The sequence below is a fragment of the Nicotiana tomentosiformis genome, chromosome 4 (genome assembly GCF_000390325.3).
Source record: "Nicotiana tomentosiformis chromosome 4, ASM39032v3, whole genome shotgun sequence".
NCBI classification, from domain to species: domain Eukaryota; kingdom Viridiplantae; phylum Streptophyta; class Magnoliopsida; order Solanales; family Solanaceae; genus Nicotiana; species Nicotiana tomentosiformis.
In genome coordinates this window covers 136,777,902-136,840,045 of record NC_090815.1, presented here as the reverse complement: position 1 = coordinate 136,840,045, position 62,144 = coordinate 136,777,902, and the positions used below count along the sequence as shown (strand labels likewise).

The window sequence follows — 62,144 nt, the reverse complement described above, 5'->3', positions numbered from 1 at the left end:
AGGTGCCGTAAAGATGTATCAAGATTTAAGGCACCACTATTTGTGGAGGCGAATGAAGAAAGATATAGTTGGGTTTGTAGCTCGGTGTTTTTATTTTCAACAGGTGAAAAACGAGCATTAGAGACCGGACGTATTGCTTCAGAGACTTGAAATTCCCTAGTGGAAGTGGGAGTGTATTACCATGGATTTCATAGTTGGGCTCCCACGGACTTTGAAAAAGTTTGATGTTATTTGGGTGATTGTAGATCGGTTGACCAAGTCCGCATATTTTATTCCAGTTGGTACTACTTATTCTTCGGAGCGGTTGGCTAAGATTTATATCCGCTAGGTTGTTTGCCTACACAGTGTGCCAGTGTCTATCATTTCAGATCGGGGCACACACTTCACATGACAGTTTTTAGAGCAGTGTAGCGAGAATTAGGTACACAGATTCAGCTGAGTACAACATTTTATCCTCAGACGGACGGACAACCTAAGCGCACTATTCAGATATTTAAGTATATGCTACAAACTTGTGTCATTGATTTTGGGGGTTCTTGGGATCAATTTATGCCACTGGCAGAGTTTGCTTACAATAACAATTACCAATCGAGCATTCAGATGGCTATGTATGAGGCTTTATATGGGAGATGATGTCGGTCTCCGGTGGATTGGTTTGAGTCGGGTGAGACTAGGCTATTGGGTACTGATTTGATTTAGGATGCTTTGGAGAAAGTTAAATTGATTCAGGAGCGGCTTCGCACGATACAGTCTAAACAGAAGAGTTATGCCGACCGGAAGGTCTGTGATGTTGCTTACATGGTTGGGAGAAGTTTTTGCTCAAGATGTCACCCATGAAAGGTGCGTTGAGGTTCGGGAAGAAGGCAAGTTGAGCCCTCGATATATTGGGCCGTTTGAGGTGCTTAAAAATATTGGAGAGGTGGCTTATGAACTTGCATTGCCGCCTAGTCTATCGAGTGTTCATCCAGTGTTTCATGTATCTATGCTCCGGAAGTATGTTGGGGATCCGTCTCATATTTTGGATTTCAGTATAGTGTAGTTGGATGGTAATTTGACTTATGATGTGGAGTCGATGCTCATTTTAGAGCGACAGGTTCGAAAGTTGAGATCAAAGAACATAACTTCAGTGAAAGTGCAGTGGAGAGGCCAACCAGTCGGAGAAGCTACTTGGGAGACTGAGCGGGATATTCAGAGCAAATATCCACATCTATTTGAGACTCCAGGTAAAATTCTAAACCCATTCGAGGATGAACGTTTGTTTAATAGGGGAAGAATGTAACGACACAGTCGGTCCTTTCAAGTATTACAACCCCGTCTCCCCATTTACTACTCAAATTGTGCTTTACGGTGGTTATTTGACTTACCGGGGTAATTGGTTCAGGTCCGGTGAGGTTTTGGAATGATTTGGAATACTTAGTTCCAAGGTTTAGAACTTAAGTTGAAAAGGTTGACCGGAAGTTGACTTATGTGTAACGGCCCCAAAAATTTTTGCTAAGGAAATTAAGGTTTCATAGTGCCGAACTAAGCTTACATGTTTGAGAATTGTAGAAGCTCAGACCTTTTGGGTTGAAAAATGCATCGGGGAGTAAAGGAAAATTTTTACCGGAAAAAATCATTTCTCCAGCCCACTATGCGGTCGCAGAATCACTCTGCGGACCGCATAATGGCCGCAGAGTGAATCAGAGGTGGGGCAAGTTTGGAGGAAGGTTTTTGGCAAGTTTAAGTTTTGGAAATTTTACCTGAACCCATTTTTTATAAAAAGGCATTAGGGGTCATTTTGAAGGGTTTCATCTAATATTTTAGAGAGAGGTGAGAGCATCTTAGAGAGAGAAAGTGAAGACCTAGTCATTTGTCCATCAATTCTTGTTCAAGGTTTGAAGATTTCACAAGGATCCTGCTAGGGCTTCAAAGAGGTAAGAATTTCTAACCCTAGTTTTCAATTTCGAGTTTGGATAAAGATAGGTGATTGGGAGTATGATTCTTGAGTGTGAGAGTATTATTTATACATACATGTACCAATATGGTAAAAATCTTCAAAGATTTTAATTGAAGATTTGAGGGTCGAATTAATGTCAGAATTTGGTAAAATTTATATGGTTGGACTCGTGATTGGATGAGCGTTCATAGTTTATAATTTTTGTTGGGTTCTGAGATGTGGGCCCCACAGGCGATTTTTGAGTACAATTTCAGATTTTGTTGGAAAATTAGTATTTTTATATAGAATTAATTCCTATAATTTGTTTGACTGAATCGAATTATTTGTGGCTAGATTTAAAGCGTTTGGAGGCTGATTCGCGAGGCAAAGGCATTGCAGAATAAGAATTAGGAAGTTAAGGTTTTATGGTGCCGAACTAGGCTTACGTGTTTGAGAATTGTAGAAGGTGATACCTTTTGGGTTGAACAATGCGTCGGGGAGTAAATGAAAATTTTTGCCAAGAAAAAGTCATTTCTGTGCCCACTATGCGGTCGCAGAATCACTTCGCGGATCGCATAATGGCCGCAGAGTGAATCAGAGGTGGGGGCAAGTTTGGAGGAAGGTCTGCAACGCATTATGCGGGCCGCATTATGCGGGCCGCATAACGATTTTGCGGTACGGTCTGCGATCGCAGACCCGGTCGGCAAGTTTAAGTTTTAAAAATTTTACCCGATCCCATTTTTATAAAAAGGCATTGGGGGTCATTTTGAAGAGTTTCATATGATATTTTAGAGAGAGGTGCGAGCATCTTAGAGAGAGAAAGTGAAGACCTAGTCATTTGTTCATCAATTCTTGTTCAAGGTTTGAAGATTTCACAAGGATCTTTCTAACCCTACTCTTCAATTTCGAGTTTGGGTAAAGATGGGTGATTGGGAGTATGATTCTTGAGTGTGAGAGTATTATTTATACATACACGTACAAATAAGATTCGTGAAAAGATTGTAGAGTTCAAATGGGTAAAGATTAGGTTGAAAATGGTAGAAATCTTCAAAGACTTTAATTGAAGATTTAAGGGTCGAGTTGATGTCGGAATTTGGTGAAATTTGTATGGTTGGATTCGTGGTTAGAAGGGCGTTCATAGTTTGTAATTTTTGTCGGGTTCCGAGACATGGGCTCCACGGGCAATTTTTGAGTACCAATTTGGATTTTGTTGGAAAATTAGTATTTTCATATAGAATTAATTCCTATAATTTATTTTGACTGAATAAAATTATTTGTGGCTAGATTCGAGGAGTTTGGAGGCTGATTTGCTATTCAAATGCATTACAGAATAAAGAATTAGACGGTTAGAGGTAAGTAACAGTTCTAAATTTGGTCCTGAGGGTATGAAACCCCAGATTCTATGATATGTATTTGGTTTTGAGGTGACGCACATGCTTGGTGACGGGCGTGTGGGCATGCACTGTAGGAATTGTGACTTGATAAATTCCATGAAACCGTGTGGTTGAATAATCTGTTGATATCCGTACATTTTTCACACATTAGAGAAATCAATCTATAAATCATGTTTAGAACATGTGTTACACTGTAGGGACCCACATAGGTCGTTTACTTGTTGAATCATCTGCTAATTTGCTGTTTTGCACTCAGTAACAGTTTTACATGCACATTTCATCTCAATCTCTATTGTTCATTATGGATATATCATATCATTGATGTTTGGGCTGCTTATCATGATTTCTGAGAGCCCGAGAGACTGGAGAGGTTGATGACTAAGTGAGGCCAAGGTCCTGATTGTGAGGATATTTATGGGATCGGGTTGCACGCCGCCGCATGTTATATGCCATGAATGGCTTGTTATTGCGCTTGGGCTAAAGGATCCCCTCCGGAGTCTGTACACACACCTAGTGAGAGCAGGTACCTACTGAGTGCAAGTGCCGAGTGATTGAGAGGAATGAGTGACTGTGAGGAAAGAGTGATTGTGAGGTTGGAGTGAATAGAAAGATTGGGTGACTGTTGCTCTGAGAGGATGCATTGGTTTCATTGTCGTTACACTTTAGCTGTCATATATCACTGTTGTGGAAATTTCTGAAAGATATTATCTCATTTTTCAGTCGAACTTGATATGAAATTACTGTTGAGTTTTAAATGTTGAACTTGAAAGCATGCATATCTTCTTATGTTGGAAATTACTGTAATTGGACTTAGCCGTGAAACTCGTCATTATCTTCAGCTCTTTATTTAGTATTGCTACTTGCTGAGTTGGTTGTACTCATACTATATCATGCACCTTGTGTGCAGATCCAGGTACGTCCGGACATAGAGGTTGCTAGTTTTTCGAAGCTTATCCGTTGGAGACTATTGAGGTAATTGCTTGACGTCCGCAAACCTTGACTCTCTTTCCTTTTAGTTTTTGTACTGTTATATATTTTCAGACAGTGTTTTATCAGTCAGACATTGTTATCATTTAGATGCTCATATACTCAGTGACATCGGGTTTTGGGAGTGTTTGTATCGGTATTTGCGAGATTTCTTTTGTGTTGTATTTAATTATTATGTTTCAAACTTAAAGAAAATCGTGATTTATTGAGGTTGTCGGCTTACCTAGTATTAAGATAGGCGTCATCAAGACAAGTGTGATTTTTGGGTCGTGACAATAATAGAACATTAAACATTCAAAATTATATTGGTTGTTTTTATGCATATCATTTTCAAGAGCTTATATTTTTAAAATTTATATCTTGAAGGGCTTATGTGTTTTATGATTTTATATGCGTCGATAAAGGGTATACGCGTCGAAAAAATAGTGTTTAATTATTTTTTTAATCTTTAAGAATTTAAAATAAAAATAAAATATAGCTTAGTAAATTGTTTCTTATTTAAATTATATGCAAGAATTCCTAACGTATATGATTTTAAAATCACTTAAATTTTATTTTTATAAATTCTTTTCTTATTTAAACACTTTAAAAATAAAGTTTTTCTTAGCTAAAATTACAACTTGCTTATTATTATTTGAACAAATATGTTGAATCTTATATTTCATCTTATATAATTTTTTATTTGAACACATATTGAAAATTAAAGTTTTATTTCACAAAAATATAAATACACTTCAATATTCAAAATTTGAGATAATTTAAAACTAAAAGTTTCAGAAATAATATTTATTTATATATACTATTACAGAAGTGTAAAACACCAACACAAAATATTTATCATCGATAAAATATGAGTGAAATCAATCCGAGAAAAGGACAAGGAATGAAAGTAAAGAGCATGGCACTTTTTAAAACTTTTAAACTCTTTTATTATAGAAACAGCTTAACTTCATTCTCTACATAAAATATCTATTTTAAAATCATGATAAATTAAAATTAAATATTATTTTCCAGAAAAGCAAAAAACTAATTGATTCATTACATGATTGTAACTAGCATAACGTTTTTATACTCTGTTTTATATTAACTGAAAGAGTGCGCTCTTAATCTATCTTATATTAAAAGCACGAAGGCCTTGGCGAAATGTCGTTCGTCTTTTTTTACCCTTGATAGATTGATTTCATACTAGACAAAATAGTCTTTTAATTATTTTCTTAATATTTAGAAATATAGATATAAATTATTTCCCTAATATTTAGGATTTCAAAATCAACTAAATTTTTTATATTAAATCTTCCTTATTTGAGCTATGTAATATAATAAATTTGTAAAAAAAAATAACAAAGAAAATCACATTAATTTGTGACAAAGGAAAATTCCATTATTATATCAATTTATGGAAACTTTATGGTATGCGCTAGGAATGTAGTGATAATATTGCTTCTTTTAAAGTTTTCTATAGATATTTAACCTTAAAATTAATTAAAAGAGGACTCTACTTTACTAGATACGATAGGAATATGCAGTGGGAGGATTTGGTTCTTCAAACTTTTAGTATTTTATTTTCGCCACTAGAGTTAATTAATCATTTTTAGACTAAATTTGATTTTAAACAATAAATATATTAGCATAAAGTTACATTCCATATTGGATATATTGATAATTGCCATCAATCACTTACAATTAATTTTTTCAGTTTAGAATGAGCTAATATGTTGATTTTTGAATTCAACTATGAATGTTTCACTTTTACTCTCCTAAATTTTATGAGGTTTCTTAAATTCTATGACCTTTTTCAATTAATAAATAAAATTCTTATTTCATTGTACAATGCGTGCATGGCGTTGCTTATGAGAAATTGCTTCTTTCAAGTTTTTCATAGCTATTTGAATTTTATAAATAATAAAAAGACTATTTTTCCTTGTACATGAATGCTATCACAATACATATTATCCTTTAAAAATAGTTTTTCTTTAGACAAAATCATATTATTATTATTATTCTAATATTAAAAACTTAGAAATCAACTAAAAAATTTAATTATTAAATAATTTCTTATTTGAACTATATAAAAACTTCTAATATTTAAGAATTTAAAATTAAATAAAAGTTTACTTATACAAATTTTATTATTTGAATTATGTAAGAAACTATATAAATTATTTTCGTATTTAACATAATGACTTTTCTTATTTTGAAAATTTTAAGTTTATTCCAACGGGCAGAGTCGTGCTACTTTTACTTCTCAATTAACAAAAAAGGTTTAAAAAGATAAAAATTAACGGTTCTTCATCAATATTGTAAATGCTTCAAGATAGAAGGAATAAAAGCCAAAATTTTGTGGAAAGTACCTCATTTCATAATATCTTGTGGGATTGTGTTTATATTTTACGTTAAAATAGTAAATTAATTTTCTAAAAAATAAATCAAGTCGAATAAAGTGGTAGTAGTTTGTAGAACTTTCCCTAATATTTAAAAATTTGAAGTCAACAAATAATAAAACTTATTAAATTTGTAAGTCAATCTAAATTTCTTCTCTTTAGTTTTTGGACTTATATGGTATTTCAAGTGATTAACTGTGTACAAAATATAAATATAGTCTAAATCAGAGCCTAATTCTAGATAAAACTACAAATAAAGTTCTTGAATATTCCTCACCTCTCTCAAAATTATCCAAAATAAACAGAAGGATGCTAGCCTCCAAACATATCTTCTTTATTTCCTTATAGATTTTTATGCCGTGAATTTGCCTCTAAATATCAAAATTAAATTATTTTTTCTTTACATAATTTAGTCTTACTTATCTTCTATGTACAACATATAATTGTATATTTTCAAAAACACATATTAAGAACTGTTTTTAAGAAAATATTGTATAAGACTTCTAAGTATATCAAAGAAACAAACCGCCATTGCTCCTTCGTAAAAGTTGTCGTGAGTTCGCTCCTAAAAAAATTTCAAATATAATTTATTGTCTTTTATATGCTTCTATCTTACTTAAACTTTAGATTACAAGATGATTTTATTTATTAAAAAATATAAGAAAAATTTCTCTTTTAAAATATGGTATATATATCTTTCAATTAATATTTTACTTTTGAATCTTGTAATAGCACAAATACGATGCAATGTACGTGCATAAAAATCTAACATTTTTTCAACTGGTCAAGAACTCCCTTTGAAATTGGAATCCCTGCAAGGTGTATAGGCATCGAGAAAAGAATATGTTTGAAAATAAACCGTCCTCCATTGAACCTTGGACGTATAAGAGTTCCGAATCGAATCTCTTTAGAAAGACGATCTTTTGTCTCATGGTAGCCTGCTCTAGTCCCCTTACGAAACTTTCGTTATTGGGTTAGCCATACACTTCGTACTCTCATAACTCAAGTTGGATAACTTTCAAATAGTTCAAAGGAAAATCTTTCTGCAATTTTATTTATTGAACAGTCTTTCCTCCTTTTATGTTTGTCTCGTTTAAAATGGATTTGGATTCTTCAATCAGATCCCGTTAATAAGTTTAAGTTTTAAAAATATTTTAAGACATTTATATGATACATCTATCTATAATATTAGATAAATATGACTGCTTAAGTAAAAATATTGACACCCTAAAATATTTATTTTGAATTTAAAGAAATGTTGTATTTATCTTGATGTCAATTGATGTTACATATGAGTATAATTTATTTGTATTCTACATTTCATACATTTTTTGATACACAAAAAAAATACATGCAAAGCACGTACACTAAAACTAGTTCTATTAAAAAGATCGATTGTCCAAAATTTACAATTAATATTAAAATCTTCATTATTTTCTTATATTCATTACTTCCTTTTTAAATTAATAAGAAATTAATTATATTGTTATATAATAACATTATAATGTAGCATTTATGAAGAGATGTTAGGTGAATACAACAACATAAGATATTTATTTTTGATATAATAAATTATTTATAATTACAAATACTATATAACTAATCCAACTAAATGCATCATCTTTGCATATTTCAAAACATATTGAGTTTAACTATTGTGTCAATGTAAATTAATTTTTATTATTTAAACATATATTGTATTTATTTTAACTTCAATTGCTATTTTTCAACAATTTTTTCTTCTTGTATACGTTTAATAATGATTGACGTGATGCACACCTGCAACACATGACGTTAGTCACTTTATATTGCATGGGGTTATTTCCTATTCTTTTTTCTTTATTTTCTGATGGCCCGAGATATTCTTTTATTTATTTATTATTTTTTTACTTTTATACAAAGAAACGAAGTACATATTATTGCTTAAATGCAATCCAAAGACGAATACTTGACCATTACATAAAATACTTTGACTGTTCCATCATTGCTCATAAGTCATAAATCTGGAGATAAATTAAGCAACAAGGTGTATCAAAAGAAATTCAAAACTCTTCCATTTCATTGTTTTTTGTATACACTGCTTCCAAGTGGCAGAAAAAGAACATAAAAAAGAAAGAACAAAATGGTAAGTACTCAAGAACAAGACAATATTCAACTGTTATGTTGCTAGAACTCTCCAAAAATATTGTCGTATTCTGTCGAATCCTCAAAAAATATATTTGGAGGTTCGGATATGTTACGCTATATATTCAACATTTTTTAAGAGTCCGAGCAACATTGTGTAAATGTTTCATTCGGAGGATTTGACATGTTACATTCTATAATATTTTTGAAGAGTACGAGCAACATAAGCTAGTGGAAGGAAAAATTGTTAAATCTGAAAGAAGAGTAAGAAGCAGAAGCAGCGTAAGCTTGAAGAAGCTCATTTTGAGCAGACCAGAAATCTGCTTTAAGACCACCTCGTCTTATTGCTTTTAGTATTTTGTTCTTGTGAGCATAGCCTATCACCACCACTTTTTGACTGTTCCCATCCACTTCTACTTTCTCTATTCCTGAATTTTTTCCCCACTAAGATATCAATTTCAATTGCCTTATATAGAGAGAAATTAATGAAGTGAATAATTAATGATTAATTACCTCTTAATTTTGACAGGCATTTGCGCAGTCTTTTCTCATGTATTCCAACCATCTCTACTTTCAATTCAACTGTCTGCCAAAAAGGGAAAAAAAAAAACATCAGATATTCCTGCAAACTAACTAGTTTATTATAGCTACGAATGAAAAACTAGCTAGATCAATTTTTACAGGTGGAGAAAAATAAGAGAACAATTTATGATTATAAAATGACACGTATTGACTGTTGTTATCAAGAAATAATCAAACACACAACAATACATAACTATATACGTATAAATTCCAAACAAGTTAATCAATCCATATTTATAAGTTCATCTCAAACCAGTATTTTATCATATAGAAAACTTTTATTATGACTAAAGAAAGGAGAAAAAGATATGTTAGTGTACAAACCTCCATGTTCATGGTATGGGGGGTGATGGACCGATCGAGTGGCTAATTAAGCAAATAAATGGACAGACAAGTAACAAAGAGGAAATTAAAGGATGATATATATTGATGACACAATGAGGAATATGTATGCTAGAAAATGGTAAAAGGAATAATAATGGATAAAAGACATTGCAAGAAGCAACTTATATATATGTGTGAATAATAGGAAGAAAGAAAAAGTTGGGGGAAGGGAATAAACATAGAGCAAAGTGAATCTTGGTGATGGGAATGATCTGCTTTCTTTGCTTTGCTTTATCAAAATAAAGGATCAGTAGATTGCAAGTTAAAGAGGATTCAAACAAGGAAAACCAAGAAACAAGAAATGTGATATAGTTGGTATAATCGAGATCCAGGTTTTACTACTGTTATTTGTACAGTATACTATACGACAAATTAAATGACATGCAGTAAAAGCTCGAAGTTTAAAGCTCCCCTCTGCCTACAATAAAGTAATGTGGGCGTTAAGAAGCATTCCCAATGATTGGCCTTTGACGAGTCCAACTTATCTTTTCCTCTGTCTACAAAATCTCTCTCTTTTGGTTAATTTGACTTTAAAATTTGCTATGTGAGTTACAAAAACATATGTATTTTTGCAAGTAGGATACTAGGAGAATAATATATATGCAAATCTTTTTTTCGGTATATCCTTAACTCAAAAAAATATAATCATAACAATAATGACAAACAGTTACAAAAAGAGAAATAGTAACAACGATTTACAAATAATAGAACCGAAGAAAACGAAACATGCGTTAGTATCTTTCTTAATTAACCTGTGATTTCTCTTTGTGGGGAGAATAAAAAAGAGGAAATGAAAGCTACCAAGCCGGTCTACCGAAATAAACTACAAGAGACAAGTTTATATTCCTTAGCAGCGGTGTTTCTTTTTATGCATATTATTATACACAACTTTAGTTCAAATTACTAAACAATAAATTTACGTATATCCAATTGCGTATATGATTTATTCGCCTCTATTGTATAGTCAGATTAATTTTGTAAACTATGTTGGTTCTTTTTTCTTATTTTAGCACTAGCTGAAATGACAGAATAGAATTATTTTAAAAAACAAAAACAGAATAGAAATACTCTTAGAAGTAAAGAGTCGAAACATCTGAGAATGCGATATTGGAACATCCGAGGTATTCATGTTCATAGTTTCGAAAGCTCAATTTAATTTAAAACATGTGATTGCTCTACCTTAAACATCTGATTTTGAAAAGATATATATGTCCAGTGGTCATGTTTGGACATAAGGGGACGTGAGAAAAGCTATATGTGCAGGGAAATGGAAGATCCCATTGTGTCTTTCAATGTCAAGTAAATGTGTGGGGATTGCTTGGAATTATATACTACGTAGTATATAGGAATCCAATCTTGATCTCTGGGTTTTTTGTTTTAAAATTCACTTCTTTTGGTCAATGAGCTTTGTTGTTTTTTCTCCTTTCTTGATCACATTCCATATCCTCGGGAATTTCAACATTTGCTTTGTTCATATGGCCCTTCTAGTTGCTGAAATACGTTTTCAATTGAACTAAGGTTTAATTTCTTGTCTCTTCATTTGCCTTCCTTTCAATATCGTTTTTATGGTCAAGCAATCTTAAAAATAACACATTGGTCCCACATGACTTCGTTTAACAACTTTTAAGAGCCATAATTGTAATTTGTAAACTTTAATTTATAATCATATATGGCTTAGTTCAAATGGAAACTTGGATGACAATTAAGAAGAAACAATTCAATGAATATTAATTAGCATAACATATGGCTTAGTTGGATTGAACTTGTGTTTAAGTACATAGTAGTTGACAAATACAAACAAGGAAAGTGCAATCTGATACTTCACATTAATTAATCTTGAGTGCGAATTATCTTTCGTGCAACAAGGATGGGTAGAAATGGGTTAATATGGTGAAGAGTTAGATTTGCTTCACTCTCCTGGAAAAGAAACCAATTTTGCGTTTCTCATAACCTTTTCGTCCTTGTACTTTCTATTATATTTATCAAGCAACAAGCCATGATTGAACCAAGATTGGACCTAATTTAATTAACCTAAAAAATTAAAGCATAAGGGAAGTGCTGCTCAAATATTTAAAAACAAACTACACCTATACGGATATTACAATCTATCACCCTCTTAATGTTTTGTAGTAAATAGTTAAGAGAAATAGTTTGATTAGTTAATATAAGAATAAAAATAAGCTGGCAATAACAACCGGGTAGCTACACTTATCCAAGAGTATGTCGCTTTATAGTTATAAAAATGTTGTTATTTATGCTCATTTTTTTGGTTTGTTAACTATTATTTATTTTAGTCGCTTTAATTAAGATGTGGTAGTACAACATTGAACTAACAACCTATATATATATGGTGTGTGTTGTCTTTAATGGAATATAAAAATTATGCAAAACGTAATTTAGGATACAAAAATGATTTTGAGAAATGCCACTTATAAATTACAATAGGTAAATGGGACTTATAAATTGCTATTAATGCGACTTAGAATTGCAATAGGTAAATGTGGCTTATGTCAATAGCTGAATGTTACTTATAATCATGATTAGTATAAATGTCAATTCGTAAATGCGACTTATACGTCGCAGTTAGTAAATCTGGCTCATACATGGTAATTACTAAATAGCTGACTTACTAACAATTACTGAATCGACTTATAAATCGATCGGTTTATGCTCGCTAGTATCTTTTCTTTTTTATTTTTCATGCGCTAATAGCAATTAAGTAAATGTTTGCGGTTGCGGGCTGTTTCTCCGATTGACACGTACTTCCTTTGTCTCTCACATTCCATAGCTTTGAGAATATCAGAAGATGAAAGATTAAAAAGAGCCAATGCAAGAAAAGAAAAGGGATTATGGGTAAAGCGCTGAGTTTCTGAAGACTGAAGAGGAATCTAGTTCTTCTTGGTTGGTCCAATTTGCTGTTTCCTTAGGTATATTCCTCTTACTTGATCGGTCTGAAATTATGAGAACTCAATTGGCCATTGCATGAAACTGGGTTGTTGCAGAATAAAGTTTGAAGCTTTAGTTTGTGCTCAATATTATTAAAGGATAGTGCTTAGCGCTTGCTATTTTGCTTAGAATTTGTATTGCAATTTGGTTTATATCTTTGCTTTTCTTTCTCCTTTTTTTTGTTTTGTATTATATATATATATTTCTGTAAGCAGCTCTAGTCTTGCAGAATTTTGCTTGTGTTTAGTTAATTTAATTAGTTGAATTCTGTTTAACTGGTTGAATGCAATTTATGTTCTTTCTCGTTTTAAAATTCTCAAAAGAAGGTATAGAAGTTTAATTATCAAGTTAAACTTAATTTGAAAAGCCAATGAAGCTTTTCCAAGCAGCCAGGGTGAAGGCAAATCATAATCTTCTTAACTTTTCTCCAAATGTGGATCACCCTTCGCATTTGTAGTTGTTCATTACGAACTGAGCTAATTATGCTAGCAATCAAGTGAAGGAAATACCATGTTGTGACCAACACTAGTTTGGAAAGATAGATAATAGTAGTACCTGTTATAATGTGAACAACAAACTTGAAGTCTTCTCTTTTTCTACTTTTTTTTCTTATAACTTTATTATGTACATTATGTTGGTGAAATATATTTAGGCATTTCATATCTTAGGCCGAATGTGGTCCCTTGAATGCAATCGAGAAGTTGGTTGATGGATAGGGTAATATGAACATAGCTTCCAGAAGTAGGGGATGATGTGCAACAATGGCTAGTTGATGAGAGGTATTTTTGTTAACGTCACAATCAAATGATGTAACCAGATCATCTGCTTCTCTATTTTAACACGCTACACCTGATTTGTGGTTTCCTATGATATTAGTGCTAGTAAACCTAACCTCTCCAAATATGCTGGTGTCATATGTATAGACCAGGATATAATGGCTTGCAGGACATTTGTTGATCCTGGGGGCTGGTTAGTGCTTTACGCCGAATAGCTTGCTTAGGCTCCATTCAGTTCCTGTTAAACGCATCTTTAATCTCTCTTCATCTCTCTTTTATCGACCTCTTAACTGTGGGTATTAACTGTACTATAGATACTACGAGCAGTTCTCCTTGTTACTTGCACATTCTGCAGTAGACTTGTTTATATAGGATGGGCAGCCCGGTACACTAAACTCCCGCTATGCACGGGGTCCGGGGAAGGGCCGGACCACGGGGGTCTATTGTACGCAGCCTTACCCTGCATTCTTGTTTATATAGGATATGACCAATAAATTGCAGATTATGGTATTTCTCCTGAAGTATTTTTCATGCCCTAAGGTTCTTTCTTTTTCCATATCTAATTTTTTAGTAGTTCTTCTTCGCTTTTATTGTTGGCAGAATTAGTTTGGAAGGCGGATAACTGTTGAATGCCTTATGGTATGCTTTTGGTGAAGACATTGTGAACACAGAAAGTTAGTAATATCAGACATGGAATGCTTACATCCTGAAAAGAAGGTTAAGAGAATTATTTGGAAGCGGTCCAAGGAGAAACCGAATGGGGAAGACTCTGCTGAAAATGGTATGTCATTGATAAAGATGGAAGGTAATGTGAAAAAGAGGGCCCATTCCGATCCAATGACCAGTGATTTAGACAGGCAGTACATGATGTCCCTTCTCCCTCTTCCCAACTTGGAAGAATGTAACTCGGGGGTCCCTATTGTCTTGACTGGAACAGCATGCAAAGGGGCAACTGGACCACCTGTTGGAGTGGTTGATATTGGTGTTAGCGAATCTGCGTACTATTTTCGTATTGCCCTACCTGGAGTCAAGAAAGACCCTGGTGTGTTACTTTACCTTTAACTTGTTGCCTTTCTATTATCTGTTTGAACATACTAATATGCTTAAGTTCTTAGTCTGTGAAGATCCTGGAATTTAGTGTATGTGAATCTTATATTACAAAACTTATAGTACAACGTCCAAACTGCAGAAGGTCATAAAGCATTTGTAATTCATGAAGCTTGTGCTTAGACCAAGTCCACACGTATTCCCTTTTACTTATTTTACCTACTGTATGAATAAGGGCTTGCATCTTAAATGTGACACAGATATTCGTGGCAGTAGCGATGTAACATCTTATATTGCTGGATCTTTTTTTCTGCCACTGATCACCGGCTGTGTAACTTATCATATTGTGTACAACGGAATACACATCTTGTCTCACGTATTGCTGACCTCTTTTGCCTGCCACTGATCATCAGCTAAGGAACTTGTCATATTGTATACAATGGAATACATATCAGGTCTCATGTAAAAATGCTTGTTAAAATGAGGAAATTTGCCCTCAAATATTAGTACGAGGAAGTTGGCTCGACTAGGAAAGTGCATTATGGTGCATGTCACTGCTTGTTGCTATGGGATACTGTTGAGTCTGTTATGAATTTAATGTTTTCACTTACAATATATTGTTTCATTGATGACAAGATACCATTTTGACAGCAAGTAAAAACTAGTATATCCGAATGGCTGTGTGTTACTTGTTTATTCTCCCTAATGCATACTTAACTGGGATTGGTTCATGGATTGAGTCCAATTTAGACAAAAACATCTAACAGATATCTTTCAGTATTGTAAAATAGATAGAGGATTGAGCAATTTCAATGTATATTATGTCAAGAGGTAACAAGTATATATACAAGTACATAGAGCCCTAACTATAGAAAGAATCAAAAAGGAAATCCTATAGATTTGTTGTGAATTCCTATAATTCTGCTATGTACATTACATAAGAGTATGTCTACATTCATTAAGTAACAGAATATGTCTACGTTCATTATGCAACACTCCCCCTCAAGCTGGAACATAGATATTGATCATGCCCAGCTTGTTACGAAGATAATCAACTCGAATTCCCTTCAACGCCTTTGTGAACAAATCAACTGGTTGCTCTCCTGTCTTCACGTAGCCAATGGAGATCAAGTTCTCCTAAATCTTTTCACGAATGAAATGGCAGTCGACCTCGATATGCTTAGTTCTTTCATGATATACCGGATTTGACGCAATATGGAGGGCAACTTGATTGTCACACCAAAGTTTTGCTGGTATTGGATGCTCCAACCCAATTTCAGTCAAAAGATGATGTATCCACATACTTTCACACGTAGACTGTGACATAGATCAGTACTCGAATTCTGCACTGGATCGAGATGCAACACTTTGCTTCTTACTCCTCCACGATACCAAGTTCCCTCCAACAAAGACACAATACCCTGTAGTTGATCTTCTATCAACTTTGGATCCAGCCTAGTCCGCATCTGCAAAACACTCAATACGAGTATGGCCGTGATTGCTATATAATATGCCTAGTCCAGGAGCTCCTTTCAAGTAACATAAAATCTGTTCCAAAGCTGCCCAATGTTTGACCGTTAGTGCAGACATGAACTGGCTAACAACACTTACTGCAAAAACAATATCTGGACGAGTCACAGTGAGATAGTTTAATTTTTCAACTAACCTCCTGTATCTCTCTGGATCATTAAAAGGCTCGCTATCATCTTTCATAAGATGTACATCAGGAATCATTGGAGTGCTGCAGGGTTTAGCTGCCAACTTTCCAGTTTCTGCAAGCAAGTCAAGAATATACTTTCTCTGAGACAAAAGAATTCCCTTCTTGCTTCTATTTACTTCTACTCCTAAAAAATATTTCAACATGCCCAAGTCCTTTGTATGAAACTTAGTATGCAAGAAAGACTGAGGGAAGAGATCCCCGCATAGTCACTTCCTGTGATAACAATGTCATCAACATACACAACGAGGAGAATAGTGCCAGCTGCTGATTGCCGATAGAAGATTGAGTGATCACACTTGCTCATTTTCAGCCCAAATTCCCGAACTACTTCACTGAACTTGCCAAACCAAGCTCTAGGACTCTGCTTCAAGCCATACAAGGACTTCTTCAAATGACACACTTTCCCATACTCCCCAGCAACAAAACCGGGTGGTTGCTCCATATACACTTCTTCCTGAAGGTTACCATGAAGGAACGCATTCTTGATATCTAACTGATGTAAAGGCCAATTTTCGAAAGCAACTAAAGAAATAAATAAGCGGACAGAAGTGAGTTTGGCAACCGGGGAGAAGGTGTCAGAATAATCCACCCCATAAGTTTGAGCATACCTTTTAGCCACAAGTCTAGCCTTAAGTCTTGCCACAAAACCATTTGGATTAACTTTAACTGTGAAGACCCACTTACATCCCACAGGTTTCTTTCCTTTGGGTAAATCCACCAAATCCCATGTCTGGTTCTCCTCTAAGGCATATATTTCCTCAAGTATTGCATCAGACCACCCAGGATGATTCAAAGTCTCCTTCACTGTTATGGGTATCGAGATGGAGTCTAGAGAAGCAATCATAGATCTAGACGCAGAGGATAAGCGGTCATAGGAAACAAAATTGGCAATGGAATATGTGGATTTGCAAGTACGTATACCTTTGCGAAGAGCAATAGGAAGGTCAAGGTCTTCTGGAGGACTAGGCGGATGAGGATATGATGATGAAGGAATTGTTGCAGGACATGTCTCATTTGTCTCTCGCCTCCGCGAGTAAACTTGAACAATTGGCGGTCTTGCTAACACAATTGGAGCAGGTGCTAAAGGTACACTAGTTGATTGGTGTTCAGTAGAAGAACTAGGAGCTGGAGGAACATCATCTGGTTGTTCTGTTAAAGCACGGGTAACCTGATATATTAGCCACTCGTCTTCCTCCCCCTGATTAGTAGAAATAGGAGGTGCATAGAAAAATGGTGTAGTTTCTGAAAATACCACATCAGTTGACACCAAATATTTGCCAAGTTCAGTAGAATAACATCGAAACCCCTTGTGAAGGCGAGAATAGCCCCAAAAAAAACACTTCAATGCCTTGGGATCCAACTTGGTAACAGATGGTCGAACATCTCGAACATAACATGTGCATCCAAACACTTTAGGTTCCACCGAAAATAATGATTTGTTTGGAAAAAGAATACTATAAGGAACATTACCACTAAGCACAGTAGATGCCATGCAATTAATCAAAAAACAAGCCGTAGGAATTGTTTAGGAACCTTCATTTGGAACAAAAGTGCCCGAGCTGTCTCAAGTAGATGCCTATTCTTCCTCTCAGCAACTCCATTTTGAGAGGGTGTATCAACACATCAAGACTAATGTAATATACCATGCTGTCTCATGTAGGACTGAAATAACTCTGACATGTATTCTTTAGCATTATCACTCCTTTTTTTTTCTTCTTTAAATAGGAGGATCTATAGTGTTTTCATACTTCCCCTCCAGCGTGACTCGAACCCAAGACCTAACGGTCGTGGGTGGAGGTGTATTATCACTCCTTAGAATACACACCGAACTCCGAAGCATTGAATTGAGTTTTGACTTTAGTGCAGACGGTAGAAAAGTGAGTAAATACTTCAGAACGACTCTTCATAAAATAAATCCAAGTCATTCGAGAAAAATCATCTACAAAAGTGACAAAATACTTATGCCCAATTTTGGAAACAACAGGACATGATCCCCAAACATCAGAATGAACTAACTCAAAAGCTGATTCAACTCGCTTATTTACCCTTGGACCTAACAAGATGCGATGGTGTTTTGCAAATCGACATGACTCACAATCCAATGAAGAAATATTCTGAAACTGAGGACAGAGCTTCTTCAACAGAGGTAGAGAGGGATGTCCTAATCGACAATGTGCTTCAAAAGGAGACACGACACTGGAACATGCAATAGACCGTGGCTCCCATTCATCAAGAATGTAGAGATCACTAGATAGATATCCTTTACCAATAACCTATTTCGTTGCAAGATCCAGAAACAAACAATGATCGGGAAAGAACGCGACACAACAATTAAGGTCTCTGGTGATTTTACTAACAGAAATCAAATTAAAGGCCAAGTTTGGTAGACTTAATACAGATGACAAGGTAATAGAGGAAGTTGGTTTAACAGTTCCAGATCCAACACTGTTACAAGTTGATCCATCAGCTACAGAAACTAAAGAGGGTGCTTTGTGTGACCGAAAGCTAGAAAAAATATTTGGATTACCTATCATGTAATTTGTGGCACCTGAATCAATCACCCATTTATTTGAAGAGGTGATAAGACATGTTTTATCTAACCCAGCAAAAGCAGTAACTGAATAAGATTCCTTAATTGAATTCTGATATTGAAGAAATTTTAGAAACTCATCCGAAACCAAAATTGTTGGGCTAGGAGCTGTAGTATTTTTTCCTCCCTGCTTACTATTTATGGTCATCTTTCCAAAAAATCCCCAAAGTATCAATATAAATGTGAGAAAAGCCAATAAGGCTCAAAAGTTCTCCACCAGAATAACACTATCCAACGAAACAACGAACAAAAGACACTCAATGAAACAAAGAAACAGAACTCCAATAGAGCCAATCCAATGGGCAATAACCAGTCAAAAGTCCGGCCAATAGTGGTAAGAATCAGTAACCAAGAATCACTAACCAACAGATTAATCTCAAAGCTATAAAAAAAAGGGCCAAAGTTCCACACACAAAGTTGGTTCACTACTAAGGATCAGGCAATCACAGAAGGAAACAAAATTTGAACACAACAGAGAAAAGGTGACAAAACCTCGACACTATGAACTGAACCTGGGACGGTCAGAGATTTTCCCGACCGAGGTTTGCTAAACAAACAAACACCATAAGCTGGACGAAAATGTGAAGTCGATGCCGGAGAACCAAGCTGCACTTGATTCCGATAACCCATACGCCTCCACGCGCTACTTCTATAAACTGCGTCGGAAATGCTTCGTCGGCGCGTGAGATCCACTCGTGCCTACTCCGACCACCGGATTCTGGGGTTATGCAGATCTGGGTAGGCGGTCCTTGCTAGGTTGGTAGGGATGGTTAAACTTTAAGTTCCAAACCCTTCAAAAGTATTCTGACCCTAACTGACAGTTCCGGTAAGTTCTCTATCTAACTCCGGTAAAGCCGGAGAACCCGCTTTGATACCATGTAAAATAGATAGAGGATTGAGCAATTTCAATGTATATTATGTCAAGAGGTAACAAGTATATATACAAGTACATAGAGCCCTAACTATAGAAAGAATCAAAAAGGAAATCCTATAGATTTGTTGTGAATTCCTATAATTCTGCTATGTACATTACATAAGAGTATGTCTACATTCATTAAGTAACAGAATATGTCTACGTTCATTATGCAACAAGTATTAAGTTTGTAATGTTCCCGCGTGATGTATATTTGAGAAAGAAATAGTTAGGTAATAATTAGGTGGAGATCTTTATATAGTTTTAATTTTGACGTCCAGCAACCATGACATTATCATAGAAGAAACTGTTAGCCTGATAGTAATTCTAGTACATCAGACTTCTCTGCGTGGAATTCATTGTCCAAGTAGTCATTGTCCAATAGTTAAGACAGAATCATTACAATAGAAATCAGTCTATCAATTAAAAAGTGATATTGGGCGGTACACAGGAGTTCTTGGCGTACTTCCAAGAAGTTCTGAATACAGATATTCAAGTAGGCAGAGAAGTGAACCTGGCATCAGAATGCCCTTTTATTTCTTGCATTCCCTATTGAGACAGCCTGTTTTCTCATTTTACCATTTTCAGCAACTTTCCTAATTAAGGGGTATCTTATCATTGTTGCTAATGAATTCTTTAACCTCTTGTTGCAGGTGAGTTCAGCTGTGAGATAGAAAAAGATGGTAAGGTCCTTATTCGAGGATTGACGTCAACTGGTGGAAGAATTGTCTCAAGATATTCTCGGGTCTTTGATATGAAAATTCAGCAACAATGCTCATCTGGACCTTTCACTGTCTCCTTTAGTTTGCCCGGGCCTGTCGATCCTAGGTTGTTTTCACCAAACTTCAGATCTGATGGCATTTTTGAAGCTGTTGTTGTGAAATACGAAATGTAGCTGGCAATGTGTAGATAATCATTGAAGCCAGAATCCACCACAGAAAGCTGTTTCACTGAAGTTCCTTAATATGGATTAGTGCTGACTAATGTGCTGTATGTACTAACTTGTAGGTTGTTGTATGGTTCAGATAATGACATGTAAGTTCCTTAATATGGATTAGTGCTGACTAATGTGCTGTATGTACTAACTTGTAGGTTGTTGTATGGTTCAGATAATGACATGTTTCACCATGTAAATACAGTTAACTGCAGTTCAAATGATTCCCTACTTCGTATTGGATTATAAAAACAGCATATTTACTGCACTGGCACTGAAAAACGAGGAAACTGAAGAAATAATCCACTTACGAGGTGTAATTTCCATGATTAAAACCTAATTTTCTGAAGAAAAAATTACTTGAAAAAGCATATTATATTGTCCAAGATAGCTTCTGGATTTGTTCTGAGGGAGGGGGCTGTCTTCTTCAGGTTTCCATTAGAAGAAAATAAACTAAAAAGAGATATGACGCTCACACTAAAATGAATAACATGAAAAGATTTAAACTTGAAATAGAAGTATAATTCTGTTCATATATTTCTTGGAAGAGATGGGAGCGTATGAAGCAGATATGCAGTATTTGGAAATGGAAAGATGCATTTAATGAGTACTACTAACAAGTATTTGGTTTACCTAGAAAAGTAGTAATGGCATTAGTGGTTTCATCTCATGTCCAAACAAAGATATTCAACGGATTCAAACAGCCAAATGGCGGTAGAGATATGTGTCTGTTTTATTCAAATGTGGCACTTCAAGGTTAATTTGAAACGTCAGTCCTTGCTGGAACACCTGCTTTCCCATGCTTTAATAGCACTCTCACTTGACTGTTCAGCCCTCATTCCCTGCTCTTCTTTCAGTGAATTCAACAAGGTAAATTCTGCTCTTTCTACTTCAACTGATTTGGTTTTAATTTACTTAACTCTATCTTCTGCTTCATTCTCACCTGCATTTTTGTTTTTTGATTTCGAATCCGATCGTGATCTGTTTCTTTGCTATCATCTCCAAGCAACAGTGAAGGCATGCTAATTTTTGGAGATTTTTAGGATTTGATTTTCGATATAATTTTTTGTTCTCTTGTTACTTGGTCTAGGGTTCATTTCTAATGATATCATTTATCATTCCTTGCATTTTAGACATGCTGAAGAAGCTGAATTTTTTAACTCGTCTCTGACAAGCGATCACATTAATTTCTTGTCGGCTGTTTGCTTACCATCACCTGCAACCTGCAAAGAGAAGTATAAAAAGTATAAGCATGAAGAACTTTGTGTTTTATTCACCTGACTAGGTTTTGCCTTTCTTCTGTTTTCCTTTTTTATTTTAATTTTTCCTTTCTGGATTCTTATCCGAAGATCTGTTGCTTTGCTATTTATTTGGCATTTAACACTCTTTGTATAGCATTTTGGCCTAGGGTTCATTCTTTTGGATATCAGCTACATTTCCTTACATCTTAGCCATGAAAAAAGCTGAATTCTTTACTTGTCTTTGGCGATTGATCACATTAATTTCTTATCGCCTGTTTTCTTACCGTGACCTGCAACCTACAGAAGTATAAAAATTATAAGCATGGGAACTTTGTGCTTCATTCACCTGACTAGATTTTGCTTTATTCTACCTTGTGCTTCATTCTACCTGCATTTGTTTTCTTTTTTGTTTTAATTTTTTCCTTTTTCCTTTTGCTTTCTTATACGATGATCTGTTTCTTTGCATAGATATATATATGCATGATAAGTACTCCCATTGGAGAAGAGGGCTCTAGGGTAACGCAAATTTTAAGAGGAAAATGTGTGGGGTTGTGAAATCTACTTGCGCTTTTGTCTTAAAATAAGGGTAACTCGAAGTTTGGATATAAGCAGAAAAAAAGATAAATTAGTTGTGCATCACATGTTTCTTTCCTCGGATCTATATCTTCGGAAGCAGGGTTTTATGTGTCTATATCTGCACAGATTGCTTCATTTAGTTGTCATTATTTGACAGTCAATGTAAAATCTACAAGAGATTCCGCTGGTACAAGCCATTACGATTCATTAGTACATAAATCCACTTCAATTACGATTAGTTCTGCATTAAGTTGTCTGTAAGCATGAGATTACGATTCATTAGCACGTAAATCCACTTTGATTGATTGCGATTTAGATCTCATGTTCCTGCGACAAATGCTGCTTAGTTTGGTTCAAATGCTAATGGCTGCTTTCCTTGTGACAACAACGCACAAATACTGTTAAATTGAAAAATAAAAAAGACTAGTCACTTGACATAAATCTGTTACCAATTCCTTGTAAGAGAGAATCCTCACTGAATTCCCACAATCCCTAATTCATTCTCATCTCCTTTTGCTCGGCAGAACCCTCTATGAATTCCTGTAAACTGATTCATTGCTTTACTAAGCTTTGTGTTTTACCATTTTTGCAGAGCAAGAGATAAAATTCTGTAAGTATGCAAAAATGACATTTACTTCTTTCCTGTAAAATTCTGTGCTTACAGTAGGTTAACAAGTACCTGGACCTTCTTTACTGTATGTATATATGCATTCAAAGTTGGTCTTTTGATGTTATCTATGTTCCTGGCTTTCAGTGAGGAGTTTTCTTGCATTCATTCCATGTTTTTTATATTCTGATGAGGAGTTTGATTACAAATTTGAATGTTCATATATCCTGATTCTTATGAAAGTTTTACCTCGGCATTTACTTTTCAATTCCATGTATTCCTATTCTTCTCAGTGCCCGACCGGAGTTTCTAAATTATCGGTGTTCATCTGCCTTTAATCTAGATTACTGAGTTGCTACTAATCACAGAAGAGGTGCTTGATCAATGTATTTGTATGCTAATACTAGTTTCCGATATGAAAATATAGTGCTTGGGCCAAAAACAATGTACCATTGGTCCCTAAGTAGGTCCGCCATTGATTCTTCTAACAGCCATGTTAACCCATAACATGCCTAAGATATCGAGTATACTGATGTTATTTAGATGCTATGGCTCATAGTGTCATGGGCCTATCCTTTTTTCTTCTTTTCTTTTGACCAAATCACACAGATATGAAGTTACTCTTTTGGGTTCCTTCCTAATTTCCAGTATTGCAAGCTATGCACAGTCTTAATACCCTTGAGTTTTACAATCTGCAGGAAGAAAGTTTCTAGGGAAACACTGAGAATATGTCTGAGTACTTGAATATGTATATAGAATATCCCTTTTCATACCAACCAGATGATGTCGTACAAACTGGAGCAGCCATAGAGGGGAGACCAGGAGTTCCTACTGATCCAGTGACTGTCAGCATTAGTGAATATTCATACAAGTTTAAGGTGATCCTACCGGCTGTCACAAGAAACATGTGTAAGTTCATTTCCTTCTATATATAACACACTAAAAACATCTACTTTTAGTATGTGCCGAGCTGAGCAATAGTTTGAGAACTTAAGTCAGCATAAACAGCTAGAAAGAAATTACTAAGAAACTGTTTTGACAGTTTTGCTTCCTTTTTCCCCCTTTTTAGTTTCAAGTCCTTCTTGGGAAGATCTGCATGTGCTTGCTTATAAAACTAGGTTAGATCCCACGACGGAAAAAGCACTTCTGCTGTTCGACAAATGCATGCTCTGACTGTAGTAGTATTGAATGAACAGCTGATTTGGAACCAGATCGTCCTCTCAAATCCCATTTTTTCATTGAGAGGAATCAAAACACAAGCTTAAACTTCTAAAAAACACAAAGTTGGTTCGGATTCCCAAGAGAGAAAAACTTTTTTTCTAGGGAATCTGTGCTTGCTTAGCCTAGCCTTCCCTACCATCAGCCAATCCACGGTGTAGCCAAAGCTAATTCTTTATCAACTACAAATAGTACAAAGAATGTTTATCAAAAAATTTATACTGACTCTTACTTGAGGAATTTGTATGCATTTGAAAACTGATAGTCATATTGCTGAAAATCTTGTTAAAAGATTGAAGAGAAACGACTAAGTGAACAATTGTATTCGCAGGTGATGTGTCAGTTGATATTCTGTTTAATGGGGAAGTGGAGGTAGAGGGGAGAGTAAATGCTGGTGTAGTAACAAGCACTTGGGCACCAGTTTCATTCAATAGAAGAGCGCGAAGGGTAACTCCTCCAGGTCACTTCACTATCACTTTCACTTTACCAGGACCTTGTGATACCAACTTTGCAACAGCCAAGCTAAACTCAGATGGTGTTATCGAAGGAGTTGTGCTTAAAGATGGGATGTGTAAGGCTCATTAGAACGATTATCAGCCTCACTCGTCTGATTAGTTCGACATGGTTAGCTTGTATTCTTAATTAAAACCAACTTCCTGTTCTGGAATTGTACCAGTTATTACCAAACTGATCAAACTTTATCTGTATCTTTTTTTCTTTCATAAATGCAACTTTCTTAGACGAGACTACCAGTTGCATTTTACATAATTTTACTTAGTTCTGAACTCTTTTGGTAAGTTTAATTGAGGTAGAAATCAACAAAAATTAGAGCTAGTAATTAATACACTCGGTAAACAGAAAAGCTGATACAAAGCTCAAGCAATAGGATATCACTGTACTAGAATTCTAGACTCTACAGCAGAGGGGCGAAGCTATATGTGGCCATGGGTGGTCAACTGAACACCTTTTGCAGCAAAATTATACCGTGTATAAGGTAAAATATTACTTGTTCTTAATTAAAAGAATAGACTTTGAACACCCTTGTAAAGCCCACTGGCAAAAGGTTTTGAACACCCTTATTGAATTTTCTGGTTTCGGTACTGCTACAACAACATGATAATTGGTATGTTCTAGATGTAATAAAAGTAGTTCCTTTTTCTATCTTCCTTTCTTTGTTTCTTATAGTTACCCTCATGCAAGTCACAGTCTCCTCTTAGAAACAAGTTGCATAATTACTAGGCTAACGTTCAACGAGCTCTTATTCGCCTCTAGCGGACTTGTATACTCTTGTCATATTGGGTATAAAGGACACGAGGAGCTGCCTTAGGTATCTCGAAGGATTTGAGCTAAGGGATTGTTTACTGAATTAACGTTCAATATTTTATTTATCATTCGGTGAAGTGTCTCCTTTCATTTCTTAGGTGAGAGGAATCTACTCGTTATGCGTGAATTTCTTTTTGGAGAAGTCTATAGAACTACATTCTAAAGCTAGCGACTGAGGTGGGCATTAAGAAAGCTCCTATTTAGGATGCAGGACCAAGTCTCTTACCTTCTAACTATGATCAATTCACATTCACTACCCTATTATTTTGAAGTTCTATATCTAAAAGTTGGCAGTTTGTCCAATAGCTAAATGCTAATTGTGAATAACGAAGCTAATTAATTTTGAAAATCTGTTAAGCAGGTGAAATAATAAAAAAACCAGACAAGTATAATGCTGCAGAAAACTCTTCAGAGAGATGGTCTTTCTTTGATTTCTTAGGAAAAGAGAAAATGATATGCACATGAAATTAGTGACAAATATAAATGCATGTTAGCGATAACAAGAGATCTTTGCATGATGAGCCATTTCCTCAAAGGAAGAAGGAAAAGAGTTGAAATCAACAAATCTACCAAATTAAATTAACTGCCATGATTTTACCTAGCTAGAAATATTCGATAGCTGCAACGTAACAAAAGGTTAAATCCTTCTTTGATAATCACCAAGGAAAACATTGCGGTTTGTTTTAGACGCTTAAAGCGAATCTTAAATAAATTCATGTACTCCTCCATCCATCTTAATTAAAAGTCTGATTAATTTTCAAAATTTACCAACAAACTTCAGAAATAAAGATTAGTCATATTCAACTTGGTTCAAGACAAATTTAATAAATCTATGTAATTTGCATATTATATATTTAATATTGTATTCAAATATGTGATATTTCTTCTACAAAATTAAGATTTTTGACTATATCTCTCAACACTCTACTTGCACCGAGCGAATCATCCTGAATAATTTACCACAACCATATACATGATGTAAAAACCATATGCACACCATTTTAAAACCCATTTTCATATAAATACTGAAAATAAAAATATAATTAATATATTATCATATATGTCGTGTTGGGCCAAGTCCTCGAGCCAGTCCAGTCCGGTGCTTGGGCCGAACTATCCCGCCAGCCACATTTAATTTCATATAAAATAAACTAAAAATCAGTAGAAAAAAGATCAATTTGCTGAAGCTGAACTTGCCTTGTTCAAATTTCAGCTACGGGATCTCCTTAAGAAAAGAACAGTAAAGCGATACAGTGAGGGTAAATTTGCTTCATTTTTTTTCATTTTGTCTTTGCAAAGTATTGTAGAACAACTATAGTCATTTTAAAATTTTCCCTTGCTAGGGTTTATTTTTTGTGATTTTATAAAGCTATCAGTTTGTCTTTTTTGAGTTGATTCTTTGGTGGACAATGTTTGTTCCTTTGAATCAGATGTAACGTTGTTCTTGTATAGTAAATCTTTTTGTGCTGGCTAAATGATCGGATATAGCATTTGGCAGGAGTATGAACACAGCTACTGCATTCACTTGAGCTCTACTTATATAGTTAAAAGTTCTTAAAAATATATGTTCCTACTAAAATTCGTCCTCTTATAGTGGGTGTAGTGCTACTTTGCACCTACTGTTTTAGTTATATGATGTTAGCTTAAAAATCCCGTCTTTCATGACTGTTGTTCTGTAACATGTCGAGTTCGATCAATCGTCTTCTGATCTATAGCAGTCCTAATCATAAGCGAATGGGCAAAATGGGGGAAAATTAACCCCAATTGTTTGGGTGCAGCGTGTTTGAATGTCAAATAGTTAGAACAGTGAGTTTCCTGTCATTTTGTGTGGCCTGTTTGTATTTTCATGACTTGTGGAAGAAATCTGCTGTCTTCAAGTATGGCGGCAGATGCTTTTAAACTAAGCTAAATGTGAAATGTCCAGTTTCTGCTTACTATGGCTCACTCTTCATGATTATGATGGTTCAGCTGTAGGAAGTTTCTCTATGTCATTTCATGTATCTTTGGTTTGAAGCACTTAACTCGAGTCTTTACGGAAAGCCAGTGGACATTCGCTCATTGAGGTATAGGAACCTTTTCTGGAGTAAATAAATCAACTGACCTATTAGACTCATAGCATCCTTAGGGTGTATTTACATGTAAACCTGGACTTTTGGATTGATGTTATCTGTAAAGGACCCCGGGGCTTGTTTTGCTGCTGACTTCGTTGATGTGTGTAGAACATTTGTAGACTGGAAAGGGTAAGGGAGGCTGAGTCCTGCAAAATTTTAGTAGCAGGCTTCATTAAATTTCATTCAACGTTCGTCAGGAGTCTTTATTTTGGTTACTGATTTTGTATGTTCGTGTAAGATAAGTGTGATTCGAATCATACTACTAATTTTCCTTAAATGCAAAATATTTAGCAATAGAGTGAAATGAACATGAATACAGTGGAATGGATACGAAGGATTCATATAACCAACTCCAACTAAGTTTTGGGTTGAGGCTTACTTGATTGATTTATTGATTGGGGTTAAAGACTCAAAATCACACTCTTCTCGTCTTTATCTACAAATTCAATCTTACAAAATGAGGGGTTCAATAAATATGAAACTGCTTCAGCAGGCAAATTCTCTGTGCACTTATCCGTTGAGGCTAAATCTCTGATTTATAGCCTGCAGGAAGCTATCTTGCTTGACTCATCTATAAGCATGAATTTATTACCTCACACTTTTCTCCCTGAAGCTAAATTCGCTATCTTACAATCTGCAGGGAGGTAACTTTCTTGACACAACTGTAAGCATGAACTCAGAAGAATGTGCTAAGTCTAATCATTCCAAACCAATTGTCACTCTGACTGGGACTGCTGAAAAATGTGCAATTGGACCATCACTTGGTGTGGTTGACATAGGCAATAGTGAAAATGCGTATCTTTTTCGTGTTGCGCTTCCTGGTGTAAGAAATAAATGTAAGTACTTTTAAACAAACCTCTGTATTGTTTATTTTCTAGAGTGGGTATAACAAATGGAGGCAACAGTGACTGCGTTTATGCATAGGCTTACTTAGTAATCTCATCATTAACCTGAAATTACCTTATGACCCTCAGAGTTAAGCTTCAGCATAGACAATGAGGTTGAATTCTTTGATCATAATAATGTGATTCTGAAATGTGTCATTCCTTGAAATTGGAATATAAGAATGTGTTACGAATAGTAGCTAATCAGTTCAGGTACATCTCAGTAATTGGGGTTGATTATGTAAACTCCTGTATAGTGAACACTGGCTATGCCTAGTAAATGATTGAACATTAGGTTTTGGTGCAATAAATACTGTTCAAAAATTTTTGGTGTAAGAGGATCATATTTACTTAAATACCGGTAACTTTTAAGAGGTGGAATCTAATAGTCAATTGATGTGTATACCATACAGGTAATATAAAATGTGACATACAGAGAGAAGGGAGAGTCCGGATAGAGGGTGTTGTTACAGAGAGTGATGCCTTGAAAAACTCATCCAAGGATTATGAGATGAAAGTTCAGCAGCTTTCTCCTCCTGGGCCTTTTACCGTATCGTTTAATTTGCCAGGACCTGTTGATCCCAGATTATGTTCCCCACGTTTTAGATCAGACGGCATTCTGGAAGTCATTGTATTGAAATACCGGATACCTATTGTTTCAGCTGAAGGTTTGCCTGAGAATTGGTACAATGGCTCTTTCCCAGCTCCTTGAATTCTTGTCACTTCCCGTTACCTAACGTACATGGGATTTATTTGTTTTGTAACTTTTCTCTTGAATATAGCAGTCAACTTCTAGGGGGCATACCTGTACAACAAGGGATTTTGCATTATATGTTTCATTGGATATTTTGGCTATGCTGACGTTGATTTTGAACCCAAGTGTGTATTTTTGTGACAAGATAATACTTGGAGTATGTGACATTATTTCCATCTTTATCATGATTATTGAGTCAGCTGATGTTTTCATATACCGGGGGGTCATTTTCCAAGTTTTCTATGCTTATCATCAGTGTAATGCGAGTTCACTATTCGCGTGACCACTTTAAAAACCATGAACAGATAGGCAGGCAAGATCTTTAAGAATTTAGCTGTTTAGCTACATATGATATAAATCTAATGTTGTTGATGTCTTGAGTGAGCACTGTATGGGTCGAAATCCGTCTCAGTACTTGGGACTAAGTAGTATCGAGAAAAGAGTTGGCCGAGGTCGACCAGGAGATGGCGAAGCCCGTTGTCGAGATGTAGAAGATGGTCGGTGTTGAGCGCCATAAAAAGAGCTGTAACGGCACTTTATTAGGGCAAGATATTAAAGAGAATATTTCATTGGATATTCTTTGTATTTGTACTACTAGAATTTATTGGGGGTATGTCCCATATAAATAGAAAAAAGATAATGAATGGGGCATGTGATATTCATTGTGATAAGAGCAGACCCTACTAAAAGATTCTCTTCCTCTTGAAAAGATAAAAAGAACATTTTTTATGAAGATTCTTGTTCATATTATCATGTACTTTTCCATCAGATTCGAGAAGATTTCGAATGTTCTAAGACTTGTTTGTCATTCATCATTGTCAGGAGGAATAATCACCTAACTCATTATTTATTGGGTGAATCACTCCTCCTATTTACTCAAATGTCATTTATTGCTATTTATTATCACCTTCTCTTCCATTATTGCTTCTATTTTATGACTATTTAATGCTTGTTATTGTCAACTCCTTGCCGGATCTGTCCCACCTCACACGCGTTTTCGAGATTCGCATCGAGAGATATTATCGTTAACTAGGTTTAACCCATTATTACATAAATATAATAGTTTTAACCGAAAGTTATACTTTTTAGTCAAACAATTTGACGCCGTTTGTGGGGATTATCTAGTTAAATCTTTCAGTTTCTTCTAGATCTATAATCAACATTGGTTGCTAACGTAAGAACAAGATCCTTTTTCTCTCTCCATACACAGATCTAATATGGCAGGTAACCGAGAAGAAAGAATGAAGATAATGAGTGACCTCCCAACCAACCTCATGAATATCATCAATGAGAGCTCTGGAACAGTGGACGAGGACGCAACGCCCAGTGCCTCCCCCAGGCGAGGTGGGTCATCCCCTCCCCACGACAACATCACAAAATCTCTTGGTAAGGGAGCCTCCACATCCGTGGCGGAGGAGGCGCCACCAGCAATAAAAAAGTTCCTAGAGGCCTGGCTAACTGACACGCTAACGAGTGTCCTCCACAAGTCCGCTCGGGACGCGGCTACAGAAAACGCAAGGACTTGCGTTATAACACCAGCAGACGAGCAACATGATCAACTCCCTCATCCTCTAACGACAAGTATTACTCACAATGTCATTAATAATGCAGATGACGACACTCTCGCTGACATTTTGAAAAGGATGGAAAAAACGAAAAATGAGAACAAAACGCTTCGGGACCAAATGAGAGAATACCAAGAAAGGGTCGTTAAGATACCGGGCACCCCTAAGCTCTTACCGAAGAGAGATGCTGGTCGGTTCGTCGAGCAGTCGTACAGTGATGATGCTGCCCCACATGCCATACCGAAGACCTTTAAAATGCCGCCTTATCTGAAAATATATGATGGCACGACCGACCCCGAAGACCATGTGACTCATTGCGTTACCGCCATGAAAGGCAATAACCTCGCCAAGGAACAAGTATCCTCCATTTTTTTAAAAAAAATCGGCGAGACCCTTACGGAGGAGCATTAACTTGGTATTCACAACTGCCTGCGCGTTCTATTGAAACCTTTGAAGAAATGGCCGATAAATTCGTAACGGCCCATGCTGGGGCCAAAAAGGCAGAAACGAGAGTAACGACATATTTGTTATTAAACAGTCCCCGGGAGAAGGATTGAGGGATTTCCTCGCCCGGTTCAACAGAGTGAGAATGACCTTGCCGAACGTATCGGAAGGGATGGCGGTCGCAGTGTTTCAAAACGGGCTGAGCAGAAACGGCTCGAGGGCAACAAGAAAGCTACTGAGTCGACTTATGAAGTACCCCCCAACTACTTGGGATGAGATACACAACGTATATTGCGCCGAAGTCCGAGCAGGCGAGGACGACCTCAATGGGACGACCCATCGACTAACCTCGGGGCAAGCAGAATCCAGAAAAGATCGAAGAAATGATATCAGAAAAGATCTCGCGGCCTCGCGCCCCAACCGGGAACGGCATCTATCATACGTCAGAGCCGCCAATGCGTCCTCATCCCGCCATGAAGAGGGCTCACCCCGATCAAAAATTGGGACTCACCGGAACGAGAGAGGTATAACCCCTTTATTATCCGCTCAAATTTTTGTGTGTCACCTACAGAAATAGTCTACGCCTTGGAGAAACTCGGATCGAAGGTGAAGTGGCCACAAAAGATAAGGTCAGACCCGAATACCAGAAAATCAGACGCCCTCTGCGAGTTCCATCAAGAGCGAGGATATAAAATCGAAGATTGCATCGCCCTAAGACAGGAGGTCATAAACATGCTACGACAGGGACACCTCAAAGAGTTGCTGAGCGACTGGGGAAGGACTAACTTTGCCAGAGGACGTGAACAACATCAAGGACCGCTGAAACCACCATCGCCCCACCCGTACCATCCACATGATCATTGGTGGAGGCGACGATGCTTCCATTAACATTGTAAAGTTCACCAAAACCCATAATCTTAAACAGTCGATCACCCACGAACGGTATGATGAACTCGAAGAAAGTATCATCTTCGATAAGTCAGATACAAACGGTTTGGTTTTCCCTCACTATGATGCTCTTGTTATCACTTTACGAATTTTAGATACCGATGTGAGGTGCATTATGGTAGACGATGGGAGCGGCGCATGCATTATCCACCCTCGAGTACTTGCACAAATAAAACTCGAGGATAAGATAGTGTCGCGCTGCATCACACTAACGGGTTTTAACAATGCAGTTGAGCGAACGTCCGACGAGATCATACTCCCCGTCCCAGCCGGTGGCGTCATTCTGGAAACCACATTCCATATCATGGACCAAGACACAACGTACAATGCCATAATAGGGTGACCATGGATACACACCATGAGAGCCATCCCCCCCAGCTTATACCAAGTCATCAAATTCCCAACTCCATGGGGAATGTTTAGTATACGAGGGGAACAACGCACATCCCAGGAATGCTACCGCATCGCCCTAGACTGTACAGCCACACAACAAACAAAGGACAAAGAAAAAGAGAAATCAACAGGGTCGAGGTCGATATGTGATGACAACAAGGACGTCATCGGAGACCCCGATACGGTCGAAGCTGTAGGATCGACCGTAGAAGACCTTGACCCCATTCAGTTAGACAGCAATGACCACGGCAAGAAAGCTTACATCGGCTGCATCATGAACCGGGTAAGTTTCGACAATTCTTAACTGCTAGCGCAGACTTGTTTGCTTTTAGCCATATAGATATGCCAGGTATCCCAAAGGAGATCGCCACACACAAATTGAACGAAGATCCTTTCCACCCCCCGCTGAGGTAGGTTAGGCGTAAGTTTAACTCCGCAATTAATGATGCAGTATGCGAAGAGGTGGAAAAATTGTTGGAAAATGGCTCCGTTCGGGAGTCGAAATACCCCCAATGGGTCGCCAACGTGGTCATGGTGAAAAGGAAGAATGGGAAATGGCGGATGTACGTAGATTTCACTGACCTAAACAAAACATGCCCCAAGGATTCATTTCCACTATATCGACCAACTCATCGACGCAACGGTCGAGCATGAACTGCTAAGCTTCTTGGACGCCTACTCGGGCTATAATCAGATCCTCATGGAGGAAGAGGATCAGGAAAAAACCACCTTCATCACTCATCAGGGGGACATACTACTACAAGGTCATGCCCTTCGGGCTGAAAAATGCGGGGGCGACTTATCAAAGGTTGGTGACGAGGATGTTCAAAGACCAACTCGGAAAAACGATGGAAGTCTATATAGACGACATGTCGGTCAAATTCAAAAGGAAAGAAGATCACATCGACCACTTGAGAGAAGCCTTCGGCATACTCAAGCAATACAGAATGAAACTGAACCTCGAAAAATATGCATTCGGCGTGGCCTCAGGAAAATTCCTAGGTTTCCTAGTGCTACAGCGAGGTATCGAGGTCAATCCCGACCAAATCAAGGCCATCGAAGGGATACCATAGTACCTGACCACGAAAAAACAGGTTCAAAGATTGATTGGTCGTATCGCTACCCTTTCAAGGTTCATTTCACGATCATCTGATAGGTGCCATAAATTCTTCAGCGTACTCAAAAAGGATAACAGCCTCCAATGGACCCATGAGTGCGCCCAAGCCCTGAAGGAGTTAAAGGTGTACTTGTCATCGCCACCATTGCTTTCAAAACCAGAACTGGGGCAACACCTCCTCGTCTATCTCGCCATGTCCGAAGTAGCTGTGAGCACGGTCCTGCTCCGAGAAAATAAAGGTATGCAGGCTCTCATCTATTACATTAGCAAAACACTAGTCGACGCCGAGACAAGATACCGTCACCTCGAAAACTGGCTCTAGCCTTAGTCGTATCTTCACGAAAGCTTAGACCATATTTTCAATGCCATCCCATCTCGGTCGTCACGACTTTTCCCCTAAGAAGCATTTTTCATAAACCCGAGCTATCGGGCAGGTTGGCCAAATGTGCCATCGAATTGAGCGAACATGATATCATATATCGGCCGCGAACAGGGATAAAGTCACAAGTCCTTGCAGACTTCATCGCCGACTTCAGCGCAAAAATAATGCCTGAGGTCGAAAAAGAAGTCGTCCACGCTTCTCCCCAAATGCAAGACCTCTGGTTTCTATATATTAATGGCGCGTTTAACGTGTCAGGGTCCGGCCTGGGACTCGTACTCGAAGTCCCAACAGGCGAAGTGATTCTCCAGTCCATAAGACGCCCGGACATGACTAACAACGAGGCCGAGTATGAGGCCGTAATTGCAGGACTAAGACTAGCACTCAAATATAGAGCAAAGCTGCTAAGACTGCACTGGGATTCTCAACTCGTGGTCAACCAAGTCATAGGGACTTTCCAAATCAAGGAACAAAGGTTGCAAAAGTACCAGACCGAAATCTGCAAGCTACTACCCGAGTTCAATGAATGTCAACTCGACCAGATCCCTTGAGCACAGAATACCGAGGCAGATGGCCTCGCCAAATTAGTCGCAGCCACCAAAAACATTGCAACCGGAGACGGAAGCGTAGTCCATCTTTTCAATTCATAAATAGACCTAATCGAGGTAAGAACCATAAACCTAACTTGGGACTGGCGCAACCGTATTGTTACATACTTGCAGGACGGAATACTCCTAGTTGATAAAAAAGAAGCCAAGAAATTGCGAATACAAACAGCCAGATACAGCATCATTCACAACGACCTGTACAAGAGGACGTACGGCGATCCTCTGGCGAAATGCCTGGGCCCAAATCAGACGCGGCGCGTCCTTGAGTAAGTATATGAAGGCCACTGTGGAGCTCATTCCGCCAATTGGGCTTTAGTCAGATGCCTCATACGGGCAGGGTATTACTGGCCCACCATGAAAAAGGAGGCCGCGGATTTCGTGAAAAAATGCGAGCAATGCCAGAAGTATGCCCTAATGATTCACCAAGCAGGCGAGCACCTACACTCAGTGACTTCCCCTTGGCCATTCATCAAATGGCGAATGGACATCGTGACCCCCCTCCCGGCAAGACAAGGTAACGTACGATTTCTTTTGGTTTTAACTGACTATTTCTCTAAATGGGTAGAAGCAGGAGCATTCGCCCAAATACGTGAACAAGAGGTGATCGCCTTCATATGGAAAAACATCATATGCCGATTCAGCCTCCCCAAAGAGATCAGCTGCTACGACGGACCCCAATTTACAGGAAAGAAAGTCGATGATTTTTTTGAGAAATAACATATCAAAAGAATAATCTCAATGCCATACCACCCCGCAGGCAACGGACAAGCGGAATCCTTCAACAAGTCAATACTGAACATCATGAAGAAGAAACTCGAAGACGCCAAAAGGTTGTGGCCGAAAATATTACCAAAAGTACCCTGGGCCCACCGAACAATGCCAAAGACGAGCACAGGAGAGACGCCATACTCATTGGTCTATGGGACTGATGCAGTAATACCGGTCGAAATCGGGGAGCCCAGCCTAAGATACTCCCACAAAAGCGAACCCAGCAACGATGAAAGCAGAAGGCAAGAGCTCAACGAAGTCGACGAATGAAGAGATATGGCCTACATGAGGATGATCGCCCAAAAGCAACAAGCAGAATGCTATTATAACAAAAAGGCAAAGACCAGGCCACTCAAAGTTGGGGACTACGTGCTTAAAGCTAAGACACAAGCGAGCAAAGACCCACGGGAAGGTAAATGTCACGACCCAAAACCTAACCCCGTTGTGATGGCGCCTATCGTGGTACTAGGCAACCCGACCTTTTCAAAACTCTTTCAAAATTTAACAAAAGTGAATTAAGACATTTAAAATATCCAGAATTTTTTATAAATACGGGGTAAAACCCAAATAAAATAAAACATAAGTGCGGAAAAATAGCCCGACATGGGGTGTCACTAAGTTATGAGCATCTAGATAACCAAACTAATACAACCAGTGCCAAAGTATCAATACAAGTCAGAAAGAAATATAGAAGGCGAGACAAGGTCCTGCGGACGCCGGCAGCTACCTCGTAGTCTTTGGTACTCGATCGCCCGAACTCAATGATCTCCGTGATCAAACGCACTTGGATCTGCACATGAAGTGCAGGGTGTAGCATGAGTACAACCAACTCAGCAAGTAACAGAAATAAATAAGGAACTGAGAAGCAGTGACGAGCTATACAGTACAGTTCATTTTAAAAGTTTTCAATAAAGAGTGAACATGCTTTCAAATCCTGTGGTATAAGTCAAATCAGTTCGCGCTAATGTAAAACAGATATGAATCTTCCAGAAATTTCACAACAACAACAGATAACAACTGAGTGCAATAATAAATAAAAGCAAGTACAACCTCTCAAGGCAGCAGTCACTCAACCAATCTCAACAACTCACACTCTCGGCTCTCAGCCCTCAATACACACTCTCAATAGGCACTTGCGCTCCCTGGGGGTGTTCAGACTCATAAGGGGCTCCTACAGCCCAAGCATTAATCCGCACGGATAACTCACGTGCTACACGGACAACTCACATGCTATAATATCATATCTGGATCCGCATAGACAACTCACGTGTTGCACAGACAACTTACGTGCCATAGTATAAATATAAGTATCCACACGGACAACTCACGTGCCATATAACAATACCTCACAACCAGGATCTCGGCCTTACTCAGTCATGAACATCTCTAGTCTCACAGCTCTCAATAAAGAAAGGGAAAACAGCCCAAATCAAAGTGTTACAGTATATCATCAAGGAAAACAAATAACAGAGACTAAGGTAAACATGTACAGAAATCACTATGACTGAGTATAACTACCATGAGTAGGAATATAGCCTAAGCATGATTTGTAACATGAAAGCAGTCAAGTTCTAGTGGAGAGGAATGCATGTAAAAATAATTAAAGGCTATTAGACTTCATAGTCTTCCGGGATGGACCAAGTCTCAATCCCTCACAGCGTATACCCACACGCCCGTCACCTGGCATGGGTGCCACCTCCAAACAGTCATATCATACCAAACTCCGGGTTTCATACCCTCAAAATCAGATTTAAAACTGTTATTTACCTCAAACTGATCAAATCCCTACTCTACGATACTCTTGCCCCTCGATTCGGTCTCCAAATGCTCCGAATCTATTCACAACCAGTACAATACCATTAATTTATGCTAAAGGAATGAATTCCACAAGAAAAATATCAAATTAGACTCAAAACCCGAAATTGGCTCAAACCCGCCCCCGGGCCCACGTCTCGAAATCTGACCAAAGTCACAAAACCCGAAAGCACATTCACTCACGAGTCTAACCATACCAAATTTACCAATATCCGACATTAAATGGTCATTCAATTTCTCAAAATTAACTCTCCAAATCCCAAGCCTCAAACCCCCAAATTTCACCTAAAAAACTCACCAACTAGGTGTAAAATTAGTAGGGAAACGTAATCATTGAAGAAAAATGGACACAAGGATCTTACCTTAAGAATTCCCCTTGAAAAACCCTCTCAAAATCTCTAAAATCCGAGCTCAAAATGTTAGAAATGGTGAAAATCTCGAAACCTCGTATTTATATGTTCTGCCCAGGTCTTCCGCACCTGCGGCCCAAATCCCGCTTCTGCAGTCCCGCTTTTGCAATTGAAAGTCCGCTTATGCGGAAATCACTAACTTCTCTAGGTACAGCACCTGCGCACTCACTTCCGCTTCTGCGAAAGCGCTTCTGCGCAATTGGTCCGCATCTGCGGCCAGGCAGGTGCGGAAAGAACCTCGCACCTGTGGCCACTGCCAAGCCTCCTCCTTTTCGCTTCTGCGGGCTCCTTCCCGCTTCTGCGGTCTCGCACCTGTTGCCTCAACTTACTTCCAAGTCCGTTAACCATCCGAATTCAACCCGAGACCCCCCCTCCCCCCGGGATCTCAACCAAACATACCAACAAGTCTTATAACCCAATACGAACTCAGTCGAACCTTCGAATCACTCAAAACAATATCAAAACACCAAATTACCCTCGGATTCAATCCTAAGAACTTCTAAACTTCCAAATTCGACAACTGATGCCGAAACCAACCAATCCACGTCCGAATGATCTCATATTTTACACACGTCACAAATGACACCACGAACCTACTTCAACTTCTGGAATTCTATTCCGACCCCGATATCAAATTTTCCACTACCGACCGAAATCGCCAAATTTTTAACTTTTGCCAATTCAAGCCTAATTCTACTATGGACCTCCAAATCACATTCCAGACGCACTCCTAAGTCCAAAATCACCTAACGAAGCTAATGGAACCATCAGAATTCAAATCCGAGATCGTTTACATATAAGTCAACATCCGGTTGACTTTTTCAACTTGAGCTTTTACTTTAGAGACTAAGTGTCTCAATCCACTTCGAAATCACTCCGGACCCGAACCAACTAACCCGGTATATCATACTATAGCTGAAAAGAACAAAAGGAAGCAGAAATGGGGAAAACAGGGCTATAACTCTCGAAACGACCGGTTGGGTCGTTACAGTAAACTAGGAACAAATTGGGACGGCCCGTACAAAATCACGGCGACAGCGAGCAAGGGGTCATTCCAACTAGAAACAATGGAAGGAAAGCTACTACCAAACAACTGGAATATTGCATATCTCAAGTACTTCAACTTTTAAAAGATGAAGTGCCCTCAAAGTCGTACTCTTTTTTCCTCACTTGAGTTTTGTCTTAACTGGGTTTTCTCAAGGAGGTTTTTAACGAGGCGACGGAGGAGACACTTCAGGTTGAAGTGCACACAGACGGAGGCACAGGATAGGTAGTTCATTACTCGACCTCTCAAGACTTCTCCAAGTCGACCAATGAAGGGACTGGATAGGCTAAGACTGGGACTAGGATTGAAATGCCAGCCAACGTCCGAAAAAATATGTAAATTTATGAACAAAGCACAAATGCATGAAGTTTATTTCTATTTCTCCAAATTTACAACCAACGCAACGGCGCCTTAAAGATCACAATGCCGACAAATGCCGCACCTAGAGGCACACCTAACCGGCCCTCATCCATAACTGAGTGTAGGTTGTATCCGACCTCGTTTGAATCAACACCTAACCGGCCATAGGCCATAACTAAGTATAGGTGGTATTCGACCTCGTTTGAATCGACACCTAACCGTTCCTCGGCCATAACTAAGTGTAGGTTGTATTCGACCTCGTTCGAATCGACACCTAACCGACCCTCGGCCATAAGTAAGTGTAGATTATATTCGACCTCGTTCGAATCAACACCTAACCGGCCCTCGGCCATAACTAAGTATAGGTTATATTCGACCTTGTTCGAATTAACACCTAACCGGCCCTCGGCCATAAATAAACATACGATGTGTTCGACCTCAATCGAACTAACATCTACCGGCCCTCGGCCATGATCAAACTTAGGTTTTGTTTCGACCTCGATCGATCTAACACCTGTCGACCGCGACCATAATTAAACTAAGTATATGTTCAACCCTACCCGAGCTAAATGATTACGACTTAGAAAACCAAGGGAACCAAGCAACAAGATCAAAAGCATACAAGTTTGAACCGAAGAAAAAGAATCAGGTACAAATAAAAAAACTGGTATTTCATACTGAGAATATTTTTCACAAAGGCTCGAAAAGATGCCCACAAAAAATGCGCGAGTCTGCGGCAAGGAAAAAAAAAACTACTAATCGCCACCAGGCCCAGCAACGCCATCGGCTTGATCACCTAGGTCATCCCCATCTGCCCCTTCACCATCACCATCGCCCTCAAGATACTCGTCCCCATACCAGGCGTCCTCTTCAATCTGATCTACGCCCGCATACCCCTCATCATTACCGGCCTCCGGTGTAGCATGATAGTAACCATAAGCGACCTGAGCTCCACGTGCCTTGACAGGAGCATCCTCGAAGACGGCCTCTGAAACGGTCCCCGCCCTCAACAGATCTCTAAATATATCCAGCTGGGCCTCGGCGTGAATCCACTCCTCATACAAATCCCGAGGAACATCAGGGAAATTAGAAGTACAGGAAGAGGATGGTCAAGCCAGTAACTGTGCCTTCTCGGCCTCAAGAGCGGCGACTCGATCACAAAGTCCAGAAGCATCTCTCTCTCTAACTCTCCAATTCGTTCATAAAGCCGTTCTTCTTTGAGTCTGGCCGTCTCCAAGGCACTCTCTCACTCGGAACGAAGAACACGGGTTACGATCTCCAAAGCCTCTACCTTTTTCATAGCCCCGGACCGAGCTAACTCCGTCTTCTCGAGATTCGCTGCCTTCTCGGCGACCTCGCTACTTAAAGCATCCGTTTTGAATTCACACTCCTCGAGCTCGGCGCGCAGCGAGACCACCTGAGCTTGGAGATCATCTCACTGGGATTCCACCCCTACTAACCTCAAGCTCCTCTTTTTTATCTCTTAGTGCCCCCTCAAGAACGTTGCATTTCTCGATGACCCTCACCAGCTCGTCATCTTTTTCCTTCAGTTCGTCTCGGAGAGCCTAGAAATTGCCACTCTCACCAAACCACCTACAAATATCGCGATACTTGTCACGGTACTTGCGGTATTTTCGCTCCATCCACAGAAAAATAGCCTTATGCCTCTCCTCTCTTCGGGCGCTTTCAATTTCCAAAATCACAGTCTGAAAGAGAAAGAAAAAGAAAATGAAGAGTAAGAACAAAGCATAGACGTTGAACTTGACAAACAAAAACGAAAGAAGTCGAAAATCTTACCCTGAGAGCGAGGTCGGCTATGCTCCTTGATAAGGTAGTGTCATCCAGCTTTTCAAGGGTTTTACCCTCCACGCCGGAACAGAGGGGGCCAAGGGAAGGAACCACATTCTCCGTATTTACCAACAAATCTCGATCCATGGGGATCGCAATAGTCCGCGTGGACCCCTCCAGGCTTACTTCGAGTCGGGTAAATCCTTTCCCATCATCCTCACCTCATCGGCGTCAACATCTGAGCCCGTATCATAGCCATCCTCGGCAATGCTTTTTCTTTTCCTATCGGCCAGCGAAGAAGGACCATCAGCCGGTCGCGAGGCCGATGGCTCATCTTGCCGTAAAATATCAGAGACTCTCGCAGACGACCCTTCAGCTTCCATCGTGGCATCGGGAAGGGACACGTCCTCTGCGGCCTCAGCCGATGGCGGAATCTCAGACGACAACTTGATGTCTTCGTCAAGCACTATTGTCGCCGTCTCACGGATGAATAAATCGCCCCTTATTGAATCCACAGCCCGGGCGACCCTATCACCGACATCTACCGATCTTCTCTTACGGGAAACCAAATTCCCACCTCTCAGCGATGACACTTCCTCCTCATTCACTAGACGATGCAAAGGGGAAGTCGGGAGATCTACTATCGATATATCCGCATACGGAGAAGAAACCGATGCTAAGGCAGTAGCAGGTGGAGCCGACAACCGAGCAGACCTGGCTGCGATGGAAGAAGGAACAGAAGTAGCCGATCGAGAAGGCCTAGCCATGGCCACAATGGGAATAGACTACAATGAAGAGGCAGCCTTCCTCTTACGAAACACAGGAGGAGGAGCCCTCGGCCTCCTCAAAGATCCTCGAACTGAAAAAGAAAGACTGAAGGTTATCACCACTAAGAATACACTGCAACGAGCAAGCGATCATGAAGTCAAGATAGCAAAAATTTATACAGATGAACTCACCGGCCAAGAAAGAAGCAGGCCCGAACTTCTTGAGAAAGCTCGGCCATTCACGAATCCCCACAATGTGAGGCAGAACTCGGTCAACTCAATTCGAAATGTCCCCGACCAAAGGAGGGGGTGTAGTCTTGGCTGTACGAAGAAGGGACAAAATGTCAGAACCGGCGACTAAGACAAATCAAGTGCTTTTAGCAAAAAATAGATACTTACGAGTGTAATCCAAGTCTCACGAAAGCCGTTCGCGCTGGTCACCACGTCTTCGGTTCTAACAAAAAAGTAGTTGAGCCAGAACTGATGATTTGCCTTGTCATCCATCTTCACCATGAGGCATTTACTTTCTCGGTGGCGAAGGTGAAACATCGTCCCCCTGTAGAAGCTAGGGGCGAAGAGATGCATCAGATGGCGGAGTGTGACCTTGACCCCGGCCAATTCCACAAACTTTGTGAGCATCCTAATAAGCTTCTAGATGCATGGAGAGAGTTGGGCCGGGCAAACGCAATTCCTCCGCCAAAGGTAGAAGGGGAAGAGTATAGCCAACTTGGAAAGGGTATGTATAGAACGCGCAATACCCGGGGCGGTGGATTTGTACCATATCGCGCCCTGCTGGGACCAGATCGATGTGGGCAGGAATGTTGAATTTTTCCCTAAGTTCAGCTAGATCGACCTCTTTCATCGCTGATTCCGAGACCTCGGGCTCTCCCTCAGGCGCCTTCGAAAAGTCGCACCTAACTTTCTCACTATGGGGAATTATTTCTTCCACCGTGAGAAAATTCTCATCTTTAACGGCGACAGAGACGCCATCAGCGCGATGGGTCATAAGCACCACCAAGGGGACAGGGTCAGTTCTCGCAGCAGAACTAGAGGATACATTAGCCATTTCTTTTTGAAAGAAGATATTCAGGCAAGGAAATCTGAGAGGCAATAAGAATCGCTAAGACCGGCAAAGAAGATATGCAGCAAGGGAAGAAGAAGAAGACACAAGGTTTTTTATGAGAAAAATGCGTAAGGAGCAAATGAATGTCGTTGCACCTATCTTTAAGAATTCAGGCACCAAAACCGAGAGACTATGCCATCATTACCTGCACTAAAGTCGAAATGGCAGCCCCTAACTGACAGTCACACGGGAAACGACATAGAGCATCGGAAAAATGCACCATAATGACGCATGACGTCATGACGTAATTCTGATGCGGAAGCGACACAACCCCAAAAGTTGCGGTTCACGAAAGGTCACGATGCCATCTCGTCCGAAACATCACTGCTCGACTCGCTCGTCCAAATTTTGCCAACTGCAGTAAACATAATTCGCTCATTAAGGTCGCCAGAAGCCGACCTTAATAAGCGGAGGGACTAATTGTATGGGTCAAAATTCGTCTCAGTACTTGGGACTAAGCAGTATCGAGAAAAGAGTTGGTCGAGGTCGACCAGGAGATGGCGAAGCCCGTGGTCGAGATGTAGAAGATGGTCAGTGTTGAGCATCGTAAAAAGAGCTGTAACGGCTCTTTATTAAAGCAGGATATTAAAGAGAATATTCCATTGGATATTCTTTGTATGTGTACTACTAGGGTTTATTGGGGGTATGTCCCATATAAATAGGAAAAATGATAATGAATGTGGGCATGCGATATTCATTGTGATAAGAGCAGACCCTACTAAAAGATTTTCTTCCTCTTGAAAAGATAAAAAGAACACTTTTTTATGAAGATTCTTGTTCATATTATCATGTACTTTTTCACCAGATCCGAGAAGATTTCGAATGTTCTAAGACCTGTTTGTCGTTCATCATTGTCAGGAGGAATAATCACCTAGCTCATTATTTATGGGTGAATCACTCCTCCTATTTACTCAAATGTCATTTATTGCTATTTATTATCAGCTTCTCTTCCATTATTGCTTGTATTTTATGACTATTTAATGCTTGTTATTGTCAACCCCTTGTCGGATCTGTCCCACCTCACACACGTTTTCGAGATTCGCATCTAGAAATATTATCGTTAACTAGGTTTAACCCATTATTACATAAATATAATAGTTTTAGCCGAAAATTATACTTTTTGGTCAAACAAGCACTAGTTTAAACAATGTGTTTCAACAAGCTTTCTGCAGTGAATGCTGTTTTCTTATCATTGGCCGCATAGAGTTTAATTATCTGCTAATTAGAATAGCAACATCACATCCTGATATGGAAAAGTATGTTATCGACAACTTGATGCAGGACATTGTATATAAAATTTGATTTTGCATAATAAAAAGTAGTACAACTGTTTTTGGGTTCACTGTGCATCGTTATTGTCAAACAATATGTAAAACTAGGTGTTTGCCAACAGCAAAAAATACATCTCCTTTTTGAATTATTAGTATTTTGTATTGCAGTAATGATTTTCCAGAGGATTTGACGATATAATAAACAACCATCTTGGAATACCTTCCAGCAGGAACTGAAATTGTTCTATACGTACCACTGTGCACGTTAAGGCAAATGATAGATCCCTATCCATAAAATAAAGAAAAGAGGCAATAATAGATCCCATGCATCGGTCATGCCTTCTATAATTGATTCAAGACACATAAGAGGTAACTAATGATGAGAGGCATGGGTTTGTCAACGATTATTCCTATTGATTAATGTATTTACTCTTAAAGTAACAAATGTATATCCAATATGCTACCTGTGGGCCTCTCGATGATTTAGGACTAGGGATAGTAAGTGGTAATTCTTAAATATGATTGATAAGGATTCATATAACGGAAATGCAAAAATGCTCTTGAACTATTTGAAATAGCTCAAAAATGTCTTTCGTTTGTTTTTAGTACTAAAAATATCCCTGTCGTTTATATTTTGGACCACAAATGCCTTTAAACCGTTAGTCTTGCCATTGAAGGTGACATAACAGTCCAACTGGGTTAGATTTGCTTACATGGCCATCCACCTAAGCAATCCAGCATGGCAAAATTATTTTTTCGAAAAAAATATTTTTTCAAAATTTTTTATTAAAATACAAAATCAACACTTATTCCGAAAAAAGTAATTGATTTTGTATTTTAATAAAACATTCCGAAAAAAATAATTTTTCCGAAAATTTTATACTTTTTTCGGAAGTGTTGATTTTGTATTTTAATAAAAAATTCCGAAAAAAATAATTTTTTCGAAAATTTTATACTTTTTTCAGAATAAGTATTGATTTTGTATTTTAATAAAAATTTCCGAAATAAATAATTTTTCCGGAATTATTTTTTTTTTTGGGAATAAGTGTTGATTTTGTATTTTAATAAAAAATTTCGAAATAAATAATTTTTTCGGAATTTTTTTACTTTTTTCGAAATAAGTGTTGATTTTGTATTTTAATAAAAAAATTCGAAATAAATAATTTTTCCGAAATTTTTTTACTTTTTTCGGAATAAGTGTTGATTTTGTATTTTAATAAAAATTTCCTAAACAAATAATATTTCCAGAATTTTTTTTCTTTTTTCGGAATAAGTGTTGATTTTGTATTTTAATAAAAAATTTCGAAAAAATAATTTAAAAAAAAAATAATTTTGCCATGCTGGATTGCTTAGGTGGATGGTCATGTAAGCAAATGTAACCCAGTTGGACTGTCATGACACCTTCAATGGCAAGACTAACGGTTTAAGGGCATTTGTGGTCCAAAATATAAACGGCAGAGATATTTTTGATACTAAAAACAAACGGAGGACATTTTTGAACTATTTCAAATAGTTCAAGGACATTTTTAGCTCTTTACCGTTCATATAATTGGACGTAACTTGTTTAGGACATTGGGCGTAACTTGTTTAAGACTGAGACGCTATCTTATTATGGAATAATCTATACATTTTCCAAACATTTGGCTGGATTTTGTATTGAGTTTTCCACGTCCCAAGAAGAAGTCCAAATCATGATTGGAATATTTTTTCTTTATTAACATGACATATGATGTTGCTTGTACCAAAGCAATGACAATATTCTACCCTCCCATCACCGGCAGTTGGTTAGTTGAATGGGCCAGCTCTAATTAAGAATTTACAGGTCTTCCACCAATTAAAGCATGAGTATTTAATCTAGATTTCCACACAGTTATATTATCAAAGTTCACAATTATTCGCATCTTCAACAAGTATCATTTGCAAATCACACATTTCTCTAGTATTTCCTACTCCAAAGTCTTCGCTTGTCTTCTTCCCTTTCCCTCTTCCACGAAATTGCTTTCCATCTCCTAAAATGTTTCGATCTATATATATATATATATATATATATATATATATATATATCCAACTTAAAGAAGAATATCATTCTGTGTGCATTTATTTCTCCTTAAACCAAGAAAATGGCACTCAAAGTCCTTACTGCCCTTGACTCAGCTAAAACACAATACTATCACTTCAAGGCGATTATCATCGCCGGTATGGGCTTATTCACTGATGCATACGACCTCTTTTGTATCCCTCCGATCATGAAACTCATTGGTCGAATCTACTATGGATCATCCAGAGACGTGCCCCAGGCCGTCACATCCGCTATGGTTGTGACGGCCCTTTTGGGCACGGTTATCGGTCAACTAGTTTTCGGCCGATTAGGTGACCTAATCGGCCGACGCAAAGTCTATGGCTTTGCTCTCATGATCATGCTCTTGAGCTCTTTTGGTTGTGGACACTCTATATGCACGTCCAGGACATGTGTTTTATTCAGTCTTGGATTTTTTAGGTTCTTGTTAGGGCTTGGGATAGGTGGAGATTACCCTCTATCAGCAACAATTATGTCTGAATTTTCTAATAAGAGGACAAGGGGTGCGTTTATTGCTGGAGTTTTCTCAATGCAGGGATTTGGAATACTTGCTAGTTCTACTGTTACAATGATTGTTTGTTCTATTTTCGATCGTGCTACTTCAGGAGGAAGTGAGAGATCACTTCACAGTGCAGACTTAGCTTGGAGAATTATACTAATGATTGGCGCTGTTCCAGCAGGGTTTACTTATTACTGGCGTATGATGATGCCTGAGACTGCCAGGTAAATTTGTTTCAAATCGTCTTGTCAAATATATTGGGTCATATTGTATTTTTTCGAAATCCGTGGGGAAGAGCCGGACCATAAAGGTTTACTGTACGTAGCCTTACCCTGATTTTCTGCAAGAGATTGTTTCCACGGCTCGAATCCGTGACCACTTGGTCACATAGCAATAACTTTCCCGGTTACGCTAAGGTTATCCTTCTTTTCCGAGATCCCCGGGGAATTAAGGGTCGGACCACAAGGGTCTATTGTAAATAGCCTTATCCTGCATTTCTGCAGAAGGCTGTTTCAAAGGCTCAAACCCGCATAGCAGCAACTTTACCAGTTACTCGAAAGCTCCCCTTCTTTTCCGAAATCCCCGTTTTCCAATATATTTGTCTTGTGAATTCTCTCATAAACTAAACTTGGCACGTAATTTTTATGGATAGGTATACGGCTTTAGTTGAAAGAAATGTGCCACAAGCAGCTAAGGACATGGAAAAAGTACTCGATATTTCAGCAAGTCAGATTGCTGAGGAGTTTTGTGTTTATCCAAGAAATTCACCACCCTCTTATTCCTTTTTCTCCAAAACATTCATTCATAGCCATGGCCGTGATCTCTTTGCTTGTTCAATTTCTTGGTTTTTAGTCGATATTGTTTTCTACAGCAGCAATCTCTTTCAATCCCAAATATACAAACGCTATCTTAGTAAAAAGCAAGAGGTAAATGCTTTTCAAGAAGCTTTTGAAGTTGCAAGACTCCAAGCTATTATTGCAATTTGTTCAACAATTCCAGGCTATTTCGCGACTATGTATTTTATCGATCGATTTGGGAGAGTCAAAATCCAAATGATGGGATTTTTCTTCATGGCAATAAGTTTATTAGCAATTGGAATTCCATATTATTCATATTGGAATAATAACACCAATGGTTGGTTCATGTTTTTATATGGCCTAACGTTTTTTTTCTCTAATTTTGGTCCAAACACAACTACTTTTATAGTGCCCGCGGAACTTTTTCCTGCTCGTTTCAGAACAACATGTCATGGCATTTCTGGGGCTATCGGTAAAGTTGGTGCAATTATTGGATCAGTAGGTTTTTTATGGGCTTCTCATAATAAAAAAGATGATGGTTATACTAAAGGGATTGGAATGACAGCCTCGTTAATACTTTTAGCTGGAGTTTGTCTAGTGGGAATGATCGTTACATATTTTTTTACCCCCGAGACAATGGGAAAATCACTAGAGGAAAATGAGAATATTATCAGTGAACATCATCAAAGAGAAAATAGTGCTGTTACAGTTTAAAGATTAATATCTCCTAATCTTGTTTTGTTAAGTGAAATTTTTGTTGCCTTGTTTTCTACTTTGAGTTTTCACATATGTACATATTAGTGCATAGACTTGAGGTGAGTGTACTTCAGCACCATATATGTCTAGGGAATGAAGTTGATTTTGAGACCAACTTTGTACTGGTTAATTATGTGAAATATGTACTCCTTCTGTCTAATATTATTTGTCGTGTTTTTCTTTTACACGTCACTCAAGAAATACTAATTAGGAAAGAGATTAGGCTATTATATTTTTATTTATGTCTTAAGATAAAATCTCTTTTCATTGAATATTTATTCTCCATCCTTATTATTAATAAGGGTAAAAAAAAAAAAATTAATTTGGTCAACTTTTAAAATATTGAAGGGAGTAGTAGTTTTTTTAAGTTGGAAGTTGGTGTACAAAGTTGCAGGCCATATATCATTTTCCAAGAACAAGAAGGGAAAACTTTCAATATTTGCCCTCATAACTTTGACTTCACTCAGCTCGTTTTTGCTTATATTTTAATCTTTTAATTTTTCTATACCTTTTCCTTTGTCCTTTTCTCATTGGAAATTCCTTTCCGTACCAGCCAATTATCTGATTTTTCTAGGCGCGAAAGAAGTATGTAAGAATAAAGTCGTAGGAGGTACAGTTAAATAATAAAGAAACAAGAGAAACCAATATTAATTCAATAAAAACGTAACATCGTACATAGAGTGTTTTAGTATATTATTATTTCTTTAATCAAAAGATAACGGAATGCTTCAATCAGAAATAAAACATTTAGACAATACACTTGGAAATTGGTAGGTGGAAATTTCACTTCTTTTTGACCGGGAAAGAAACCATTTTGTTAATGCCACATTTGCCTTCAGCTTTGCCTGTATTTCTCTTCATCCTAATGAAACCTTTCTCTCCCCATTTAGGTCCCCAAGAATTCTTAACAATGATATAATCTGCTCCTTTTGTGGTTCCATATCCAACTGCTGAAACCCCATGATCTAATTCTGTTCCACAATGTCCATCAAATACTCCCTGCCAGTAAGAAACACAGTCAAATTTATTTATAACAGCTTTGTTTATTCCGTTAGTTTTTTATTGTTATAACAAAGTGCTGTTATAGAGAGCATATATTATAATATAACATGAAAAATCAGTTCCAAAGAAAACTTGGCTGTTATAATGAAGTGTTATAGAAAATCAATTTTTGCACTTTTAGAATGCGCCAGAGACTTCGTCAGCCGTAAAGATGTTTAAAATTTGTATAATTTTTGTATATAACATACATAATATATGTGTGTGTATGTGTGTGTGTGTGTATATATATATATATATAGAGAGAGAGAGAGAGAGAAATATACATTTTTCGGCTATTATTTTGAGAGCGGCTATACAATGTCATTTTTCCAATTTCATATGCAATGCTATTTAATTAATACTAGTGAGTTTAGAAGTGTTTTTACCCCACTATAAAATTGGAAATCCCTGCCAGAAGCCTCAATAGCCACACTTAAAGGTTGGTTTGCAAGTGCTTTCAATAGACTTTGCTCATCATTGGTTGGTACATCACGATATCCATCAATTGTTACCACCTCAGATTCATCCTGAAATATTAAAATTAATTAGTACCAATAATTAGCATTAAGAAATACTTTTAACATTCTATGATTTGGTAATTAGTAGTAATTAATATGGACTTACTCTCTTTTCATCACAAGTTCCTTCTTCCATAAGGTAAGGATAATCATCTTCTTTGTGAAGACCTCCATTAGAGATGATGAATTGAAAAGCATAATCCATTAGGCCTCCATTGCAACCATTGTTGTATGTTGTGTCACAGTCTATGAGCTCTTGTTCCGACAACGATGTCAAATTCCCTGTCTTTATTTGGTTTATTCCCTCTACTGCCGCTACCGTTGAGAATGCCCAACAACTACCTGCACCCACAGTCAGTATATATATATAAATGCAAAGCTATCGAAGAAGAGGAATAGAAAGGTTCATAATAAACTAATAAGCTTTCGCCCGGAAACAACTTTATTTTCTCTATCTGCTTCGTCGAAGTCGGAAGGAAATCCTTTTATCGGTATGCCATTTACTGCTTGATTGATTAAACCCTTATTGAATACGTACTGACAGTTTGGTCTATATGATCTAAATAGGCAGCATACCACATGAATCTTGATCTGTGGTATTGTAACATGTTATATTATATATATATTTCGGGTATATAAATTAAATCCCTATTGTAAATGTGCTGACTGTTTGATCTATATGATCAAAATAGGAGAAAATTCAAAAATAGCCAGATTTATAAGTGGTAATTGAAAAATAGCCACAATTTTAAAAGTAATCGAAATTTAGCCTCTTTTAATGTAAAGATAAATCTGAACAAAAATACTATTCAAAATTCAGAAAATATTTCAGCATAATATGTTGGAGTTCGAATTTTTTATATGTGAAATTCTAGCATAACATGCTGGAATTTCATAATGTGCTGGAGTTCCAACATAATATGCTGGAAGTTCATACACGGGTGCTCCAATCTCCAGTATATTATACTGGAACTTTCCGTTTGCTGGAGTTCCAGCATAATATGCTGGAAGTTCATACGCAGGTGCTCCAATCTCCAGTATATTATGGTGGAACTTTCTGTGTTGCAACAAAATAATGGCTATTTTTTAATGACTTTGCAAGCGCTGGTTATTTTTCAATTACCAGTCCCAAACCTTGCTAGCCCGTGCTATTTTGTCATCAAAATAGGCAATTTACCACATGAATCTTGGTTCTTGGTGGTGTAAAATGTTATATTATATATATATTTTTCATGTATATAAATTAAATCCTTATTGAATATGTACTGAAGGTTTGGTCTATATAATCAAAATTAAAGTACGTACCACATTGACCCTGGTTCTTGACAGGAGTGACAGCACCTTTCTTTCTCCAATCAACAGACTTTGGCAAATCCACAAAATCTCTGTATGCAAATTCTTGCTGGGATTTTTCTCTTTTGTTAAGCAATTCATTATCAACTTTGAGTCCTAAATACATCTTCTTGAACTCGTCATGGCTCAAATCAGCAAACTCATTTAGACCAAGCCAATAGTTACTAACTATCTTATTCGTCTCATCAATATGCTTCAAATTATCCTTGAAAATCTCAAATCTACGCAATTTCTCTTCAATGCTCTTATAAATCTTGCCATGTTTATCCATCCAATGCTCAAAAAGATTAATAAGCTTATCAATACAAGTCAAGTCATCTGAAGAATATCCCACGATCGAATGATCGCGAGCGAATGAGGTGCAGGCCAGGAGGGAGATAGAAAAAAGGACTAGAAGTGACAACTTGGAAATAGAGAAAAAAGCCATTTCTATTGGATTAGTAGCAGTAGGATTTAATATTGTTGGTGCTTAGAATGAATGAAGAATAGAAGGGGAGAGGTGAGGTTTATATAGTGTTGGAATTCTTGGTAAGTTTGCTTTGAAGCAAAGTATGTTTGTGTATATTAATTGTATATACTTACTAGAATAGAAGATGGAGTAGACGTAGCAGAAGTAGTAGGAAATTCAGTGCACGCTGAGACTTAAAGCATGGTGCTTTTTGACTTTGGATTGAAATGAAAGCTTGTTTCTTTCAAGATTCATAACTTCTGACGAAACATGTGATGTTATGCTTATATTCTTTTTTGTTTTTGTTTTTGGAATTGCTAAATGCTACTAATGATTTTGGTAGAAATGACACCAGGTAGCCATCCTAAAGGGTTATTATTTAGGAATTAGCCAGTGTGTCCTGAATTTTAGTTTTTCAATTCAAATTTTTGGGGCGAAAATGTCCTGAATTATCTTGAAGTTGGAATTTTTAGTTTAAAATTTCAAGACAAAATAAGTACTGGCTAATTTGTAAATAGTATTCCTAAAAATGGCTATTTGTGCACTTCCACGATGAATTTTACTCTTATATGTGCTCCTTTTCATTTGATGTCGGGAAAATGATACTTTATAGCACTCTCAAAATAATAGTCAATTTTTTTTTTTTGTATACATCTACATTCTATATGTTATATATAAGAATTATATAAATTTTATACATTTTTTCGACTATCTAATGTAAATAGTTTCTAATGTGAGCTAAAAATCACAATACCCCTTTCGAGTCTGCCCATGCAAGGCCCAACTAATGGTTTGGGCTCACACCAATCCGCACAAACTAGCATAAACATGTGGGCTCGTAAAGGCTATACATCTGAACCCAAATGAATGATGGGCATGTTAAGTTGCCCTTTTTGAGGCCACTATTTAAATTTTGTCCTCCGTTAGTTTAGCAGGTTAAGAAAAATTCATCCAATTTAACGCACTGAACTAACGAGGAGCAAATTTAAAAAGTAATCTTAAAAAAGGCAATACAATAGACATAACTAGTAAAATTAGTAGAAAACATGGTGGGGGAGCACTAAAGTGAGAGATAATTTAGTTCTAATGCTTGTTAATTAAACGAAGCTTTTAAGGCCACATTTTTTGGAGAAAAATAAAAGAGTTTGCATAATGTGTCTTTCGAAGTACGTATTGGAGTGAAAGAAGATTTTTTGGGTTAAAGAAATGCTCAATTCAAGAAGAATACTTATTATATTTAAATACTTTAATCAATTAGTAGTAAATTCTTTGAAGAAATAATTAATACGTAGATTTCGTTCGTTAACTTTAACTGCCGAAATTGTGTGTGTTATAAGACTGCTACTACTGAACCTCCTTAATATTTATTGAACGTAGCTAGTGGCAAGAAAACAAGGTGACAGAGACTGGGGTAAGTACGGACGCAGATAGCCAGTTTGAGTCATTGAATAAAGGTAAAAGAAGAAGTTGAAGGGGCCACGCGTAGGAGTATTAAAGTAAACAAAATTGAAGAGAGAGAGAGAAGTGAAATCTGTGTCTTGAAATTAGAGAGGAAACACATAATTGGACACTCTTGGATTTAGTGTCACACTAGGCACAAGAAAGCAATTGCCAAAACAGAAAGCGTGAGTGGGGTTATATATGATACTCTGCAATTTGCATATATATATATATATATATATGCACCTCTCTACTACTAGTAGTAGCCTCACTATGGAAAGTGAATAGTGATGATGGTGGTAATATATGGTTGAGTACGGGCCGAGCTAGAAGTGTGATTTCGGGTAAACTCAGTAACTTTAGTTCGAACCCTGTATTTATATATATATATATATGGCCCTCTCTACTAACTAATAATAGCCTCTCTATGGAAAGTGAATAGTGATGATGGTGGCTGACGGCGGTAACATATGGTTGAGTGCGGGGCCGAGCTAGAGTCTCAGGAATGACTCGGGTGAACCTAGTAACTTTAGTTCGAATCCTGTATTTATATATATATATGGCCCTCTCTACTAACTAATAGTAGCCTCTCTATGGAAAGTGAATAGTGATGATGGTGGCTGACGGCGGTAATATATGATTGAGTATAAAGGTGGAGCTAGAGTGTCGGAAGCGGATTCGGATGAACCTAGTAATTTTGGTTCGAACCCTATATTTATCTTAACAAAATCTATTAAATATACATAAATTATTAATTTTAAACTCAATAACTTAAAATGGTTAAAATTTAGAATCTATAAATTTAAAATCCCACGTATAGATAGACATGCTAATGGCCGAAATGACTTTACTGTGGTAATTAATGTCTGATGACAGCCGACCCTTACACGTACGTGCAATCTCCTACTCATTATTCATTCATTCATCTTCCTTTTTACTTTTCCCAAAACTTTCCATCTAGATCCTCTCTAAATTCACCCCCGGCCATATATATATATATCATCCTCAACTTATTCCTGTTTTCCTTCTCGTTTGGTTTTTCCACCAGTAAAGAAAGTAATCCAATCATCATAAAATTTTGTATTACTAATTGATTCTAGAATACACAATAACATTTTATAATACTAATATAAGTTTTGTTTACCATAATGTTTCATTGGCGGAGTCAAATAACACTCTTTCGCCAAAAAATTATAATGTATCGGTAAGTAAAAAAATTTGTTTTATGCATATATATTACTATATGTTAAATTCATCTTGGTTTTTCATGTGTGTAATTTTTTATATTTTGACGTGTTTTAATGAAAATTCTACATCCGTTACTAAGTGATATTGTCCGCATAATCTTAATTTGTGGAAGTTTATAATATTATTTTAACTAGAATATAATATGAAGTCGTTGTAATATTCGGATAAAAACACCTAAAATAACAAAAACAGCTCTACTTACGTACAATGTCTTATTTAAGTAGATAAAAATATATATATATACTTTTAAATAAAAAACATGATAGTGCCATACAACAAGATTTTTTAATAAAATTAGATTCAAAGTTTCTTTAAACAACAAGTTCTACATGTATACCATAAATAGAGCTAATTCTAGACGATTTTGATAACATAATATATTCGCAACAACGAATATATTCGTATAATTCTTTTAGACAACAACATATATACCTTAATATCTGTATAACTAGTTCATGAACCAAAACATCTTATATATAGTACTATTCCTGTTTGACCAAGAAATATAATCTCCGGTTAAACTATTAAATTTATATAATGAATGGTCAAATCTAGTTAAGGATAATGACTCTAGATATTAAGCGTAAGGATGCATGATAGATGGGACTGAAATACTCTTGCAACAAGAACATTAAATAAGATATATCTAGCAATGATTGTCAATAAGTGATATTTATGTAAATAAAAAAAATGATTCACCCGATAATGAATGGACAAAGTGAATATTCTGCCTGACAACGGTGAATGACACATAGATCCAAAATTTGCATGAACAATCCTTGGATCTGGTGGAAAAGTGGGGAATAATATGAACGAGAATCTTTATAAAAAAGTAGTCTTTGTTTTTTTATCCGAAAGGGAGTATTCTTCTCCCTAGTGTTCTTATCAGAAAAATATTACATGCCCATATAATTATCTCTTCTTTCTATATATATGAGCTCATTTTCTTAGAAAACCCTAATAGTACAAACACCTAGAATATTCACTAGAATATTTTCTTTTTCAATACCATATTCTGACAAATTAGTCGTTACAAGTCCTATCACTAATAATCGATCTCGACCTCGACCCTTGTTGACATTTTGACTACGATCTCTATTGATATCTCTATCACGGCTTATATTGACACCTCGGCCATTAATCACGTTATGTCTTAGGTGAGCTCGGCCGATGACATTCATTAATGCCATTTTATACTAAATACCCCAAGGGCAGATTTTTGGCCTATATAATTAGACCCTCTGCTTATTAAGGCCGAAGTCGGGCGGCCTTGGTTAGCGGACTCTGTTTGTCGTTATTGATGAAGTCGGGCGAGCAAGTTGGATAGCGATGCTTTAGGCGAGGTGGCAACATGATTTTTTGTAAGTTGCAAGCTTTGGGGATGCATCTTTTCAGAATGACGTCATGACATCACGCATCATTATGACGCATTTTCCCGACGCTCTGCGTCGTTTCTTATGCCTCTATCGTTTCAATATCTCCACTGGATAATGGTGGCTTGATTTCTTGATTTTGGTGCTCGAACTCTTATAAATAGGGATCAAAGGCCATTTGTGTTTGTTTTGCTTTCATCTGATATCGAATCCCCTGCGTTTCTCTCTTTTGCTTTCCATATTGAACCCTAGTCTCTATTATGCTTCGTCGTTGCGTGCCCATTCCTATGGTTCTAGTGACCATTGCTTCCAACTTTTGCGCTTTAGAAATCCTCCTTCAAGACCATGGTTAACCCAACTTCCGGCTCTGGTGCGGCATCTAATCCCACTCCCCAGGCGGTGCATGTGGCTCCTCACGGCGACAGTGCTTCTGCTGTCCTTGAGGATGATGGTTCCCTACGGTGGAGGAAATAATTCCTCGTTGAGAAAATACTAGATCTGATTACTCGAAGTTACCCGAGAATGACCCTCAGGCCTCAGAATCGATGATGAACACGGTGGCTCTTGCTGATTTTAGGGCGAAGTTTAAAATTTCGGCCCACATCAATCTGATCCCGGCGGGGCGCGACGTGATGCAGATTCACAGCCCCGGATACTGCACATTCTACGTGTATCCATTATATGTAGACTTCTCATTTCCCCTTCTTCCATTGGCGGAGGGATTTTGCCGCTACTATGGCGTCTGCCTAGCCCAACATTCACCTTACATGTACAAACTTATCCGTATGTTGACGAAATACGCGGAATTGGCTGGCCGTGGGATCTCTCTTCGTCAGCTGATGCACCTCTTCGCACCTAATTTTTACAAAGGGACGATGTTGCATCTTCGCCACCAAGGGAGTAAGAGTTTGGTAATGAAGATGGACGATAATGCAAATAGTCGATTCTCGCCGAGCTACTTCTTCGTCAAGACCGAGGACATTGTGGCCAACGCAAATGGATTTCCCGAGGCATGGAATTATGCCTGTATGTATCTTCTGCTAAGCGCTTATTTTGCCCGCTTTGATTGTAGCCTAATATTCTGCCTCCTCCTCGTTCAGCTGAGACTTAGCCACATCCTTTGGTTGCGGATATTCACGACTGGGTTAGCCAGGTCTTGCCTCAAACAGTGGGGATTCGTGAATGGCCGACCTTTATCAAGAAGTTTGGGCCCAAGCTTTCAGCGACCAGTGAGTTCATCCGTCCGTAATCATCTATACAGTGATCTTCTACACATGCCGCTCTGACCTTGTGGTCACTTGCTCATTACGACTTTAAGTAGGAGTTGATGTTCTAATCTTTTTTGCAGCTCGAGGGTCTTCGAGGAGGCAAAAAGCTCCTGCTCCGGCATTCCGCAAGAGGAAAACCGTTTCTATTTTTTTTTCTGCGGTGAGGCTTGCTCGATCGTCGACTACTTCCACAACGGGGCTTTCGACTTCCCCTCTGCGTCATCTAATTGATGAGGACGACCAGGAAGGATCAACGCCGAATGATGATAATTTGCTTCCCTACAAGAGGCGATCTGTAGATAACTACAAGGGAGTTGTTCATGTGGGGAGTTCGGCGATGGAGAATTCTGTCGTTAGAGAAACGGCGACCATAGACCTCGGAGATGATGCCGAGCTACTGCCCACCATTCCGCCGTCGTCAGGGTATGAGGGATGTACGTTGCTCCCTAAGGACGAAATGGATTTTGAAGGGCCGTTGGCGAGAGTCCCTGAAGGGGTGAGCCATCAACCTCGTTACCAGCCGAGGATCCTTCCTCTCGGGTTGACACGAAGGGTAAAAGTGTAGCCAAAGAGGGTTACGAGACGGGCCCCGATATGGACGCTGAGGAGTTTAGGATGATGGGAGAAGGACTCACCCGGCTCCAGGTGAGATTGGAGGGGACCATGCAGACTATTGCGATCCCTCTGGACCGGGATCTACTAGTTAATACGGAGGATGTGGTCTCTTCTCTTGGTCCCCTCTGTTCAGATGTGGAGGGTAAGACCCTCGAGAAACTGAAAGACTCCACTTTCTCGAAGAGCATAGCTGGCCTTGCTCTTAAGGTAAGTTTGGTATTTCATTTTTATGTTCGTTTTTCATGCAGAATCTGATTTTGTTCTTACTCGCTCTGGCTTTCTTTTTAGACTGTGATCTTGGACATCGAAAGTTCCCGCCGAGAGGAGAGGCGTAAAGCTATTTTCTAAAAGATGGAGCGGAAATATCGCGAGTATCGTGATAAACACCGCGAGCTTTGCAGGCGGCTTGGTGGGAGTAGCAACTTTCGGGCTCTCCGAAACAAGCTAAAGGAGAAGGATGATGAATTGGTGAAGGTCATCGGAAAATGTAGTGAGATCGAGGGGGAGTTGAATGACAAAGAAGAGGAGCTCGAGGTGAGCAGGGGAATCAAGGCCCAATGCGCCGACCTTCAGGCCCAAGTGGTCTCATTGCGCGCCGAGCTGGAGGAGTGTCAACTCCGAGTGGTCGCTTTGAGTGGCGTGGTCGTTGAGAAGGTGGCGGGTTTGGAGAAGGCGGACTGAAGGAGTCGGCCCAGTTATCAGCTGCGAGAAAAATGGAAGCTTTAGAAGACACGATCCGCGTTCTCCGTTCTGAGCGGGATCGCACTTTGGAGATGGCTAGGCTCAGAGATGAGCGGCTTAATGAGCGAATATGGGAGTTAGAAAAGAGGTTGCGGGCCTTAGTGATCGATTTGTTGCCCTCGAGGCCGAAAAGGCACAGTTATTAACTCAACCGTCCTCATCCCGCACTTTTGCTTTTCCTGATGTTCCTCGGGATTTGTACGAGGAATGAATTCACGTCGAGGCCCATCTAGATATATTCAGGGATTTGATGGGGGAGGGGGCTGTTTCAGAAGCCCACTTTGATAATACACGTGCTAAGGCACGTAAAGCTCGGTTTGCTTGTAGCTATGACCCCGCTACGCCGGAAGCTGGCGATAACGAGGAGGGTCATGGACCGTATTTACCAGGATACCTGGTACGAGGATGAATAACTCGTTGGCGATGGCGATGAGGTGGGTGAAGATGGTCTTAATGATCAAGCGGGTGACGATGCTGAGCCAGGTGGTGATTAGTTCTTTTTTATCTTAGCCACGGGCATGTGAACTTTTTGTAGGCGTACAACCTTTGTAAAAAATATTCTTAATGAAGTGTTAGTTTTGTTGTTTGTACCTGACTTCTTTTCTTTGTTCGGATTTGTGCGCTTCTCTGATTTTATTGGTTGATTGCCTTTGTCGTAACAGACTTGAGTGGGTTGAACGGTGTTGAAGGTAGCTCTCATTTGGTTAAGGTTGTGGGCCGAGTAGGTAGTATTTCAAAAAGAGGTCAAATGTACTTTAATTAATTGAGGTCGTTGGCCGAATTGGTGTTAATTCGAACGAGGTCGAATGTAACCTTTAATTAATGGGATTTTTACCTTCCTATATACTATTTGAAACCTTATTACCCTTCCTACTCAAGTTTCAAATCAATTACATGATCATATAAAATTTACCAATTATATTCAAATAAGTTTTAAATGAGTATCCCTTTATATTAAGAATTGAATAAGGAATATCAGTTATTTTCTTATCCCTTTATACTGTCTCTGTCTCTCTCTTCGTCTCTCTACTCTCCTTCTCTGTTTTTCCCCCCATTTTTTCTTCATTTGATGTTCTCTATTTTTTTATACATTCTTATTGTATAGAGTTTTAATGGAATTCATCAATGGATTTTAATCGTTTTACTATATAGTTTTAACTTAGCAATTTTCTTTTATGTTGCACAATTGGTGTTCAAATTGAAATTGCCAAACAATAAATTTTGAATGTGTTTGACTCTCCACCATTGACAGCCATTAAAAAGGTTTGAAGCCTTGAAATTGAATTTGGGTTTTCAAAAACTATTATTTGTTTGGATTGGGTGTTGTTGCAAACAATTGGAAATATTATTTGGAATTTATATCTCAATTTTGAGGGTGTTTGGTGAAGATTAGACTTGATTTTGGCTAAATTTCAGATTGAAACTCGAAGAAGAAGAAGAAGAAGAAGAAGAAGAAGAAGACATGACATACAATATACTTATGAAACTATAGTAAAGTTGTATTATAATTGTATGTAAATTGTATTTTGTTATAGTTATATATATATATATATATATATATATATATATATATATATATATATATATATATATATATATATTTGAATATTTTATGAAAGTTGAAAAATAATTGTATAATGTATGAATCATTGTATAAAATTTGTATTTAAGTTATCAATGCTATCTTTTTACATAAAGTTTTTGATATGTATCAAAATTGTATTAAGAGAGTAAGTTTTGATTGGAATTTTAGAGAGGAAGAAACACACACCAAAGATAAAATATATACAAATCAGACACAAAATATATACAAAAGATAAATTTTATAAAATTTGTATAAAAATTGTATTTAAGTTGTATGATATTGTAGTTGTATATAACTGGGTAGAAATAATATATGAAAGTTGTAAATAAGTTGTACAATATATAATTAGTTGTATAAAATTTATTTTTACTATGTATAAATGAGATACAAAATATACAAAAAACATATTGTATAAAATTAGTATTTTAGTTGTATGACATTGTAGTTGTATTTAACTGGGTAGAAATAATATATGAAAGTTGTAGATAAGTTGTATAATATATAATTAGTTGTATAAAATTTATTTTTACTATGTATGTTGTTATAGATATTCAGTTTTGCATTAAATTTGTACGAAATTTATTTTTAATTTGTATGTTGATGTATCATATATTATTCTTAGAGATAGAGATTTTATGTGTTTAGTTTGAATATAAATATGCAATGAAGTTTAGATTCAGTAGAAGTTCTCTTTTAGATTGTGCTGATGAATAATTGTTGATTCCTTGGGAAACATAATTGTTGTGATTTAGTAGTGTAAGTGTTCTGTAAAATGCCAAGCTTAAAGTAATCCAACATGTCACTCATACGACGCAAGTATCATTAACATGAAGTCCTATATGGGGGGAGGGGGGGATTGTTTATTTTTATATTTTAATAGCTACTAGTTGACTAGTTTTCTAATTAGTCGACTAGATTTAATAATGAGATAATAAGAAGAGCAGAAATTAAGATGCAGAAATAAAGTGCAGGAATTAAAGACATCGAAATTTTTATACTGGTTCGGATTCAATGTGAATCCTAGTCCAGTCCTCTTGGGTTGCAAGGGAGTTCTCTTTCAGTAAATGAGTTTCTGGAGTACAATCGTGAATGGTGTGGTTTACACCAATGGCTCTGTTTCTATGTCACTCGTTTCTTTTTTATACAATGTCTCACCAGTATTTTTCTCTCTTTCTTCTCTAACTTGTTACACAACAGATCTAATAGAGCTACAACGTTTGTTTGCAGTAGAACAAAGAGAGGGTATTTGGTTCGATCAAAGTATATTTTTCTAAGGCTTAAGGATGTGTATAAATACTTTGTAAGAGGCCGTTGTTGAAGAGATTTGCCAACCCAAGAGATTTGATCCTTGGAAAGAGATTGATTCTTTCCAAGAATAAGGTTATTTGTTGTTGCTCTTCCTTGATCAAAGGACTTTAATAGCTTTCTTTCTACAGGTCTTGATAGCGCCGGATTTACTCCTTGATTTTTGGTCCTTCCAGTAATAGCAACTTGATTGATCATCTTGCAAGATCTTCGATACTTCTTTTCCGCTTCAATCAATCTCGGATTGATTTCCTTGTCTTTGATTGATTCCTTCAATCTTGGATGCTTTCCTTGAGTTCCTTTAATTGATTCCTCCAATCTTGGATGCTTTCCTTGAGTCCCAATACCAAGAGCAATTATATTATTTTCATCATTAAAACTAAAACCTAACAATCTCCCCCTTTTTGATGATGACAAAATAATATATGTAAACATCAGTTGACTTCCCTGTATTTTACTCCCTCTCAATGAGTGCAGTTGACTTTGCTGTTGAGACTACTTCCTTTAGTCGACTTCTTCTGCAGGATCTATGACTCCCCTTCAAGAGGTGCCGCATGTACCTCTGTTAAGACTACTTCCTTTAGTCGACTTCTTCTGCAGGGTCTATGACTCCCCCTCAAGAGGTGCCGCGTGTACCTCTAGTCGACTTCCCTGCATGTACCTGCACAACTATATATATCCTTTCTCCCCCTTTTGGCATCAGCATAACAATAGATAACAACATACTATATACTAAAACAGGATTTATAGTATGATATGCTTACAGAGTTATGGCAAAACAAAACAAAACATCATCCAACGAGTGGTTATCCAGTCCAAAACAGCAAAGCAAAAAAATATTATCTAAAACTTCCACATTAACGACATAAGAA

The 62,144-nt window shown here is 37.6% G+C and overlaps 6 protein-coding genes across 8 annotated transcripts; 4 read left to right on the top strand and 2 right to left on the bottom strand.

Moving 5' to 3' along the window:
- Window positions 1-8,708: 8,708 nt before the first annotated feature.
- On the bottom strand, window positions 8,709-9,779 carry LOC104095524 (heavy metal-associated isoprenylated plant protein 44-like). The gene is made up of 3 exons (XM_009601666.4): window positions 9,708-9,779; window positions 9,315-9,387; window positions 8,709-9,229 (listed from the first exon to the last, which is right to left on the bottom strand). Exons 1-3 carry the CDS (start codon window positions 9,717-9,719, stop codon window positions 9,030-9,032), a joined length of 285 nt encoding a protein of 94 aa, XP_009599961.1. The 5' UTR covers window positions 9,720-9,779; the 3' UTR covers window positions 8,709-9,029.
- A 2,672-nt stretch (window positions 9,780-12,451) lies between these two features.
- On the top strand, window positions 12,452-20,961 carry LOC104095525 (increased DNA methylation 3-like). Of its 2 annotated transcripts, none has more exons than XM_033655930.2 (3): window positions 12,452-12,694; window positions 14,064-14,531; window positions 20,413-20,961. In XM_033655930.2, the coding sequence occupies exons 2-3, from the start codon at window positions 14,180-14,182 to the stop codon at window positions 20,652-20,654; spliced, it is 594 nt and encodes a 197-aa protein (XP_033511821.1). In that variant the 5' UTR covers window positions 12,452-12,694; window positions 14,064-14,179; the 3' UTR covers window positions 20,655-20,961. The 2 variants fall into 2 exon arrangements, with proteins under 2 accessions (XP_033511821.1, XP_009599962.1); XM_009601667.4 differs by having other exon boundaries at window positions 12,453-12,694; window positions 14,090-14,531.
- Window positions 20,962-22,035: 1,074 nt separating this feature from the next.
- On the top strand, window positions 22,036-25,081 carry LOC104095526 (alpha-crystallin domain-containing protein 22.3-like). Its single transcript, XM_033655932.2, has 2 exons — window positions 22,036-24,026; window positions 24,667-25,081. Exons 1-2 carry the CDS (start codon window positions 23,846-23,848, stop codon window positions 24,918-24,920), a joined length of 435 nt encoding a protein of 144 aa, XP_033511823.1. The 5' UTR covers window positions 22,036-23,845; the 3' UTR covers window positions 24,921-25,081.
- Window positions 25,082-26,821: 1,740 nt separating this feature from the next.
- LOC104095528 (increased DNA methylation 3) lies at window positions 26,822-29,592 on the top strand. 2 transcript variants are annotated; one of them, XM_009601671.4, is made up of 4 exons: window positions 26,845-26,917; window positions 27,627-27,721; window positions 28,410-28,605; window positions 29,067-29,592. In XM_009601671.4, exons 3-4 carry the CDS (start codon window positions 28,440-28,442, stop codon window positions 29,363-29,365), a joined length of 465 nt encoding a protein of 154 aa, XP_009599966.1. In that variant the 5' UTR covers window positions 26,845-26,917; window positions 27,627-27,721; window positions 28,410-28,439; the 3' UTR covers window positions 29,366-29,592. The 2 variants fall into 2 exon arrangements, with proteins under 2 accessions (XP_033511824.1, XP_009599966.1); XM_033655933.2 differs by lacking the exon at window positions 27,627-27,721 and having other exon boundaries at window positions 26,822-26,917.
- Window positions 29,593-46,078: 16,486 nt separating this feature from the next.
- On the top strand, window positions 46,079-48,522 carry LOC104095529 (probable inorganic phosphate transporter 1-9). The gene is made up of 2 exons (XM_009601674.4): window positions 46,079-47,008; window positions 47,437-48,522. Exons 1-2 carry the CDS (start codon window positions 46,329-46,331, stop codon window positions 48,293-48,295), a joined length of 1,539 nt encoding a protein of 512 aa, XP_009599969.1. The 5' UTR covers window positions 46,079-46,328; the 3' UTR covers window positions 48,296-48,522.
- Window positions 48,523-48,958: 436 nt separating this feature from the next.
- On the bottom strand, window positions 48,959-51,734 carry LOC104095530 (cysteine protease XCP1-like). Its single transcript, XM_009601675.3, has 4 exons — window positions 51,202-51,734; window positions 50,003-50,238; window positions 49,765-49,905; window positions 48,959-49,336 (listed from the first exon to the last, which is right to left on the bottom strand). The coding sequence occupies exons 1-4, from the start codon at window positions 51,674-51,676 to the stop codon at window positions 49,121-49,123; spliced, it is 1,068 nt and encodes a 355-aa protein (XP_009599970.1). The 5' UTR covers window positions 51,677-51,734; the 3' UTR covers window positions 48,959-49,120.
- Between the last annotated feature and the right edge of the window lie 10,410 nt (window positions 51,735-62,144).

What these genes read in the sequence shown, in the direction of transcription:
- LOC104095525 (XM_033655930.2), top strand. Translation starts at nt 14,180, where the DNA reads ATGGAATGCTTACATCCTGAAAAGAAGGTTAAGAGAATTATTTGGAAG. An exon ending in TGGAGTCAAGAAAGACCCTG is followed by an intron (nt 14,532 to 20,412) that starts GTGTGTTACTTT and finishes CTCTTGTTGCAG; the next exon opens with GTGAGTTCAGCTGTGAGATA.
- LOC104095526 (XM_033655932.2), top strand. Translation starts at nt 23,846, where the DNA reads ATGTCTGAGTACTTGAATATGTATATAGAATATCCCTTTTCATACCAA. An exon ending in GGCTGTCACAAGAAACATGT is followed by an intron (nt 24,027 to 24,666) that starts GTAAGTTCATTT and finishes TTGTATTCGCAG; the next exon opens with GTGATGTGTCAGTTGATATT.
- LOC104095528 (XM_033655933.2), top strand. Translation starts at nt 28,440, where the DNA reads ATGAACTCAGAAGAATGTGCTAAGTCTAATCATTCCAAACCAATTGTC. An exon ending in TCCTGGTGTAAGAAATAAAT is followed by an intron (nt 28,606 to 29,066) that starts GTAAGTACTTTT and finishes TATACCATACAG; the next exon opens with GTAATATAAAATGTGACATA.
- LOC104095530 (XM_009601675.3), bottom strand. Translation starts at nt 51,676, where the DNA reads ATGGCTTTTTTCTCTATTTCCAAGTTGTCACTTCTAGTCCTTTTTTCT. An exon ending in CAAGAACCAGGGTCAATGTG is followed by an intron (nt 50,239 to 51,201) that starts GTACGTACTTTA and finishes CTGTGGGTGCAG; the next exon opens with GTAGTTGTTGGGCATTCTCA. An exon ending in GAACTTGTGATGAAAAGAGA is followed by an intron (nt 49,906 to 50,002) that starts GTAAGTCCATAT and finishes TTAATATTTCAG; the next exon opens with GATGAATCTGAGGTGGTAAC.
- LOC104095524 (XM_009601666.4), bottom strand. An exon ending in ATGCCTGTCAAAATTAAGAG is followed by an intron (nt 9,230 to 9,314) that starts GTAATTAATCAT and finishes GAAAAAATTCAG; the next exon opens with GAATAGAGAAAGTAGAAGTG.
- LOC104095529 (XM_009601674.4), top strand. Translation starts at nt 46,329, where the DNA reads ATGGCACTCAAAGTCCTTACTGCCCTTGACTCAGCTAAAACACAATAC. An exon ending in ATGATGCCTGAGACTGCCAG is followed by an intron (nt 47,009 to 47,436) that starts GTAAATTTGTTT and finishes TTTTATGGATAG; the next exon opens with GTATACGGCTTTAGTTGAAA.